This window comes from Budorcas taxicolor, chromosome 3 (assembly GCF_023091745.1).
Source record: "Budorcas taxicolor isolate Tak-1 chromosome 3, Takin1.1, whole genome shotgun sequence".
Classification (NCBI taxonomy): Eukaryota; Metazoa; Chordata; class Mammalia; order Artiodactyla; family Bovidae; genus Budorcas; species Budorcas taxicolor.
The window spans coordinates 30,994,198-31,052,494 of NC_068912.1; the positions used below are offsets into that span (position 1 = coordinate 30,994,198).

General features: G+C 50.9%; 3 protein-coding genes across 5 annotated transcripts; 2 read left to right on the plus strand and 1 right to left on the minus strand.

Annotated features, from left to right (window-relative positions):
* Positions 1 to 10,957: 10,957 nt before the first annotated feature.
* On the plus strand, positions 10,958 to 16,714 carry PPM1J (protein phosphatase, Mg2+/Mn2+ dependent 1J). Its single transcript, XM_052637243.1, has 10 exons — positions 10,958 to 11,297; positions 12,897 to 13,011; positions 13,516 to 13,803; positions 14,093 to 14,205; positions 14,490 to 14,574; positions 15,345 to 15,463; positions 15,668 to 15,731; positions 15,887 to 15,994; positions 16,111 to 16,262; positions 16,406 to 16,714. Exons 1-10 carry the CDS (start codon positions 10,972 to 10,974, stop codon positions 16,551 to 16,553), a joined length of 1,518 nt encoding a protein of 505 aa, XP_052493203.1. The 5' UTR covers positions 10,958 to 10,971; the 3' UTR covers positions 16,554 to 16,714.
* Positions 16,715 to 19,572: 2,858 nt separating this feature from the next.
* Positions 19,573 to 25,794, plus strand: RHOC (ras homolog family member C). 3 transcript variants are annotated; one of them, XM_052636694.1, is made up of 5 exons: positions 19,573 to 19,647; positions 23,039 to 23,202; positions 23,720 to 23,840; positions 24,169 to 24,299; positions 25,177 to 25,794. In XM_052636694.1, the coding sequence occupies exons 2-5, from the start codon at positions 23,047 to 23,049 to the stop codon at positions 25,348 to 25,350; spliced, it is 582 nt and encodes a 193-aa protein (XP_052492654.1). In that variant the 5' UTR covers positions 19,573 to 19,647; positions 23,039 to 23,046; the 3' UTR covers positions 25,351 to 25,794. The 3 variants fall into 3 exon arrangements, with proteins under 3 accessions (XP_052492654.1, XP_052492655.1, XP_052492656.1); XM_052636695.1 differs by lacking the exon at positions 19,573 to 19,647 and adding an exon at positions 19,864 to 20,210; XM_052636696.1 differs by lacking the exon at positions 19,573 to 19,647 and adding an exon at positions 21,462 to 21,591.
* A 427-nt stretch (positions 25,795 to 26,221) lies between these two features.
* Positions 26,222 to 52,990, minus strand: MOV10 (Mov10 RISC complex RNA helicase). Its single transcript, XM_052637527.1, has 21 exons — positions 52,965 to 52,990; positions 52,644 to 52,845; positions 36,793 to 36,996; positions 36,275 to 36,510; positions 35,829 to 36,087; positions 34,381 to 34,515; positions 33,594 to 33,762; positions 32,456 to 32,610; positions 32,014 to 32,190; positions 31,759 to 31,906; positions 30,938 to 31,096; positions 30,589 to 30,692; positions 30,348 to 30,445; positions 30,043 to 30,259; positions 28,815 to 28,932; positions 28,418 to 28,609; positions 28,126 to 28,200; positions 27,145 to 27,270; positions 26,976 to 27,064; positions 26,476 to 26,597; positions 26,222 to 26,386 (listed from the first exon to the last, which is right to left on the minus strand). The coding sequence occupies exons 2-21, from the start codon at positions 52,778 to 52,780 to the stop codon at positions 26,295 to 26,297; spliced, it is 3,012 nt and encodes a 1,003-aa protein (XP_052493487.1). The 5' UTR covers positions 52,781 to 52,845; positions 52,965 to 52,990; the 3' UTR covers positions 26,222 to 26,294.
* Between the last annotated feature and the right edge of the window lie 5,307 nt (positions 52,991 to 58,297).

Below are 58,297 nucleotides of genomic sequence, written 5' to 3' on the forward strand. Positions count from 1 at the left end.
TCTTCTCTGAGAGACAGAATTCAGAACTGTCCCAGCTGGTCTCTACTGACATCCTTCCCCTCAAGGCCCATCACATCCTGCAGTCCTGGTGATCCTAGCCGATCCCAGCTGATGCCAGTAGTCACTGAGGCTGTCTGTGATTTTCTTACTGATGAGACATCCAAGTAATTTGCATCTCTGAGGCCTGTGTATCGGTCATCTCCAAAGTGTCTAGGGTGCCAACCTCACTGGCTGACCCTCAGGCCTGGAAAGAATCTCTATCCAGACCACCAAGGGCTCCCCTGCTGCCCAGAAGGACCTTAGAAGGAAGAGGACTCTGACCAGCCAGCCCTGGATGCTACCTAGACCCTGTCTTGGAGCCAGAGCCTCTTAGAGGTGCAGACTCCTAAGGACTCTTCAGGAGAGACAGGTTTGAGAGGACAATGAGGCTGCCAGCTCAGAATGCCCACCCAGAACTGGACTGTCAGGGCTCTGTGTGGAGGTTTTGGGGCTGAGGGCAGAGTGGAGATCCAGTGGCCCCACATCCTGGTGGGTAGATGTTCTGGATTATTTCAGAGAGGAGTCACCTTCATAAAAGTTCTTGCTCAGAATCATTTTGCTGTCCGGCCAGATCTTTGCAGATTCCTGTTCTTGAGCTAAAAACAGCATGGAAGACCCAGGCTGTAATCCTAATATCCAGGCCAAGTGAAAGGTTAGCAGTCTTAGAGATTTAGGAGCCCAAGCTGTGAGACCTTGGGCCAGTCATCTCATCTCTGTGGGACTCAGTTTTGTCATCTATTAGAATGAGCAAACAAACAAAAACTTGGGGTGCCTGGGTGGGGGTGGTTTTACAGTCCTGTCCAGCCCATACCCAACATGCCCAAAGCAGGCAAGGCCCCTGCAGAAGCTCTTCAGGAAAGTTGTTTGGCTTCATCTCGGCTTTCCCTTCCCAAGTCAATTCAGTCCCATTCAAATGAGATACAGCTAGTCAGGCATCAGGGGAAAATTTTCCTTTAGCAGGTCAGCACTTGCTGGGGATTTAGAGGGACATGAAGTGTAGGGAAGTAGTGGGTGGTGAATATGACCTCTTGTCTTTGTGCCCTGTGGCTAGAGGGTGGCCGACAAGCTGTGGGAGTCCCCTCCCCAAACCCAACATGCTCACAGCATATGGTCCAGAAACCACAGCCTGACACCACACACTTTAGTCTAAATTATTGAGATTGCCTTTCGTCAGCTCTCCAACTTGACTGAACATTCCTTAAGGGTAGGGATTGTATCTTGACCTTCTTCTGTCTCCCAGGAGAGCCCAGCATCACAGGTATGTGACTGGAGATGGGCCTGGAGATATGAGGTCTGGACCTGCTGAGAAGTTTGACTGCAATGCCCCGGAAAGAGTCCTGTGTACTGGGCACAGGATATGGGTCCAGGTAAGCAAATCCCAGTATTTCCTGGCTGATATCTGGACACCTTTCTCTCGTCCGTGGCTCAATCAAGCTGACAGGTCACGACCCCAAGAGCTATCGTGTCACCTAGAGAGCAAGTGATGCAAGAAGGTTAAAGAAGGGAATGCTTGTGCCATCCCAGCATGCCAGAGATTCCCCTGGATATGCAGGTCATGTAGAGGTCATTGCTGCTGATTCCTTCCCCTGAAGCAGTCCAGACTGGGAAAGCGCAGCCTGGTGGCCCAGGCAAACTTGAATCACTCACATGTCACTGCTGTTTCCTTCAGAGTAGCTAACAAATGGCAAGCACAGTGATCTACAGGCTACAAACCCAAATCTATAAACTAGTGACCAACGTCAGAAGCTCTGGGGTGGGTCTCTTCTAGTCTTAAATCTACTCAGCATGACGGTGTCCCTTGCATGCCTGAAGATAGACTTTAGGTCTGGCCACACCTTATTTTGCTGTGGCTCCTGTGAAAATGTTGCTCTCTTCAGAACTCCAGAGCCGGCCTTTCCTTCTCTGTTGTCTTGTTTGCATGTTTGTTTGCTGGGTGTGATGGCGAAGAGGGAAGGCAGAAGGCAGAGTTCTGGCCTCCCCCGCAGTGTCACTCATCTATAGAAATGGCTGTGACGGAGTGATACAACTAATTAACTGTGCCACACATGGAACTGCTAAGAGTTCAATAAAATTTTAATGATCCCTTGCTCTGTGGGGCGGGCAGCAAACCATGAAAATAACCACCCTCTCTGGTGGTGTCAGCATAGCAATTCAACCAGAGGAAGGCAGGTGTCAGCTGTAAGGACTGAATCATGGGAGCGTGGAGTGGGGCCTGTGGCAGGGGCGGGTGGGAAGAATGTCCACTGCAGAGATTCCACTTGGAATTATCAAGATTATTTCCTCAATTCTCTACTTTGTTCTAAGGACCTGACATTTTCTGGGAGGAAAACTCACTCAAGGCAGAGGGGGGGAACCAAGGCTTAGGGAGCAATGGAATCTGCCCAGAAGGACATGCATGCATGCGTGCATGCTAAGTTGCTTCAGTCTAACTCTTCGCAACCCTGTGGACTGTAGCCTGTCACGCTCCTCTGTCCATGGGATTCTCCAGACAAAAGAATCCTGGAGAGGGTTGCCATTCCCTCCTCCAGGGGATCTTCCCAACCCAGGGACTGAAACTGCACCAGAAGGACACACTGGATTTCAAATCCAGAAGACCTGACTCCAGTCCCCAAAGTCTAGACAAACCCAGCAGAGACGGCCATGCAATGAGCCCAGAGGATCTGCTGCTCTGGCTGTGGGAAACAAGCATCCTAGATGCCAGGGCTCTGTGCCCCTTGTCCCACCCCCCATGAAGGCGGAAGAGCAGGGGTGGGATGCAGTGTCCACCCCTGGATACCTTAGTGGTTCTGACTTTGTGTCCACTGCTGCAACTCCACCCCGACAGGTCCGGGAGCACTTTACACTCCTCCCCTGGCAGGCAGGGCTCCATGTGACACCACCACTTCTGCAGGATTATGGAGGCTGTGGGAGCAGGAGGCAGTGAGGGCAGATCTAAGGTCTCTGCATGCAGTGGTGGGGAGGGGGGCTGGTCTGTGCAGAATGAAGGGCACGTTCCCACACACCCTGGCTCTGAGCCCCGCATTTCTCTTGTCTTTCCCGACTCTAAGCTGCCTGCAAGGCAGTATTCAGGCTGAGGCCTGGGGACACAACCACACCAACCTCAAGCCTACTGACCTTCCATCTCACCAAAGCCAGGGTAGGGTGACAGGGAAGTGGTCTCTAAGGCAACCCTTGACTTGAGCCACCTGGTTAATAGCAGAGAGGCAGAGCCTTTGACATACACTTTAGGATAAGTGAGCAAGTGTGCAAGTCATCTGAGGGGGCCACAGGCCAGGAGTGCACAAGTAGGCACGTGTGTGTGAGAGGGAGGGAGAGAGCACAAGTGGGCGTGTTTATAGTGCTGCCAAGTGAGCATAAAAAAAAATGAACACGGGCAGGGCTGCGGGAAAGGCATGAATAGGAAGGAATCCACTGCTGAGCGAAGTGTGTGGAGGGTAAAGGCGGGCTTGAGGGTGAGAGGGGCTGTGAGAGGCCTGGGAAGGAGCCCTGGGTGAAGAAGTCAGCGTCTGCAGGAGTGGGTGTGAAGTGATGAGCCTGCCGGAAGGCTGAGAGGATCCACCTGAGGAAATGGATCGGTGCCCATGTCAGGCAGTAGGTGCTGTCTGGAGGGAGGGCATGCGCACGTGACTGCACTTTCCTCACCTCTCGGATGGGGATGGTCACATCTGTGCCCCTCCCCCCCAGGGGGCCCCTTCATTTGAGACTCCCAGGGTGAAAGCCCTGAGATGGGCATGAAATTGTATCCCCAGCAGATGGCGAAGCCTGGACAGACCTTCTTATCTCTCTGACCAGGCCCTCCCCGCTGGGTCCCAGCTTCTCACTCACCATCCACACAGGAGGGCTTTGCCCGGGTGGTGCCGGCCACCTGGCCGGAAAAGCAAGAGCATTTAACGGTCTGGGAGCGCTCCTCGATGTGGTTCCGGTTACAGCAGCGGTGCGTGGCGATCACCTCGCAGGTGCCCTGCTTCACGGGGACTGTAGGGGCCAGCACAGATCCAGATCGGGTGGCCAGCCCAAGCCAGCGACCCTCCTCCCCTTTCCCGCAACTCCATGCCCTCAGCCCCTCCTCCTCCCAGCTCGGGGCAGGGATAGGTAAGAGATTTCCAATTGCAGGGGAGGAGGAAGTGGATGAAATCTCCCTGCCATGTCCCAGGGCTCCTGTCCTTCCTTCCTCCCCAGCGAGGCTACACTCATCACCCTGGCAGAGTCTAGCCCTTGCACAGGAGAAAGATGGAGTCCACACCAGCCCCCACCTCCTGGCCTCCTCCGGGTGAGGCCAAGGGCCTCAGGGCTTACAATGCGTGGGGGAGGATGATCCGCTTACACAGCTTTAGCCATCCCAGAAGGAAAACCACAGAATTAGGCCAGGAGGCTAGACTTAAGCCCTGACCCGGGGGCTCCTCTCCCTGCAGAACACCTTCCGGGCTGGAAGGGAAGGCGAGAATGGGTCTAGTGGTGACTTCTCGGGCTGGGATAGCAGAGAGGGCAGAGTTCCCGGGTAAAGAACAGGTGCCAGAACCCCTAGAATCTGAGGGCTTTACTCTGCCTCAGAGATCTGCCTGCTGTGGAACGGAGTGGGGTGGTTAGTGTCCAGATTTCCAGGCATCCTGGAAAATCATGTGCCCCCAGGGGTCGGTCCCACCACCTCCCCCAAACCTGTGGGAGTTGGAGGCTGCAAGGAAGCTGAGGCCAGGCGGGTCCACAGCCAGGCCAGGCAAAGTGCCAGCAGCCAGCCACCTGTGTTCCAGGTTTGCGTGGCCCTCTCACGCATCCTGCAGAAAGAAGCACATGCCCTGCTTGACTCCAGACAGGAGCCGCCGCCCCCCCCCCCCCCAGCCACCCCAGTGCCCAGTCCCAGCACCGCTGTGCCACATGCTCTGGGAAGCACAGAGGGGGGCAAGACCCCCACTTTGTCCCCAGGCAGACCTCGGCCTAACACACACTCACTGTAGAAAGTGGTGAGTGCCGGAGTAGGAAAGAGGAGTAGGAGAGGACACGTTCTGTTGGGAATAGCATGGAAAGCTCTGTGGGAGAGGACACTTAGGAAGTGTCTTAAAGAATGACGTGGACATGGTCCCATGGAAGGCTGTGACATGGGAGGGATAATAATGCTAACTCCCATGTGTTGAGCACCTGACCCACATACTCTGCAACCATGCTCTTGAATCCTTCACAACTGTCCTACAATGTAGAATTATTTGTACCCATTTTACAGATGAGCAAACTGATACTCAAAAAAGTCTGGACACAATCTAAACAACCATCAATAAAGGACTGGCAAAATACATTGTGGGCCATCTGTGCAAATACAGTCCCATACAGAAAGCTGTTAAAGAATGAGGAAATGCTATCTGTACTGAGGCATGCAACGGTCTCCAAGGATAACCCATCATTTAGGGGGGAAAAAAAGCAAAGTGCAGGGTGATGTGTGTTCACTGTGCAAAAGGGAGGGATTATATATGTTGCTCAAATATGAGTAAGCTAGCTCACTCTGGAAAATGTACCAAAAGACCCTAATAATGTTGTTTGCCACCAAGAAGAGAAAGTAGTGGTCTGAGAAACTGGTTGACTGAGAAGCAAAGGGAGAAAAGACATTTTTTCTTCCTATTGCTCTTTAATCTTTTGGATTCTGAACCATAGCAATCTGCTAGCAATTCAACTTAAACAAAAATTAAATATAAAAAGGAAGAAATGGAATGGAGGCTCAGAGAAGTCAAATAACTTGCCCAAGGCCAGGCAGCATGTGGATCGAAAAGCCCTGAGCCCAGAAACCTGCCCTGTTTCCAATGGACCACTTTGTTTTTGCTCTCTTCCCTTTCCTTCTCCTCCTTCATCCTTGTTGGTTTACATCTCCCAAATCTTTCCCAGACAGTGGAATAGAAATGGAGGGAATCCCAGGGAAGCAGAGGCACAGAGCAGCTGGGAGACACCAAGCACAGAAGAGGCCTGAACCACCCTTTCTGCTGCACCGCTGGTCCCTTGGGGCATCAAGGGCTCCCTCAGGTGCCAGCTTGCTGCTGGAAACACCAGAGGCCAAACCAGGAGACGAAGTTGCTCCCCTGCTCCTTTTGGAAACAGTGATTGATCTATGTCTACCCATGCGCCACCCCCCCCAACTTCCCCTCTTCAACTCACCTTTTTGGAATCCTTTAACTTCTGTCTGTTCATCCACTGGCTTCAGACTCTACCTAGACAAGCAGGAGAGATTCTTGTGCTTTGCAAGGGACAGAGGGAGCCTGTGGCCCTCCATGAGGTGGAAGAGGGCCTGGGTGAGGGCTAGTGGGTGGACTGGGCACTGAAGTAGAACCTAATTCTGAGGCTGTTCCCCAAGGTGCCAGGACAGGGGGTAAAGTACCTCCTCTGCCTTGGGAATTCGCTGAGGGCCTTGCAGAGTAGGGTGGTAAGCCTGAAAAGAGAAGTGGGAGATGGTAGGAGGTGTCTACGAACCAACGCTATCACCTCTCTGGTCTTGGGAAGAGGATGAAGGCCAGAGAAGTGTTTCTGCGCAGTATCTGACAGACTGCTGCTGGGGAGAGGCTCCTGAGAGTAACAGCCCCGAGGTCCTGAATCCTCTTTGCCGCCCCCTCCCCTCATCCTGCTTCGCACCTGCTTCCTGGACTGCCCAGGAGCCGGCTCAGCTCCACCACCCTCACCCCCATTCCCCTTCCAGGTTTCTGAGCCCCAGAGGCTTCAGCTCCAAAGGTCTGTTTAAGACCTCCCCTCTCTCAGCCTCTAAAGGGAGGTGGAACTGGGGCAGGTCAGATGGTGGGGCTCAAGGAGGATGGAGAGCCTCCTGTCGTGGCTCTCCAAGAGTGAGAGCCCAGAAGGGACTGTGGGGGCAGATGGAGGAAGTGGTGCCAAGCCCCCTGGAATAGGTGTGCTCCAAAAGCAAGGAGATTCTAGAAGCACCTCTTTCCTGAGTTGATATCTCTTCTCCCCGCCCTCTTCGGGAATATTTGTTTTGGTAATTACAAAGGCAGCCCCCACATCCCATTTCTCTCTGAGCTGCCACATCCTCCAATCTAACGTTTTCATATCTCTTAATGAACCTCAAAATCCAAAAGACCTAGGAGTGTATTAGGTGGTTTCTCCGGCATTCTATTCCCTCCTTTAGAGACAGCTAGAGAGAGAAGCTTCTGGGGTTTGTTCTCGGGCTTCCACACACCTGCCTCAGTTTCCCAGGCTGTTTCCCCCAAGCCCCTGCATGCCAGCATAGGGTTGAGAATGTGAACTACAAGATCCATCTTTCTCCACCTCTCCCGCCCCACGCCGACTCAGTCCTCCCAATTCTGAGCCCCCAAGTCCAGGACCTACCTGCCCCAGGCGGTGCCAGCTAGTTCTACCGGCCTGAGGTTCTCTTCACCTCTGAGCCCAGGATGGAGACCCGAAAGGGGGACTGAGGCCAGCTCGGGTGCTGTCTAGTCCGGAGCTCTGTTCCCCTCACCAAGTTGCTGTGGGGCTCTGGTCAAAGTGGCATCACGGTCAGGCGGGGCCCGCTCCGGGTACCAGGGAGCTCCGGGCCCGCCCGGCCAGCTCTGCAGAGCTCAGCCGGGGTCCCTCCGATGCTCCCGCCCGCAGGCTGGGGAAGTACGCGGCCGCCGCCGCCGCCGCCTCCTCCTCACCCGGGGCCGCTCTCGCTTCCCCAGCCCAGAGCGGTTGTCGCCTCCGCCTCCCGCGCCCGCCCGGGGGGCACAGCGACCCCTGGCGGTCGAGGCAAGACTAGGGAAGAGGGGAAAAGAAGCCAGTCCCGCAATGCGGTCCCTGGTGTAGGCTGGGGTAATTCAGAAAGGTCCCTCAAAACTCTGGACGTCTTAGAGCTTGGGGTGCGGGTGCTGAGTGTGAGGAAAGCTCAGGCACTCAGAGACTTTGGGCCTTGAAGATTTCCGAACTTGCACTGTCTAATAAGGTAACCATTAGTCGTATGTGATTGTTTAAATCTAAATATAATTTTCTCATTTACACTCATGACATTTAAAGTGCTCAGTTGCCACATGTAGCTAGGGACTACTGCATTGGGCAGAAAAGATACAGAACATTCCCACACGGCACAAAATTCTATTTGACAGTGTTCTTCTGGATAGATATGTTATCCCTTCCATGTTAAAATGTTAAAAATCCAGGAGGAAATAACAAACGATCTCTGCTTCAGGAGTGGTGTCCTCTGCGGCAGGAAGGACCAGGAGAGGTATGAGGGTAGGAGCCCAGCAGGCAGGAAGGCTTCGGTAGGCCTGTGGGTGACCTCAACTTGGGAACTCTTGAGACCCAGTTTCTTCATCACTGTAAAAACCGCAATGTAATTGCCATTGTACAGTGTGTAATTCATTACAGGTGATCTGGACGTGAAAGTATTAGACAAATGAGAGAGGGAAGTGGTGGTTGGTGTGTGAATTTGCCTCTTAATTGAAGGCTATTCCTCCTAGTTAAAGAGGACTTTCGGGTTGGAGTAATGGGGAGGGCAGAGGCAAGGGGAAGAAGCCCAGTTCTGGACTCTGAGCCATTGCATGTGGCCCAGGACAGAGGGACTTCTCTTAAGGATGCCCAGTTCCCACCCCTAGCCGAGGCCTTGCACACTCCTGGCAGGACCAGCCTCTGAACAGTTCGCAGCAGAGAAGAATAACCTACACGATTGCTCCTTCCCACTGCATGCCTGCTTTTCCCTTTCACTCTGCTGCCCTGGGGATGAACAGAGGTGGTGACCTTCTCACCAGGTTCTGGGGCAGTCTGAGGATGGAAGAGGTGTGATGATGCCAGGAATAGCTGGTGAGAGCTTCAGGGAGAGGAGATCCTTAGGATTTGGGTATCCTTAGGATTTGGGTATGGTCAGGAGGCTGTTCTGAAGCCCAAGGAAACTGTTGACATCCCTGTTGACCATCTGGTGCTGAAACTAGGAGGCCTTTGGGCCCTGGCTCTGTAGCCCACTTGCAGTCACATCATGATGGATGTTGTGAAGAGCAAGAATTACGGACCTGAGGGGGAAAAAAGGAATTACGGAGCTGAGTGACACAGAGAAGTGGTAAGCAAACTGTCCCAGAAACACTGAATAATAAAAATAGCCAGGATGTTGTATTGTTTTCTTCTGTCTTTAGCTTGCTGTGGCTGTTTATGCCATTTATCTGTGAGCTTGTTTCAGTTTTTCTCAAACAGGAGGGAAATATCCTTAGCAGCAGCAGCAAGTCCTGTATCTCCATCTGCCTTGCCACTCTGTGTGCCTTTGGGTCTGACTTTTGTTTTTTCTTTTCTTGTGACTTCTTTTTTATTTCTCTCTGCCCAGGGTGTAGGTGTAATTACAGAAGTCTACCAACCTGAATGACCATTGTGATATTTTTATTTGGAAGCTACCAGGAAAGTCACCCCTTCTGGGGCTACAGGGTAGCCAGGAACAGAGTCGTGGTCAGGAAGCACCCACCAGACAGAGTCCAGAGGTGGAATACCCATCATGAACTGGGTGCCAGTGACCTCTGAGAACTACCCTAACTTGCATTAGGACCTTAAGGGCCTTGTCCCCATTTGAACCATGCATGGGGAAGGAGGTGTCTCTGGAAGCCCAATCAATTCCCAGGCTTAGGGACCATAGCTCTTTCAGCAGCCTGTCAGTTCTGCCCTCCTTTCTCAGCTAGGCACTTAGCCTGGCCTCTGTCTCCCCCCGGTGGCAATCACAGAAGTTGTGCGCCTGGATTGCTCTCAGTCTCTGTGTTAAGAGAAAGAGGGTGGGAGAAAAGGAACCCCCACTTTTCTGCTCTTCACCTATCTCTTCTTAACTCTTCTTCTCTGATTTAGATTCTTAAGATAGTATCAGTTTAGATGGTTGGGAAATGGACACAGACATAAATTTCACACTGGGTGGTTGACCTCCTGGAATAAGTCATGTAAAATAACAGGAGCGTCCAGACATGCCTCATCCATAAAAAGAACATAACAAAAACCTAGGTAGGGTTAGTGTGCAGTGTAAAGGGCCTGAAGTACAGAAAGCACTTTGCAGAGGGACCATTATGTAGTTAGTCCTCAATAAATGGTAGTCATTGTTGTTATTCTTACTACCTAATTCTGTGGTAAAGAAAGAAAGTGAAGTTGCTCAGTCATGTCTGACTCTTTGTAACCCTATGGACTGTAGCCTACCAGGCTCCTCTGTCCATGGAATTTTCCAGGCAAGAGTACTGGAGTGGGTTGCCATTTCCTTCTCCAGGGGATCTTCCCAACTCAGGGATCGAACCCGGGTCTCCCGCATTGCAGGCAGACGCTTTACCATCTGAACCACCAGGGAAGGTGTTTTAAATATGGAAATATGGGAAGAAATTGGGTCCTGAAGAAAAATGGAGTGGCAACCGCTCTGACGGATCTAGAGGTGGTCTTCACGGGGAACAGTGCCTCTAGGAATCCAGGAACTTACCCAGCTCCCCAGTGCAGGATGACTGGCTCCAGCCTGCCTTGTTACCATCTCCACAGCAACCCAGCAACAGTTCGCTCGCCCTCATTCTCACTCTGGCAGACCAAGCCAGAGGTGTTATCACACCAGAGCTTCACACCCATAGGTCTTTGATGGAAGTCATCAGCTCCACCAACCTCTGGGCAGGCTGGCCACAACGAACCGAGGTCGAGGAGACACCACCTCCCCGTCACAATGGGGAAGTTCTAGCTGATGTCTAATGTAGAACAAGGCTGAAGTAAGATTTCCTTCTCTCTGTTCCCTCTCTACAACAGCAGACCCTTCTTCCCCTAAAAAACGGAGGCGGGAGAAGCCGGACGGGGTGGGTAGAGGCCACTAGCCCGCGGGGCGGGTCCGGGAGCCGGGAAGTTTTGCCGGGGACCTGCCTGGGGGCGGGGAGCCAATGGAGGGACCGAACCGACCAGAGCGAGCACCGCCCCTCTCGAGCCCTAGGGGGCGGGACCTGCTCTGGGGCGGGGCCACGGCCGAGGGCGGGGCAGGGAGGCAGCATGCTAAACCGGGTGCGCTCGGCCGTGGCGCACCTGGTGAGCTCTGGGGGCGCCCCGCCTTCGCGCCCCAAGTCGCCAGACCTGCCCAACGCGACCTCGGCGCCACCCGCTGCCCCTCCACAAGCTCCTAGGAGTCCTCCGGCCAGGGCTGGGAGCGCGGGTGCGGCGCCAGCGAGGACAGTAGAGGCTCGAGCAAGCTTCTCCCGACCGACTTTTCTGCAGCTGAGCCCCGGGGGGCTGCGACGCGCCGACGACCACGCTGGCCGGGCTGTGCAAAGCCCTCCGGACACCGGCCGTCGCCTGCCTTGGAGCACGGGCTACGCCGAGTGAGCGCCCCCAGGGGCACCCTAACCAGGATGGGACTCCCCCTCCCAACCTCCTCCCCACCTCAGCATTCCCGGCTCTGGGATGCATCCCCCTCGCCGCGCTCGGTGCCAGGGGGCTCCCTTTTCCCAGGACCTTTGCTTTCCCTGGGCTTCGGGCCGCACCCGCTCCCAGCCCTTTCTCAAGTCGGGTGCAGCTTTTTCTCAGGATCTTCTAGCTCGCTGACTGTCCTCACCCTCGCCGCTTCAGAACCTCGTTCTCTCCCAGAGCCGGGAGGGCGAAGGGCCCGTGAGCGATGAGTTGGCCAGTTCTCAGCCGGGGCCCCGTAGTTTAGCGGCCAAGACAGGGGAGGTGTCAAGGGCCGGGGGTCCCTTGCAACATAGGAGATGGCAGCTGGAAAAATTCCTTGGGCTTCCCGACCCCAGCGCCCCAGTTCCCTGTCCCTCTTACCGTTCCCCTCCCCCTCCACACCCAGAAATAGCCCTCGACACCAGGCTGCCGCCGGCTTTCCCAGCGGCGGAAGGGGGGGGGGGGGCGTGCACGGGGGAAGCGGGAAGGCCCCCTTGAACACCCTTTGGTGGGTGGACTTGCCCAGGCCAGGCAAGGAAGTGGACCCTCGGGCCAGAGCGGTCAGAGTGGCAGGAGCAGCCGGCTTGCTCCAAGGCCACCTGGGTTTTGTTTGTCTGTCTGTATGTCATGAGGGATCTTAGTTCTCTGACCAGGGATCCGGGACTGGAGGTGAAAGCACCTAACCACTGGACAGCCAGGGAATTCCCATAGGGCCCGTGGATTTTTAATGCATCTGCTGGGAAAGCAGAGCACTTAGGAAGCTGAGGGTGCCCAGGGGCTGAGGGTGGTGGCTGGTGGACCTGTGGCCCCACTATCAGCTCCTTTAACTTCCTATTTGGAAAGAGTTTGGGGTCGTGTGGCTCCAGCAAAGTCCATGAGGTCTTCCACTCCTACCCTATTTCAATTCCTCTTTCCTGATATGGGCTGGTACACTTACTCTTTGCCAAAGCAGCAGAAACTGGGACTTCCATGTTAAGACGCCAAGCTTCCAACACAGGGCGCTCGGGTTCCATCCCTGATTGGGAAACTAAGACCCCACAAGCGGTCAAAAAACAAAAACAAAAAAACACAGCAGCAGAAACTTTCAGTGGATGATTTTAGGATAAAGGTGGGTGTACTCGTGAGGGTAGGGTGGGGTCTTGTGGATAGGGCACTAGAACAGTTTGGGGGGAGGTGCACCAGGGTGGATGTAGGATCTTGGCAAGCCAGGAATTAAAACCTCCTCCCCTTCATCCAGGCCTTTCCCCAGTAGCACCATCAGGCTGTCCCCTTAGCCAGAGGTGGGAGGACTGAGGTGGGAAAGTGCTGCTGTGGCTGTGGCCTTTCTAGAAGCGGTGGAGCCTGACACCCAGACTGTACTCCTTGTGACTTGCCCTGCCTCCCTTCTCCTCCTCCCTCTGGCCTGGTTCCCAGGTGGCTGTGACCTTTCTCAGCTTGGCCAGCAGGCCAGAGAGGGTATGTGTGTCTAAGGTGGGAGTTATTCCAGGACCTGGCCTGGTATCCAACCTGATGTGGTCACTCTGGCCTGATAGGGTCATCAACGCTGGCAAGAGCCGGCACAATGAGGACCAGGCTTGCTGTGAAGTGGTGTATGTGGAAGGCCGGAGGAGTGTTTCAGGGGCACCTAGGGAGCCTAGCCGAGGCCAGGTAAGCCCCTCACCCCCTTTCCTAGCCTCCAGAGACATGGGAGACACCTCTCCCCAGGGATTCTAGGCATTTAGTTTTTCATCTGAGCCACGCAATACCTCCTAAATCACTAGCTTTCTGCCTATGGCACAGAACCTTTATCTGACATTGCTCAGTTAGATTCTACCATGTCAGTATGAATATTTAGTTTTCCACCTAAAATGTAGATGCTCATGTATTTATTGATGATTTAAATAATTACCATTGCTTATGTTTGCATCTTTATCCTTTGAGTTTGACTCTTTTGATACTTTGCTTTTAGACACATTGTAGGCCCTTGGTGAATGAATGAATAAATCTAATTTGCCTTTAATACCAAACTCTGACTTCCTCTCTGATGTTTATATGGATGCCCAGAGTCTTGCTTTTCTCCCTGCATAAAACACACACACACACACACACACACACACACACACACACACACACACTCACTCACTCACTCACCTCCAACTTTTCCTTCCCCAGGGACTCTGCTTCTACTACTGGGGTCTGTTTGACGGGCATGCAGGGGGCGGGGCTGCTGAAATGGCCTCTAGGCTTCTGCATCGCCACATTCGGGAGCAGCTAAAAGACCTGGTAGAGATACTCCAGGACCAGTTACCACCCCCCCTCTGCCTCCCGTCCACCCCGGGGGCTCCAGGTTCCTCTGATTCCTCTCAGTTGGTTGGTCCTCAATCCTGCTGGTCTTCACAGAAGGAAGTGACTCATGAGAGCCTGGTAGTGGGTGCCATTGAGAATGCCTTCCAGCTCATGGTAAGTGGGTGGCCCAGGCCAAGAGCCTGCCAGGCTAACACTCTGGTCAACTATGTATAGGAGTCAGGTGGCCTGAGAAGGTGACTCTGAGAACCCATAACAGCTTCGAAAACCTGAGCAGAACTTGGTTCAGAGGCGGGGAGGGAGGGTGTGTTATACAGATGTCTTCCTTCCTCTCCACCAGTGTGGCTGGCCTGGGCCAGTTTATTTCTGCAGATGTGGGCCGGGTGGCTGTGTGTATTGAGTCTCTTCTTCATCCACCCCACTTTGACCCTTCCTCATATGGCAGGATGGGCAGATGGCCCGGGAGCGGCGTGGCCAACAAGTGGAAGGGGGCTGCTGTGCACTGGTTGTGGTCTACTTGCTAGGCAAGGTGTACGTGGCCAACGCAGGTGACAGCAGGTATGAGGTGGGAGCTTTTTAAAAGGCTGTGGGGAGGGGGGGACGGGGGGGGGGCAGTCAACTTTCTGGGATGGAGGAATAGAAGAGAATGAAGTGGTGGGTGTTAAAAATCAGACTAGACGGGGTCAGGAGGGATCACAGACAAGAAATGGCTTGAAGTAACTATGAGGGGGAAAAAATGAGGTCTGGGTGAGGGGCTGTGAGGGCGGGCCTTGTCTTTTTGGAATTCTTCATGTGAGGGTGCTGAGGAGAGCCAAGTCCAAACCTTTTCTTTCTCTGGGCAGAGCCATCATTGTCCGGAATGGTGAAATCATTCCAATGTCCCGGGAGTTCACCCCGGAGACTGAGCGCCAGCGTCTTCAGCTGCTTGTAAGTAAGAACCAAACCCTTTGCTCTCATTCCTTGTGGAATCTTGTGCCTCTCTGTACTGCCAGGTCCCAAGGACTCTCCCACCCCCACCATACAGACAGACAGCTCCTTACTGGAGCTTACTGGGAAGGCCCCTTCACAGACTAAGGAGTGCTGGGCTGGGCTGGAGTGGAGGACACAACAGGAAGGAACGTGGACTGCCCCAAAGCTCCCACTGTGGCCTCCACTGAGGAAGGAAGTGCAGTCAGAGGTGCGGAAGGGAAACAGCAAGGCCCCTAAGGAACAGGATGGCTTGGCGCTTTAAAGCAATGGCTTAGGAGCTGGGCTGCCAAGCCTTGGTTTCAGGACTTTGCTAATTGTGTGATCTTTGACAACTCCCTTAGCTTCTCCATGCATCGGGAGTTCCTACCTTAAAGGCTGTTATGAGGGTAAATGAGTTAGTATATGTTAATATGAGAACAGTACATGTTACAGAGTAAACTCCACTTAAAGTAAAAAGTATTAGTCATTCAGTCATGCCCAACTCTTTGGGACCCCGTGGACTGTAGCCCACCAGGCTCTTCTGTCCATGGGATTCTCCAGGCAAGAATACTGGAGTGGGTTGCCATTTCCTTCTCCAGGGGATCTTCCCGACCCAGGGATTGAACCCAGGTCTCCCACCCGAGCTCCACTTAAAGGTCTGCTATAATTAACATCATCTGTACACCAGGATGTCCTGTAAACCTAATGCCCCCTGGCCCTCTGCTCTCTCTGGTTACTCCCAACCCCAGGGCTTCCTGAAACCAGAGCTGCTGGGTGGTGAATTCACCCACCTCGAGTTCCCCCGCAGAGTTCAGCCTAAGGAGCTGGGGCAGAGGATGCTGTACCGGGACCAGAACATGACTGGCTGGTAACACTTCCCTCAGAGCTGGGGCCCATTTCCATGGCAACACAACCAGTCCATGGCCAGCAGCAAGGTGGAAGCTGGAGGCCGGGCTAGGCTGGGAGTTGGGGGGTGTGTGCCCCTTCTTAAGGGGTTTGTATAAGGGGTGTGGCTCCTAGGGGAGAGGGGCTTTGATGCCTGGGTGATGCCTCCTCTACTCCCCCTCCCCAGGGCCTACAAAAAGATCGAGCTGGAGGATCTCAGGTTTCCTCTGGTCTGTGGGGAGGGCAAAAAGGTAAACTCCACGGTAGAGGCGGGAGAGGGCAGGAGGACCCACCACAACTTGTCTAGGGAGGTGGAGGTTCTACCTGAGGGTCGGGGTGGAGAGGGTCCATGGTCCCAGAGACTCGGGAGAGGGCTAGAGCAGCACCCCCTCCTCATTTTCTTTAGGCTCGAGTGATGGCCACCATTGGGGTGACCCGGGGCTTGGGAGACCACAACCTCAGGGTCTGCAGTTCCACCCTGCCCATCAAGCCCTTCCTCTCCTGTTTCCCTGAGGTGAGCTGCACGGGCGCCTCCTTAGCCATGCCCTCCCTCCTCTGGGGGTCTTGGGCTAGCTTTCACCCGAGGTTGCTTTATCACCAGGCTCCCTCTGCACCCTCTTGCCCCACCAGGTGCGAGTGTATGACCTGACGCAGTACGAGCACTGTCCAGATGACGTGCTAGTCCTGGGAACAGATGGGCTGTGGGACGTCACCAGTGACTGTGAGGTAGCTGCCACTGTGGACAGGGTGCTGTCAGCCTATGAGCCCAATGACCCCAGCAGGTAGGGGTTGTATGGTGGCAAGGGGATGATGATGGGGAAGGAAGGGACAAGGGAAGCGATGCTGGGAGACCCACGTGAGGGCCTGTGTACCCACCTTCCCATAGACGTGTTGGTACATGAATGTGCACATGTGCTCCTGGCAGGTACACAGCTCTGGCCCAAGCTCTGGTCCTGGGGGCCCGGGGCACACCCCGGGACCGTGGTTGGCGTCTCCCCAACAACAAGCTGGGTTCCGGGGATGATATCTCAGTCTTCGTCATCCCCCTGGGAGGGCCAGGCAGTTACTCCTGAGAGGCTCAAGCCCTGAACCTCCCACCACCATCCCAGCCTCTCCATGCTTATGCCTCTCCCAACCCAAATTCTGAAGTTGTCTCCCCCACCTTCTTTAGTGGCAACTTAACTGAAGAAGGGGTGCCAGTTAGATCTACAGTTATAGCTCTTGGCAAATAAACCAGATGAATAAAGATGTGTGTCTTTATTTACTTTGACTTAAAACTGAAGTTTTAAGTCTTTGGGGTGGTGGAAAGAACGCCAGAAGAGCCCTAAAAATGTAATGTTCCTAGGCTCTTTGCTCTGCTCTTCCTACTCCACACACTCTCATCCTGTTCTGTGGCTTCATCCTAGAGCTGGCGTCTTCCAAGGCACCCTTTCCAGTCCAGACTTTTCCTGAACCTTAGACCTACATATCCCAGTGGTCTTCCAAACATCCCCTAGATATCCCACAAGCACTTCAACTCAACATTCCTCCAAATGAATCCATCATTTCTCCCACAAATACATCCTTCTCCTGGCTCTATCTCAGGGGGCACCAGCTCAGCTACTCAAATTAGAATTCTTGGAGCTGATCACCTTTGGTTTCTCTTTCTCCCTCACCAAGCTAACCAATCATAAAGTATTGATGATTAAATATTTTAAAACATATTTCTATTAGGTGGCCCAGTGGTAAAGAATCCACCTGCCAACACAGGAGACACAAGAGATGTGGGTTCCATCCCTGGGTCTGATCCCTGGGTCAAGAAGAGCCCCTGGAGAAGGAAGGAAATGGCAACCCACTCCAGTATTCTTGCCTGGGAAATCCCACGGACAGAGGAGCCTGATGGGCTACACTCCATGGGGTCGCAAAGAGTCAGACACGACTGAACAACTGAGCACACACACAAAGTCACTACTGTAGTCCTTTAGTATACGAGCCTCCTAACTTACCTGCTGATTTCATTCCCAAGCCACTTCCCTGTTTACCCAGTAAAGATTACACACAGCAGCCAAGGAGCCGTTTCTACCACGTGAATCTAAGTTGGTGATTCCTCTGAGAGAGCACTTCAGTGGCTCCTTACTGCACCTAGACCAAAATGGACACTCAGCTAACCCTAACCCTCAGCTCTTGATGGGGCCACTGCTTCCTTCTCCAGTCCTGTCTTTCTCCACCACCACCCTCTTGGGATTTCCACAACTCTGTGGGTCTAGCGTAGCTCCAACACATTTAAAATCAATGCATCACTGCAACTTGAACACTTCTGTTCTTCCACAGCCCATGCATGCCTGCACTACAGTGCTCGCCGCTTGTACTGTAACTGTCTACATGAGGACTTGGTACAGAGTAGCAGTGAAGGAGCAGGGGGCTGAAAGTCCTGCTGTTTGGGTCCTGGTGCCAAAAATCCAACTAAGAAGTGTGCAATCTCTCTGAGCCTCAACTTGCTTTTTGGAAAAATGGGCATTACAGTACTACCTCACGAGGTGGTTATAGGACTAAAGTAGTTCATGTATGCATAGCCCGGTCTGTGTAATAAGGGTTCAATAACTATTACTTATCTTTAATTTGTCTGTATTCTGGATTTAGATCACAAGTTCTTTGAAGATAGAAACTGATCTGAACTGAGTACATAGCTAGGTCTATTGAGCCACTTAAGAGGATTGGGACCAAACTGCTGTGGACCTCAGTTTCCTCATTTAGCAGATGTGTGGGTTGCTTGTCAGATCTTTAAAGTCTGTATGACTTGTAACATTCATTCATTCAGCAAATATTTGTTGAAAACCTATTATGTGCCACACATTGTGCCAGAAAGTGAGAAGGGACAGAGTGAAGGATCACAGTGGGCAGCAGGGAGAGAGACCAGCTTTGGAGCCAGACAGGCCTGACTCTCTGAGATTTTGCTCTGCCATGTACATATGGCAAAATTTGGACAAGTCACTGACTTCTTGAGCCTTAGTTTCCTTACAGGTAAAAGGGGATGTGTATACTTAACCCAAAAATCTGTGATGACTATTAGAAGCTATGTAGTGTGCCCTGCACAAGCTAATAAAATGTAAGTAGACTCCTCATCCTCCATTCACTTCCTCATGTACCTTTCAGGGAAAAAGATACACGTGTTGGTAAATACTCAACACACAAGTCAAAGCAAGCTAGGTGTCCCTGTGCTACGTGTGAACTGTGCTCTGTTCCTGTCTGGCTCTTTGTGACCCCATGGACTGTAGCCCACCAGACTCCTCTGTCCATGGGATTTCCCCAAGCAAGAATACTACAGTGGGTTACCATTTCCTCCTTCAGGGGATCTTCCTGACCTAGGGATTGAACCGGCCTCTTCTGCCTGTGTCTCCTGCATTGGCAGGCGAATTCTTTATCACTTGAGCCACCTGGGAGGCCTCTAGAGCACCTGGGAGGTGTCCCTAGAAGCACAGAAATAAAAAACAGTGCAGGTGGGAACTGAATTCTTAGCTGGGGAATCCAGAAAGATTTCCAAGAATGCCCTTTGAAGGATGGGTAGGAGTTGGAAATTCCGGGTAGGGAGATGGAAGGTAATTGCAAGGTGGAACCAAGTGCCCCTGAATCTCAAAGGTTCTGAAAGGTCTCCGAGGCTGGGGAATGATGCTGGGCTGTACTTACTGCGCAACGATTCTAAGAGGGTGGGGATTTCCCGCAGCCCCTTCCTCCGGCGTCCCCGAAGCCGCTTTTCCCAGTCCCGCCTCCCACGGGACACCACCCAGGTGGTGTAGGCGCGGGTGGCCGCTCAGCCACGGGAGGGCAGCAGCGGCCCTTTCCTGACCCCACCCCGGGCGCCTCTCAACTTTCCCGACGCCGGTCCGCCCGTAAGAGCTGGAAGGTGGCGCTGAGGCAGAGTCCTCCCGGGTCCAGTTCGCCGCGCCTAGCCCCGCCGCCCGCTCCTCCGCAGTCCAGGCATCTCCCGGACCCCGCGGGCCAGCGCTGGGCTACCGCCTGGGGCCGTGGGCGGGGGCCGGGGGCGGGCGGAGCCAAGAGCCGCCCGGCCCGCCCCTCCCGGCCAGTCGCCCCTCCCCGCCGCGGCGCTGGAGGAGGGCGGGGCGGCGGGGCCCCGCGGGTCACTCTCTGCCTCCCGCACCCGCAGCGCAGCTGGAAGCGGCGGAGCGGAAGGTACCCGGGTTGGGGCTGTGGGCGGCGGAGTCCTGGGCATTGGTCCCCGGCAGAGCACTTTCCCTCTTCTCCACTTGGCTGGAGCTCGGGGCGCCGGCCGGGGAGGGGCTTTGGCCCGAGCGCGGGCCCCTTCCCTCCCCTCGTACGCGGCGTCTGGGCGGCGCGGGGATCCGGACGGCTGGGCCCCTCCCTGCCCTCCTGGGCTACCGTGGGGGCGCCGGGAATTGTCCCGCAGGGCCTCTCGCCTCTAGGTGTCCTAGTCGAAGTCCGTTCCCTTCTCTCGGCTTCCCAGAACCTGCTTGGCAGGGCGAGGAGGAGAGGGGGCAACTTGGGTCTCCGCGAGGGAGCTCCCGCGCAGATGCTCAGCTCCCAAGTCTGGAGGCCCGCGGTGGACCTTGGCTGGGGTGTGAGTTGGGGCCCGAGTCCGGCTTGAGGTGGGAATTCCCCCCCCGCCGGGCCTGTGAAGTGGCAGGAATAAGGGTGGGGTGTGACCGCGGGGGCTGCCACTGCTCCGGGGTCTGGACCTCGCCCAGGATGGTTTCTGGAGCCGGCCTGGAGTGGAGGTACGGGAAATTGGGAAGGATCCAAGCCCCGTTTGTGTGTGTGTGTGTGTGTGTGTTCCTTGTGTGTGTGTGTGTGTGTGTGTGTTCCTTCACACTCCCCAATGGGGGTTTCGCCTGGGGGACCCGAGGCCAAGTCACTTCTGGTTTTCAAGTCGAGGAGGAGGTATCTGATTTCTTCCCTAGACATCAGGGGTGGTCGTCAGCCCCTGGTTCATCTGGAAAGCTTGAGATGATTGAGGAGCTGTTTCATCCCAGGGAAGGCCCCAGGAGTTCGACTCATACCACGTCCTGTGGGGTTTGGTTGCCCCTCTTGAAGTCAGTGGGGCAGTTCCTCAGGGGTTGCCTCTCACAGGGAGCTGTTGTCCTTGCTGTCTTGGCCTTGGGCCTGGTGTCTTGGCCTGGGCTGGATCTAGGACTCCTCTGAGCTTGAAGGGAAAGTGTTAATTGAGCTGGGGGAGGGTGTGCTCCATATCGTTCCAGCATGCCCCTGCCCTGGAGTTCTGGCCTCTGACCTGCACCATCTGGTGCTACCTAAACTGCCCTGCTGGAGTGGGAGGGCAGTGGCAAACTCAGAGCTAGGCAACTGGTATTCACCCTGGTGGTGAATGCCCTCCATCTGTCCATCAACGCTGCCTGTGCCAGGTTGGGGCTACTGCAGCCTGTCTTCCCTCAGTTGGACCAATGGACTTATGGGAATGTGAGAGGGTGTTGGTCACTTGGGTAGAATTTTCAGGAGACCCCCTTTTCTGAAGGATGGTTTCCATTTGTGGAGGAAATCAGCTGGCAGGGTGAATGCCTTCTTGCTTGCCTTTTGGGATATCAGAAAGCCCCTGTTGTGGTGTTAGAGAGTGGCCGTGCGCTCAGCTCCTGTAAATTCCATCTGATTCACATCCGCTTCCCCTCATCCCAGTGTTGTGCCTGTGTGTGTGGAGGGGACGGAGGCCACCCGGGATCCCACTGTTGAAGAGAACTTGCCTTGGGCTGTAATATTCGCTTCCAAAAAGGCAGACCAGGGCCGGGCTGTGAGGTGGTGGTGGTGGTGTGTGAGGAGTGAGGGAGCTCAGCCTAGTTTGACAGGATGTGGGACTGAGAGAAAAAGCCAGGTTTGGGGCCGAGATCAGGTTACCGTCCCCTTCTTAACCACTCCCTGTGTGGCTGGTGCTGGAATTGGCCTTCATTTGTCTCCCTTTTGGAGTTCCTCCCAGCGCCGGCTCCAGCTCCCGCTCCTCCCCACAGCCTCGACTTCATCTCAGGCCCGAAGCCCGCCCTCTCTTCCTCCCAGGCTGGGGGCCTGGGAACTCCAGCCGGCTGGAGGTCAGCTCTTCTCCCCAGGGAAGGAGGAAGTGAGGCTCAGCTTCAGGGGCAAAAAGAAGCTGGCAAGGTGTGATGAACTGTGCAGCTGCCCTTCGGTGTGTGTTGGGGGCAGGGGACACATGAAAACCCCGGGAAGCTGACTCCTGGCCCTGAGTCACAGGGAGGGGTGGGCAGGGCCTCAGGGTGAGCTGGACAGAGAGGAGGAAGGGGCCGTCCCAGGGAGTGGGTGGAGGTGATTCCCTAGTGGATTATTCTCGGTCGCTCTGCTGCGGTAGATGTGTGGCTCCCTACAGTGTGGTCATTGTCCCCTGCCTGGGGCTGAGTGACCCAGTGTTGCTGCCAGGCCCAGGAGGAAGGGGGAGGCAGGCAGCCTGCCCAAGTGTGGGCTGTGGGCACTGCCTGGACTGAGCCTCCTTTGTGTACGCGGGGCCCTGGGGACTGGGATGGGGTGGGCCAGGGAAGCTGGCTGGCCGCTGCTGCTGCCCTCCGTCTGGGTTCCCCTTGCTCTGCTCTCCTTCCCACCTCTGGGGTGATAACGTAGAAAAGCAACAGACTCTAGTCACCCAGCCCTACTCTGAGTGCCTTCCCTGCCATGACTCCGAATTCCTCTTAGCTTCCATGAGTCTCACTTTCCTAGTTTGTCAAAACAGGGACGCTCACTACCTTCTAGGCTTCTGGGGACAGAGGGAGTGATTTTTGTCAAAATGTCCAACATAGAACCTAGCACCTGTTGTTTGGTCGCAAGGATGTATTGGACTGTTTTGTGACCCCATGGACTATAGCCTGCCAGGCTCCTCTGTCTACTCCTACCTCTGGAGTAGGTAGCCACTTCCTTCTCCAGGGGATCTTCCTGACCCAGGGATCAAACCCGAGTCTCCTGCATTGCAGGCAGATTCTTTACCACTGAACCACCTGGGAAGCCCTACCTGGCATCTAGGTTATGATAAATAGTCTTTCCTTACCCACCCGTATCAGTAGGACTCTTTGTTTTGCAGTGGGCAGGCATGATTTGTGCTGAGTGAGGGACAATGTGTTCAATGTGTTCCAGATTGGACCTTTGTAATTATTAATCTTTTGAAAGTATTGAAATCCTGGTAACAAATAAGTCTGACTTTAAACTCTGATATGTAGAATAGATAAAAACTGGCTTTTCTGGAGATACCCCTGGTTCCTGAGCACCTTTCAAGGTGTTCAGGGGCCCACAGTTGGTGAGTGGATTAGATTAGAACTCATGCTTTCCTGGCTCTGAAGTGGGTGGTTCTTCTTGTGTATTCTGCTTGTGCATTCTAACCCATGGGGGAGACCTGTCCCTGACCTTGAGATTAGGAATTTCAAGCTCAGTTGCCTGAACAATTGGTTCTTGGCAAGAACATGCCTGAGCAAGCTCCTTTCCCTCCCTCCCTCCCCTCCTTTTGTTGGATGCCTCGGTTTCCAGAGAGGTCTTGGGGGCCCCAGAGAAGTGTTTTTGGATTCACTGGCTTTTCCCAACATCCCTGCTGCCTCTTCCCTGCCAGCCCTGACCATGGCTGCCATCCGAAAGAAGCTGGTGATCGTGGGGGATGGGGCCTGTGGAAAGACCTGCCTCCTCATCGTCTTCAGCAAGGACCAGTTCCCAGAGGTCTACGTCCCTACTGTCTTTGAGAACTACATCGCAGACATAGAGGTGGATGGCAAGCAGGTAAAGGCTAACAGCCCCCTTCCCGTCTCACCTTGGAACCCCACCAGCCGCCATCACTTAGGGACCTAGAATGTCTGTCCTTACCACCTACCCATGTCCTGGTTTTACTCTCCCTGCTGGAACCAGTGAAAGTTAGGAAGTGAAGTTGCAGTTTTAGAAAATCCGGATAACCTCCTGTTTTTTTTTTAACACACTGGCTCTGTAATCGGCCCAATTCCTTTGCCTCTGGGCTTAAGTTCCCCCAAATGTAAAATGGGGAAATGGTAAGGTCTTCTTCAAAGTGTTTTTATGAAGATTAATTAAAATAGTGATGCTCACAATGGCAACTCAAACTGCACAAAGATCAGTTTGTCTCAGGATTTAAAAGACTCACCTTATTTGTGTTGTGTGACAAGGATGAGCACTGTCCCTGGCACAGTGAACCTAAGGGATGGTGATTTCGGAGAGGGCCTCTGAGTGGTGAGGCTGTGTGTGACTGGGGCCCTCAGGCTGGCTAAGCACTGGTCCTGTGTGTCAGGTGGAGCTGGCTCTGTGGGACACAGCAGGGCAGGAAGACTACGATCGCCTGCGGCCTCTCTCCTACCCGGACACTGACGTCATCCTCATGTGCTTCTCCATCGACAGCCCCGACAGTCTGGGTGAGGGTGTTGGAAGGAGGGGACTGAGAACCTCTTGGAACAAACCAGAGGGAGCTCTTGCCTGGGCTCCTCTCAGTCATCTTCAGAGGCTGTGGGGGTGGGTACTGGAGAGCCCCTTTAGCCTCTGTGGTAACTCCGGCCCTCGGAGGACTTGGGAACACGTGTACTGTGATGGGGAGGGGTTTTGAGCTGTGAAAGGGACTCTCATGCTGAAGAGCCTCTAAGACTCGGCCATGGGGAAGATAGGACTCAGGGGGAGCCTTCTAGCCTAAGTGGAGGCACAAACTTAGGTTTATCTATCGTCCACTGTTGGGACATGTCTATGCAGAAAACATTCCTGAGAAGTGGACCCCAGAAGTGAAGCACTTCTGCCCCAATGTGCCTATCATCCTGGTGGGGAATAAGAAGGACCTGAGGCAAGATGAGCATACTCGGAGAGAGCTGGCCAAGATGAAGCAGGTGGGTGCCACCGCCAGGCTGGGGGCGCTTGCAGAGGAAGGCACCCCCTGGGGGCGTGCAGGCTGGTAAAGGAGCCTCCCTCCTACTGACTGTGTTAGAGGTGATGGTGGGGTCTACTTCCTAACCCCTTGCATCTGCACCTTGGTGAGAGAACCAGTGATATTTGATGAAAGTGACGTGGGCAAAGTGACTTGTCTAAGGTCACTTGGCGTTTTTTTGTCTGTTGTTCAGTTTGGCATCGGGGCTATTAAGATGAGTAAGAAAACTGCCACCCCTCAGGGAACTGGGTTCCTACAGTAGATGCTTTGCTTGGGGTCTCCTGGGTTCATGTCAGGAGGTGTGAACTGATGGGGGCATGGGACGGGGAGGGTGTTGGAAGTGGTTGGGGAAGGCCAGGCCCAGACAGGGAGCTGGCTAATTTGTGCACCTTGAAGTGGCTTTCCAGCCATAGGATGAGTTAATTAGGATGAGCTGCCAGGATAGGAATATGGACAAATAGAATGAAAAGAATACTTTGAGGATAATTATGGCAAGATTTTAAACTGGGGACACATATGGTCAGGTCAGCATGTTAGAAAAATGATTCTGGCAGCCGTAGAGGATGGATTGGAAGGTGAGAATGGAGGCAGGGAGGTGAGTCAGGAGACCGTAGATCTGCATTCAGTCAAGAGAAGGGAGTACCGTGGGATATAGGGCTGGCTGGTAGAAATTTGAAGGTAAACAGGAGTCTTGGGTTTCTTGCTTAGAAGTTGCCCATGGTGGCTGAGGCTTGGGTGCTTTGAGGGAAGGGGGCTGGAGTAGTTATTTTAGTTGTAAATACAGATGCGGTGCACCTAACCAGCAGCTTTCTTTGACCACTGTCTGTCTACCTTCCCAGGAACCTGTTCGATCTGAGGAAGGCCGGGACATGGCGAACCGGATCAGTGCCTTTGGCTACCTTGAGTGCTCAGCCAAGACCAAGGAGGGGGTGCGGGAGGTATTTGAGATGGCCACTAGGGCTGGCCTTCAGGTCCGCAAGAATAAGCGCCGGAGGGGCTGCCCCATTCTCTGAGATCCCCAAGACCTCCCCTCCTTCCTTCAGGGGGTTGCAGAAACTCCCTCTGCCCTCTGTGACCCCAGTGTATCAGGGATCCTTGAAGGCTCCCTTTCCCAATTCCCTCCTGCCCAGGACTGCATTGAGTTTCCCCATCCCTGACAGTGGTGGCCGTAGGCACACCCCCTCCCACAAGCACCCTGGGAACAGAGGGGTACATCCTGCCCCTCAGAGCACAGCCCCTCCTCCTGTTGCCTCCGTCCTGGGGTGGGGCTTTTGATCCCTTTGGCCTTCCCCAGAGGATCATCACACCAGCACTTTATACACTTCCTACTCACAACAGATCTGGGGTAGGGGACTTGGCAGGTGTAACCGAGTCCCAGGCCCCTGGTGTTTCTGCTTTGGGCAGGAGCCTTGTCTCTGGCTATTCTTGGTGTGGGGCATGAATAAAGGCCACAGGCTCCAAAATGTGTGTGTCTGTCTTCCTTTCTCTTCAGGTCCCTGTCTTAGCTGTGAGCCTGGAGTCCCATCTCTCTTGAGGTGCTCACCAGGGGCCAGCCCCAGGTTTGCAAAAGCAGGACTCCCAGCCGGCAGGGTGGAGTCTTGGGGAAAAGGATGAGGTCATTCCTGGCTCTGGGCCTTGGAGGCGGGTGAGGGGAGTGGTCTGGAGAACAGGCTAAACTTAGAAGCCTGTGGGTGGCTTCTGTCGCCTCCCACTGGCTTTCCTCCCCTGGAAGGGGGGTGGAGGGATGGGGGTGGGTTTGGCCTTGGGCAGGGTGTGACAGTTCCACCTTCCCCTCTGGGGTCATCTTGGGAGTTTAGAAAGCTGGGGCCTGGCTGAGGAGACAAGAGACTTTGGCAAAGAATAACATTTTTTTTTTTTCAGTGGTACTTCCTCCCCCTTCCCCCAATTGTTAGCAGCCTGTTGTGAGTAGCAGGGGACGGGGTCGGGTGGGCGGTGCTCAGAGCTCATTTCTCCACTCCGGCTCCACTTGCAGGGACAGGCCCCCTTCACCCTCCCGCTCCTGGGGGAGGTAGTCGTGATTTTTGGGTCCTAGAAAGAGAGGGGGTGAGCTTTGTCTTAGTCACTTACCTCATCCCTCAGCACTGCCCCTCTTCTGGCCCACCCTGGCCCAGCCATACCTGAGGTAGAGGGGCTGAGTTTGCTCAGACCTTGGAGTAAGTTCTGCCCCTGCTGCAGGTCCAGTTTGGCAGGGAAGGGGCACCCAGTATACCCACCGTTTTCTTTACAGAACTCCAGGAATCTGTGGGGTACAGAAGCATTCATACACAGCTGCACAGGGCTGACCGAGTGCCTGCAGAGGCTGGAGGCCCAGCCTGGGTCCTGCACACTGGCCTATGCCTGGGGGCAAGTTGCTTAACCTTGGCAAATGGAGATGTTAAGATAAAACAGATGGGAAGATTACCTGAGCCCCAAGGGTGCTTCATAAAACTACAGCTCTCCTAGGCTAGGGGGTGGTGTTACTGACTCAGTGGACATGAGTTTGAGCAGACTCTGGGAAATAGTGAAGGACAGGGAAGCCGGGTGTGCTGCAGTCCAGGGGGTCTCAAAGAATTGGACACAACTTAGTGACTGAACAAGGCTTGTAGCCATCAAGAGGGACGGAGGGTGGGATGCTCACACTTTCCAGTCGGGGTCGTGGCCCAGCAGGAGCGGGTTGCCCACCACGATGAGCAAAGCCTTGGCCCGAGTCACTGCCACATTGAACCTCTGGAGAGAAGAGGTGGTGGGGGTCACAGCAGGGAAGGGTCCCCTGGGAGGAGTACCCACCAGCCCACCAGCCCTCCAACCTTGGGGTTCTTGAGGAAACCCAGGTTAAAGTCCAGATCCAGCTGCACAAAGCTCTGGCTGCTCCGAACGGTGGAGATGAGGATGACGCTGCGTTCCTGGCCTTGAAACTCTTCCACAGAGCCCACCTAGAGGGGAGGGAGGCAGGGCCGGGGGCACTCAGCAGGGGACCCAGGAAACAGCCCCGCCTGCCAGAACCTGAGGACAGTTGTCACAGTGGAGGGAGCCAGGAAAGAGGACAGGACTATGCTGTGCTAGCTGAAACCTGAAAAGTGAATCCAGTTAAAATGGTGGGAACTGGAAAGGCTTCTAAGCAAAGAAAACAGGATTCCAAAGAACACTAACTCAGCAGAGTTTTTCAGACTTTCACTCAGCACTTGTTTAAGTAACTCTAGGCCCTAACCCAGACCGCCTGAATCAGAATTTCCACCGGAGAGGCCTCTAATTCCTATAAAGTACCCATTTTCAACCCTGGCTGCGCAGATCGCAGATCACCTGAGGAGCCATAAAGAACAGCTGCCCTGGCTCTGCCCCCAGATAGCTGTGTTAATTGGTTGGGTGGAACCCTGGCCCTGGCAGCACCAAAAGCTCTCCAGGTGATTCTTATCTGAGAAAGAGTAGAGCTAGCTGTCAACTGACGGGGGGAGAGGTGAGTGGAGACATCATCACACGACAGGGCGGGCTGGCTAGGGAGACTGGACTTTATCCTTAGGGTAGAGACTTTAAATCAGCCTGATCCTAAGAATCCTTCGGGGTAACTGCTAAACACACAGGCTTCCTGGCCCCAGCCCAGACCTACAACTTGGGATCTCCAGCAGTGAGAAGCCAGGGGAAAGCCCAAGTCTGTCTCAGGCAGCGAGGGTGGGGCAGGGACTGGGGCTGGCCCAGGAGCAGTAGGGCAGGGACCCAAGGAGGTGTCTGGAAGTGGGGGAGCGAGGGAAACAGAAGTCAGGGGGGGAGTGTGAAACAGTGGTGAGGGTCACCTTCAAGTCCTTGATGTCGTCTAGTCCCCGAAGCTGCTTGTCAAGTTTGGTGATGCAATAACGGATTTTTTCCACCTGGAAGATGGGGACAGGTGCCTTTCTCTCCTGCCATTACCCCAGCACAAGAGGGAGCCAGGCAGGAGGCCAGGGAGCTGGGGGGCAAAGAGGAGGTACAACTGACCTCTGAGCTCTTCTGAGATATGGGGCCAGCAGAGAGGCCTGAGCTGGAGCCTCTGCCTAGCGGTCTGGCTAGGTATGGGAATGTTCCCTTGATGGGAACTGAGGGCCTGACCTGCTTCCGGTATGGGGAGATGACGCCCACATTTCGGGGGCTCAGACGGGCTTTGCCCTTCTTGGAGGAGGGGGCCAGGAGCTGCTTCAGGTAGGAAGTCACTGTGGCAGCCTCTTCTGGGTTGAAGAAGGACGGGCTGTTGCCCTCACGCTCATCCTTGCCCATTACACCGTGAAAGATGATTGGAAAATCCTGGACACAGGGGAAACCTTCAGTTGGACCTCCCTGACTCCCTTCCCTTCCACCCCCAAACCCTTCCAGGGAATGGGGGATCCCAGGTAACTAAGGGCAGGGCTTGTGGCTTCCACTCAGAGACTCCTGCTACCCAGACCCTCGGTAAGAGGGAGGCTGGGGTACAGGTGTGGGGAGCCTGAGCCCCAGCCCCGCTCAGCCTCACCTGTCGAGGCAGACCCTCCCAGCGGCAGAAGCGCTCTCGGTCAACAACATCCGCACAGGCCTGCAGCTCCCCATCGTAATACAGCCGGTTAGGAACGTCCAGGATGGTGGGGTGAGACCTAGGAGGAGGAGGAGGAGGAAGGAAGAGCAAGACCAGACAGGGGCAGGCGCCCCTCCACCCACTCACACACTATCCTGTCCTGCCCACTGCATAGCAGACTCATTCAGTTACAGCTTTTGCAGCTGGGCACTAAGAGACCGGGGTTCGATCCCTGGGTCGGGAAGATACCCTGGAGCACGAAATGGCAACCCTCTCCAGTATTCTTGCCTGGGAAATCCCACAGAGAGAGGAGCCTGGTGGGCTGCAGCTCATGGGGTCGCAAAGAGTCGGACATGACTGAGCAACTAATACATACACAGTTAACCACAGAAAGCAGAACCAAATGTGGCTCCAGAAAGCATCCAATCCACAGATTGCAAATTTAAAAGAAAACACCATGAAATTAGGGACCCACTCTCAAGTCTCAATTTTGCCAAGGAAGGATAATACAAAAACACATATCACTGACTATCACCATTACTGGATGAGATAATGTGTTTAAATCCAAAAATATGGAGAAGGAAATGGCAACCCACTCCAGTATTCTTGCTTGGAAAAGTCCATGGACAGAGGAGCCTGGCGGGCTGCAGTCCATGGGGTTACATGACTGAGCATGTGTGCATGAAGGTGGAGGGAGATGGGTTGGTAGCATTAAACTGTTAGAATTAAAAAAAAAAAAATTCCAAAAATACAAGCAGTACTAACACAACAGCTAACATTTATTTGCATTCTTAGTGGACTCATCTAAGGAACTAGTTCCCACCTAGGAACTCAACTGAGCATTTCAGATGCAAGAATTCTCTGACTAAAGGAAGTATACAGCTCTTTAACTTGAATAATCATTAACTTTCTGTATTATTCTCATTTTTCCTTGGATTGCCTAGAAACTTCACCCGGGACCTGCCTCAGACATATTTCAGTGTCTGGGAACCACTGACCATCGCCTGATATACAAATAGGCGAACTGCTCTAGAGTGAGGGCACTTGCTAAGTCACACTATCTACAAACAGCAGTGATGGGACTGCAGAGGAGACCTTCCAGTTTACAGTCTTTTTGCTCTGTATAGTCTCTGAGCAACAGGACTGTGGGATGGAGGCTACAGCTGGGCTGGCGGAGGGTGTGGGGTACCTGTAGTTGCGCAGTAGCTTGGTTATGAACTGGGGGTTATAGCCATCCGGGCCCTTCTTGTATAGGCCATTGAAGGTGAGCAGCCGCTCTAGCAGTGAGTACCCCAGCCCGTGCTTCTGGGCCAGCGGACAGCGCAGCACAGGCCCCAGCTGCCGAGGGTCCCCTGCCAGCACCAGCTGCCCTCCTGGGTTGTCTGTTTCTTTGACTTCCATCAACCCTGGAAAGTGGGGAGTGATGGGGAGAAAGGCATATGGTGGGGCCTGACGTCATATGGGGCATACTTGCAGCCCCCTCAAACCCCTCACCTGCTATGGCCACCAGGCTCTCTGGCTCCATGGCATGGCCAGCCTCGTCGATGAAGATGTGTGTGAAGTGATCGATGGGAAACTGGGCCGAGACCAACCTGGGAGGTGTCAGGCCAGGCAGGGGTCACACCCAGACTGTCAAACCTGAATGCTCACCTAGGCCAGCCCTCCCCTCAACTCCCCAGCCTGCTACCTCTTTACTAACACCATATTAAGAGATGCACACACACACACTTCCCACCTGCTGGCAGTGATGAGCGTGGTAATCAAGACGCGATATTCCTGCAGCTTCTTCTTGGAAGGAAATACAAAATCGCCGTTCTTTGCATCCCAGTTACAACAGGGCTGAGGGTTGGGCAGGGAAAGGAGTCAGCTTGGGTTCACCGCCAATTTCACCCTCACTCTGGCTCCGGGGCCCCCAGGCAATTTTATTTATTATCTCTCACTTTACACACAACTGAAACTAAAGCCCAGAGAGGGCACCTGACCCACCCAAGGTCACACAGTGAGTATCTCAGAATGAGGGTCTCCTAGTTTCCTGACCCAGAGCAGCACCCACTGTCCTTTGGCCGCTTGCCTTCCCTAGGTACCTTGATGTCCTCAGGGACCAGGTGGATATCCCTGCTGGGGGCCAGGAGGCGGTAGATGGAGCTGGGTAGGTGGACCCGGAGGCGCTGACAGAGGAGGTCAGCCCCTGAGTTGGATGGAGCGCAGGCCAGGATGTGGGCTTTGGGCAAGTGCTTCACCACCTGGGGTGGGGATAAGCACAGTGTGGGAAGCGGCTTCTGGTCTCCGGGTGGGGGGTGGTGCACAGAAGTGTGGTTGTGACTCAGGCTGGCGCAGTGTGGCATCTCTCTCCCATTGCTAGGGGAGGGAGTGACTAAAAAGGCAAGTTCTGATCCCCAGCCCACTGCAGTCCAAGCAGGACTTTATGCTAGAAAACTGCTGCAGTAAATATAAAAGGCTACCATGACTGATGCTGAAGCTCCAACACTTTGGCCACCTGAGGCGAAGAGCTGATTCATTGGAAAAGACCCTGATGCTGGGAAAGACAGAAGGCAGGAGAAGGGGACGACAGAGGATGAGATGGTTGGATGGCATCACTGACCAATGGACACAAGTTTGAGCAAGCTCTGGGAGACGGTGAAGGACAGGGAAGCTTGGCGTGCTGCAGTCCAGGGGGTCACAGAGTCCTACACGACTGAGCGACTGAACACAGCAATCATGACTGAGACACGAACTGCAGTGTGGAGTAGTGCAATACTCAACGTGCACACAGTGCTCAGAGCCACACTGGCCCTCGGTGCCAGCTCAGGGGAGTGCGTTTGGGGAGCTGGAAGGAAGCAGAACCTGGGGCCAGCTGCTTGATTCCAGGGGGACTCAGAGTGTAGGCCACAGGCTCGGGCCCCACCTGCTTGATGGCTTCCACTAGGGTGACAGTCTTGCCCGTCCCCGGAGGCCCAAAGATGATGTAGGGGGCGGGGCGTGTGGTGCCCATAACGATGTGCTTCATGGCCTGCAGCTGCTCCGGGTTTGACTCCAGACTCCGGTCGTACAGCCTGGCAGAGTGCCACAAACACGATGTTGCTGAGTCCCAGAAGCCTCCCTGACCGCATCCCCTGCACCCATACTTCAAGTGGCCTGGACCCCCTGCCCACAGTCTCACTTGAGCTTCACATCCGAGGGCAGCAGCGGGACTCCACGAGAGGCCACAGGGAAGAGCATGGGCCCAAGTGGCCAGCGCCCTGTCAGCTCCAGGGCACGGTGCTGCACCCGCAGGGGCTGGCGGTTGAAAGTGAAGTTCACCTTGAAAGTCATCCCATCCACAAAGCGGCTCAGGAGGCTTTGGCAAGGGAGAGAGAGGGGGAAGCATTCCAGTAAGGAGGGGTGGGCAATAAAAGGCCAGGACTCTCTCCATCTACCCCAACCCCACTCCCTTTCCCAGACCTCCAAGCAATTCTCTAGAAAAGGAAGCTGCTGAGGCACCTCAGGGTCGCCCCCTGGTCTGTCCCTGGGGTCCTACTCACTGTGGTGAGAAACACCCTCCTCCCTTGGCCTTTGGGCCATCTGTAGACGTTCCTACAGCTCAGGGTTCCCTCAACACCTACCTGGTGGAAAAACTCAGCTTGACCCGGTCCAATTCCACCTTATGCACAAAGCCCTTGTAGGTGACAGCGTCCTCGTGATATGTCTCAGAGGACAAAAGGGCAAATAGGTGGTCACCCCGCAGCACTGAGGGGCGGCTCTCAGCTACCCCAGGAACCTAGGAAGCAAAAGCACCAGCAAGCTTCTAGCCCAAGATGACCAGTGGAGGGCCCACTGAGACCCCCTCCTGAAACACAAGATCTGACGAGCCACATCTACCCTGAGGTTCAGGGAGCTTTGCTTCTTTCCTCTTCCACCAGGCAGGGCAAGAGTCAGGGGAGATGGGGAAGGGACAAGTTTGCCCAAGCTGCTCAGAGATGCTGAGTCCAGGAGTCCTGGCAACCCTCCAGGGCACGATTTCAAGAGCCAGGGGTCAGCTTCCCAGTAAGTCCAGCTGCCCTCTTGGCCAGTTCAGTTTCTACTCTGCCTTTAAAATCTTGTTCAAAACTCAGTTTCTGCAGGAAACATTCCCTGATCGTCCTTACTTGCTGTCTCTTCTCACTTGGTGCCTTTCTCAGAACATGGGTGCAGGAATCCATTCTCGTGTGCAATTCTGGACTTATGTATACACATTCAACATCTGAGAGCTGAAGAGGTCTCTAAGAATTATCTTCCAGACTTCCCTGGTGGTCTAGTGGTTAAGAAATCTACCTTCCAATGCAGGGGACTCGGGTTCGATCCCCAGTGGGGGGAACGAGGATCTCACATGCTGCAGGGCAACTAAGCCTGCACGCTGCAACAAGAAAAGCCTGCACACTGCAATGAAGATCCAGTGCAGCCAAAAAAAACCCAAACAGATAAACAAAAAAGAACACGAATCATCTAGTTCAGCTCCATGCTTTTCAGGTGAGCGAACTAAGGCCCAGAGATAGCGAAAGACTTGCCCAAGGTTACAGAGCCAAGTGATAGCCAAGTCTGGGCTAAAACCCCCCTCTTCCCTATTACCCTGCTCTGATGCCTCTTTCGGGGGCCTAGATGCCTATTCTGCTCCTTGCTGAGCCCTCTGGGACAGGAACAGCATCGTTATCCTTTTGTTCTACCCACAGTCTGTGGGTTGGCTAACTTGAGTCCATCCTCCCTACTACCAACCCAAGCCCTGACCTCCAAGGTGAGCAGACGGGGGTTCCGGTCTATGGGGTCCCAGGTCATGGGCACTGACTCCAGGTCATAGTGCCGGATGTCATGCTCCATCTGCAGCTCCTCCAGGTGCAGCAGCAGCCGGAGCTTCACCTCATAGTTCCTCCACTTCAGGGCTGTCTGAAGCTGGGCCCTGGCAGTGACGGGTGGGGAGATGGGAGGGGAGGGATAGGAACAGGATGGGTCAGGCAAACCCCATGTCCCGGAGCACCTCTCCCCCTGCAGCCCTGAGACTATGAAAACGTCAGGAATCAGGGAAGACTAGAAGAGCAGAGAAGCAGATGGGGGTCAGAGGCCTCTAAGAAGAGAGTCCCTCCCCGCCAACCTCAGACCTGCATTGTGGATCCTGGAGCCGGAAACACCCTCTCTCAAAGATCCTCCCATGACTCACACCCTCACCTCATTCAAATGTCATTCTCTGCTCAAATGTCACCTCCTCGAAGAGGCCAGGACTAGCTGTCCTCTGCAGAACAGCACAGCCCACCCCTTACCCTGCTTTAACATTGGTTAGTTCTTCATAGTCCTCATCACTACATAAGATGAGAAATGCTCACTTTCCCCAGCTACAATGTCAGGGCCTTCATGTGAGTGATTCACCTTGAATGCAGCCTGACACATGGTGTGTTGGCCAGTCAGGGGATGAATGAACTGAGCATGGGAGGCTGAGGACAGAGGCACGGGGCAGAAATAAGAAGTGAGCAAAGAAGAAACATATAAAGCAGTGTGAAGGGTGCAGACGGATGGTACTTACTTGATCTCAGCAATCTCCTTCGGGGCAGTGAAAATACTTGTTCCCCGAAGAAGGATGGGGAGCAGCTGTCTGAGGCGGAGGGGTGGGTAGTATGTTCCCAGTGGCAAACTGAACTCCAGGTCATAGTTCTTAGCACTGCAGGAGGGGGGACAAGAAAAGCTATTACAAACACAGAGACCCTTCGCCTTCAGAGACTCTGAGAAGGCCCTTCCCTGGGCTAGGCACAAAGCCCTGCTTCGATACTATTGCTGAAAGGGGTCAGCAGCCTTTGCCCTAGAAGAGAGGACTCACTGTCTCACGAGGCTGCTCATGCCAAGGCTGGACCATTTTCATTTTTAGAAAGCATGATACTTGAAAGCATTAAAAGAAAAAAAAACAAAAAATATCTATATATACTATATGGAATTCCCTGGCAGTCCAGTGGTTAGGACCCTATACTTCCATGGCAGAGGGGGTCTGCCTTTGATTCCTGGTTGGGGAACTAGGATCCCACAAGCTGTGAGGTTATCTATATATATATACATATACATATATAAACAATACATGTTCATTAGAGAAAAAAAATCAGAAAATAGGTAATTAATAAATAAATGGGTAAATAAACAAACATACTTACCATCCAGGGATAACCATTGTTAACTTTTTGATATGTAACCTTCCAGACATTTTTCTTTGTCAATATGTATTATACAAATAAATATATTTTAAATTAATTAGCCAATTAATTAATTAACTTCTTGGCTGCCCTGCATGGTTTGTGGGATCTTAGTTCCCTATGAGGGAATAGAACTTGTGCCCCCTGCAGTGAAAGCTTGCAGTTCTAACCACTGGACCTGCAAGGAATTCCCCTATACATATATTTGTAGCAGAAAGAGCACAGTGGTCTCACAGTTTGCTCTTATAGCTCAGTATTTTGTGAACACCTGGACATATTAAAAAGAGATGTCTACACCTATGATTCCATTCACATGACATGTCCAGAAGAGGGAAATCGAAAGAAGTACATGAGTGGTTGGTGAGGGCTAGGAGGCGAGGGGGCCAGGGCACAAAACGGGTGATAACTAAAGGGTATGGGCTCCTTTTGGGGGTGATGAAATGTTCCAAAATGGATTGTGACGATGGTAGGGCCTAACTGTGAATATGCTAAGGAAATCACAGATTGTACACTTTAAAGGAATGAATTGTGTAGTATGAAGTTGTTTCCATAAAGCTGTTATGACGGAGAGGGGGAGAGGAAGAGAGAGAAACACGACCACCCCAGCTGTCTGATAATCCATCATACAGTCAAAAATACTTGAAACTTCCACACTGTCCTCATATCCGCTTTCCTTCTTAGAAAAGCTCTCTGAGGTCTGGAGGAGTTAAGAACTCACCATCAGGAAAGGGGCCCACACGGTGATGTGGGGAGGGACCCCCCCAGCCTGAACTGGGCTGGACGGAGGACTTACCGGTCGGGTCTCTCTCCTTCCTCTATCCGGCTGGTCACCACAGGGTTGCGAGCGACCTGGGTCCGCTTGAAGGGAGTCGTGGGTTTCAGCTGTGCTGCCAGGGGACTGTGGGCCACGGCGGCTAAGAAGCGGGCGATGTAGAAAGTGCCAGCTCCTTCTGAGCCTGGCTCTCCAGGGCCCAGCAGCTCCCAGAGCACTGTGGCTGGGAAGTAGCCCACAAAGCTGGTCTTACAGTGAACATGGAGCTCATAGCATTCACCTAGGAGAAGACAGCTAAGTGAGTCAGGTTGGGGAGGGAGCTGCCCAGGAGCATCCCAACCCTGACATCCCCCAGATAGCCCCTACCCAAGGCAAGCCCCACCAGCCTGCAACAACACATTCTTGAAGCAACAGACCCTCCTAGGGCAGGCCTCCGGCCACCAGAGGCTCTTTGAGAGCCCACTCACCTGGGCCCAGGAGGCAGGGCAGCTCCCGGTCTCCATTGCAGAAGGAAAACTGGGGGGTCCGGCAGAATGGGAAGAGGTGGGTGAGGGTGACAGGCTGGGTTCCTCCATTCCGAAGCCTGAGGGTCAGCACCTCCTTGCGGTTCAAATCCAGGCGGATAAGGAGCTGTCCATCTCGGGCTTCGTGGGGCCCCTGGACTTCCACATTCACCCCATGTTTCCCATGCATATACTCAGCCCTGGGGAGAGCGGGAGTCAAGGGCGGGCAGGGCTGCGGCAGGAGCAGACAGGACTGGGGGTTGCCCTTGGGAAAGTCACAGAATGGGGAGGATGGCCAAGTGACAGCCATGCTCAGGAAACCCACCCCTCAACTCAGGCCAATTAGCTCCTTCCCTGCCCTCCCCTCAGTCCTTGCAGGAGGGAGCCCCCACCCCACCCCTGCCAAGCCCAGGAAAGCCCCAGTCACACGGTTTCCCACACGCCCAGGCCCCTCTTGCACACCCTGTCACACACAAGCACACCTGTCATGAAAGATAGTGGCTAGCAGTGACCTGTGGTGTTTGCTCATTTCCAACCCCGGCTTCATTCTCCTCTTTTCTGGGAACCACACGTCGGCCCAGCGGTCGAGCCCGAAGAACCTGACTCGGGTCTTGGTGACGTAGGCCAGATTGGCAATCTTCATTCCATACAGCATGGAGGAGAAGCCAGGGGCAGGGGTCCCAAAGCTGCCGGGAGCAGAGGAGACTGGGGAGTGAGGGCCAGGGGGTGGCAAGCTGGGGAGGGCGTCTGAGAGCCACTCTGTGCGGGACAGGATGGGGCTGGGGACAGAGACTCGGCCGGGACGGCAGGACTTCTTAATGTTTTCAGGGAAGGCAAGGGGACCCTCCCCAAGACTAAATACGATTGTTTTAAATAAGCAGCAGGTGGTGGAGGTTGCACTTCTGAGGAGAAAAGTCCAATGGTGGGCTGTTGAGATGGAGGACTAAGGGAAGAGAGTAAGAAATGAAGAGCGAGGTCAGGGTGGGGGCAATTTGGGACAGAAAAGATATAAACACTGAAGCAGAAAGAGTTAAGGCAGAGGGGGAAGCCGAAGAAGCTGATTGGCCGGGTGGTGGTGGGGCGTGGATCCCAGGTCCAGCCCGCTGGTGAGGAGTGAGAGGGGCAGAGAGTGCAGGCGTCCAGGGTGTGTGGGCAAGGTGGCTGATCAGACAGCAGTGCCCCCCCGAAGTCAGAGGGTGCAGGCAGCACCCAAGCAGGAAGGGAAAGGATCCTTCTCCAGAGGTCAAATAGCTTGTTTGGGCCTAGAGAAGGTGAAGACAGGGAAAACTGGTCAGAAGGACAATAACCCCAAGGTTCAGTGCCTGGATTTCAGTTTAGTCAACTCGACAAACACTTACAGAGACCTGTTATGTGCCAGACACTGTGCTAGAGGCTGGGGGTTCAAAGAGGCCTTGAGGAGCACGGAGGGAACACATAATTCCAGCCCCTGCCTGGAGCTCAGAGGGGAGGAGCTCAGACTTGGCGGCTTCCCCAGGAAACAGCGTCAGAACTGAGTCCTGAAGGATGAATGGGTGTCATTCAGGCGCAGGATGGAGCACAGAGTGTGAGCCGAAGTGTGGGGGCGTGAGTGGGGGAAGCTGGGGGGACCACCCTCTCTGACACTAGCTGGGTCACCTTGGGTCACTGTACCTCGCAGAGCCTCACTTTGCTCCTCTATAAAATGGGGGTAACAGCAGACCTATCTCCCGGGGTGGTTGTGTGGACCACAGGAGAGACCAACACTGTGGTGTCCACTTAGCCCAGTGCTTGGCACATAAGATCTCAGTAAGGTGCACTATGATTAGTATCACATCCAGTCTGGTTGTACTAGAGTGAAGAGTGCAAGGAGGGATTGGCAGGAGGCAGCAGAGGTGGGCAGGGACCAGGTCTCGCATAGTTTTGCATGCCAAGCCATGAAGCCTGCACCTGACCCTGAAGGCCAGCAGCTCTCCTCCTTTACTGGCACTTAAGGGCCAGAGGACAACCCCACACGTGACACGTCACAGACACATTCACGCTCTGGACAGCTGACCACCCTCCCTCCATGCTTTGAGGGGAATGAAAGCAATCCTAGTTCCTAGGAACCATGGCCATCTCTGTTGAACTATTAAGGCTCACCAGCACAAAATAAGATCATTCATGGTTATGGACATTTCCCTGGTGCCCTCTGCCTATAACTCTGCCCCTCTCCCTCCCCCCATGCAAGTGAGTGATACCATTCAGAAAACTTTGAATTGGCTCTCATTTGTCTTTAAAAAGATACTAAATCATGTGAAAACACAACAGAAAATGCTCAAGAAATGTTAGCTACTATTATTAGTATCCTATTAGTAGTAATAGTAGTACTAGTAGCAGCAGTAGTAGTTAAGAGTAGTAACTTACTTCCAGCCTGCACCAGAGGCTACACTGTGGTTACACAACCACCCCATGTTGGTGGGTTTTAAGCAGGGGAGTGGCAAGATCATATTTGCATTTCAGATCACCCAGGCATCAGGAATGGAGGATGGATTTGCTGGAGGCAAGACTGTAGGCAGGGAGACCAGTTAGAAGAAGGCCATTGCAACCGTCCAATTCAAAGCTGACAAGGGTCCGAACAAGGCAGTGGTCAGGATGGAAGAGGAGACAGATCTGATATTTAGAATAAAAAATTAGCAGATTTTGGTTTCGGACAGGAGAGCAAATGTAGGCTGGGAAGAGGGAGGAGTCGAGGACAATATCGAAAGCAGTGGCTTGGCTTCAGGGACTATTCCTGAGATAGGAGGGAGATACAGGAGGAGGAGGAGGCTGGAGGGACATATGGATCTGGACATGGTCAATCTGATATCCCCATGGTCCACAGGCAGCTAGCTCCATGAATCAAAAGCTGAGGACTCAGGCCAAAGCAAAGCAGACCCTAATAATAAGGAGACGTCAATAGCATTTACAAATATGGAAGTGTTCAGGATCTTCCCAGGGAGTGAGTCGTCTGAGAACCACTGAGGTTAGCGCAACCCAGGGAGGAATAGAAAACAGAGCAGGAAGTTCCTGGACAGGGAAGAGAATCAGGAGGAAGGCTCACAATCAGGTATCAGGCTCAACTGCTGCTGAGGGGCTGAGGCAAAGGGATTGAAATCAACCCTGGTAACTTGGTCAGTGAGTCACTAAGTTCCATGAATCGGCACACACTCAAATGCCAACAGATGCCAGACTCCACAGGTATCTTTGATACCTGCAGCCATCTCAGGTCCTACTTTTGAGTCATTAGTATAAGATGGATTACCCATATCCTTCTTACGTGAATATTCTATAATCTACTACTCTAACCAGGGGCTTCCCTGGTGGCTCAGTGGTAAAGAAACCAGCTGCAATGCAGGAAACACGGGTTTGATCCCTGGGTTGGAAAGATTCCCTGAATGAAATGGCAACCCACTCCAGTATTCTTGCCTGGAAAATCCTGTGGACAGAGGAGTCTGGTGGGTCACAGTCCATGGGGTCACAGAAGAGTCAGATGCGACTAAGGGAGTCAACAACAAGTCTAAACAAACAAAAGCTCATGTGCCCTGAAACACCCTGGAGCTCTCAGCTTAGTGGTAGAGAGAAAACAGGACCCTGAGGGGACTGAGCAAAGCCAGGAGTACAAATCCCGTCTAAAAGGAGGAAACGCTACTCATCTCTAGAAAGAGGTCACCAGGCCCAAGATGGCCAGATCTGGCTTTTAAGAGAAACCCAAAGTACAATTTTAAGGTGAAATCTTCCATCTTTGGAAGCTTCTGCATTGATGTGAGCAGGAGGAACTCTGCAAGCTTTGCAGCGTCTATGATAGGTGCTATGCCTGTGTCACTTTACATGTGTCTGACTCTTTGCAACCTCATGGACTGTAGCCTGCCAGGCTCCTCTCTCCAAGGGATCCTCCAGGCAAAAATACTGGAGTAGGTTGCCATGCCCTCCTCTAGGAGAAAGGTACTACCACCTAAGTATCAACAGCTTTCAAATTATTCTTCATATCTATTACCACTATCCAAGTTCACTTGGTTTAAGGTGACATCCATAAAAATTAAAACAAACAAACAAAAAAAAAACAACTTTTTTTTAAAATCACAAACTTAGTACATACTTGTTGGAAAAAAGCACCAATTCTTGCATTATACATCTAGTCATTTGCGTTTCAAGGGGAAAAAAGATGAACAATTCAATAGAAAAACAGAATATTCAACTTAAAGAGCAAACTCTGATCAGGGGTATGAAAAGATACTCCAAAAATAGAGAAATGCAAATTAAAGTAAAAATGAAGTATCATTTTGTTTCCATGAGACTGACAAAAAAGAAGACAGTCACAACAGGTATTACTATGTGGGAAAGAAAACTCTCATACATTGCTGGTAGAAGGGGGAAATATTACAGCCATTTGGAAAACAATCCAGCAACATCTCCTAACATTTGATATGGAGGTATCCTTTAACTCATGGGAATGTATCCATGGAAAAGAAACATACCAACATATAAGAACATATGTGCAAGGAGGCCTATTGTAAAGTCCTTCACATTGGCCAAGAATTAAAAACAAATGTCCATCCAAAGGGAGAAAGCTGAATAAGCTGTAAACACTCGTACCACAGAATATCAGACAGCTATTTAAAAGAATGCATCACATCCATTTGAACGACTAAAATGTAAAAGGTTGTCAACACCAAATGTTGACAAGGATACAAAAACACCAGAATGCTCGTGCATTGTTGGATGGACTATAAAATGGTACAATCACTTTAGAAAAAGGTCTGATGGTTTCTTGTAAAGCCAAACATAACATAATACTCTGACTTTTTAATAAAAATATTATTATATTGTTCATGAAATAAAAATTCATAAAAAAAGTAACATGACTATAACATCTAGAGTAGACCTACCACTGGTAATTATTCAATAAGGACTTGCCAGGAGAATGGGTGAAGAAGTATCAAGCAATTCCAGACCGTTATTTTATACACGAAACAGGTTAACAATGCAAACACTGAACCTCTGGCTGCCAGCAATGCTGTGTGATGGCCCGGAATATCAAGTGTCAGGTTATATGTATTGTCCAAATTTGGACAGTCCAACCGCAGGCAAGGTCACACCAGAAGACCAGTCTAAAGAAGACTTTGCTGCCAACTACCAAAACAGAGGTTAAGCAATCTGCCCAAGATCACAGTTTCTAGGACATGTATATATATCAGGGTTTCAAGGTCACTGTTTTCAGTTTGGGGCTATTTTGAATAAAACTGATATATATATATATATACACAAACACACACACATTTTTCCATGTTGGCTTAGCAGTTAAGAATCTGCCTACAATGTATGAGCTATGGGGTTTAATTCCTGGGTCAGCACGGCAACCCACTCCAGTATTCGTGCCTAGAGAATCCCATGGACAGAGGAGCCTGGCAGGCTATACAGTCCATAGGGTCACCAAGAGTCAGACATGATGGAAGCGACTTAGCATGCCTGGGTGCATATATATATATATTCCACACCCCCCCCCCCCCCCCCACCTTGGCCAAGCTAGCTGCATGTGGGTCCTGGACCAAGGATCTAACCCAAGCCCTTTGCATTGCAAGCGTGGAGTCTTAACCACTGGACTGCCAGAGAAGTCCCTGTGATTTATATTCATATAAGATATACTGTTGTTGTTGTTTAGTTGCTAAGTCCAACTCTTTGCAACCTCATGGACTGTAGCCCGCCAGACTCCTCTGTCCGTGGGGATTCTTCAGGCAAGAATACTGGAATGGGTTGCCATTTCCTTCTCCAGGGGAACTTCCTGACCCATGGATTGAATTCAAGTCTCCTGCTTGGCAGGCTGATTCCTTATCACTGAGCCACCAGGAAAGCCCATAAGAAATATTGGTGGTAAAAGAATACCAAAAGAGTTGGCAGTAAAATACTGGCGGTAAAAAGAAACCACTGATACACAGAATAACATGTGTGAATCTCAAACACGTTATGCCGAACAAAAGATGCCTTACATAAAAGAGTACATACTATCTGATTCCATTAAATAAAGTTCTAAAATGGATAGTATCTCAAAAAAAAAACAGATCAGAGCAGTGGATTTTGGGTGGGTAAAGGTGAGAACTAAATAGGACAGGAGATAAAGGAATTTTTGGGGGTGATGGTATGTTTTATATCTTGATAGAGTGTTGCACACAGGTATATGGATTCATTAAAACTCACAGAATGCGACACTTGAAATCTTGTCTATTTCACTGTAGGTAAATTTTACTTAAAAAAAAAAAAAAAAAGGAGGTAAACATGTGAATTCCCTGGCGGTCCCGTGGTTAGGATTTTGCCTTCTTACTGCCTACAGAGTGGGTTCAGTCCCTGTTCTGGGCACTAAGATTCCACAAGCTGTGTGGAGTGGTCCAAAAAAAAAACCCCATTGTAAACAAATTTTGAACTCTTAGATCAATTGTTGTAATAACAACAATCATGCTGAAGTGTTCAGGGGTGAACTGTACTGGTATCTGTAACTTATTATGAAATGCATCAAAAAAATTTAAGATAGCTAGATGGGGACATCCCTGTTGGTTCAGTGGTTAAGACTCCACAGTTTCACTGCAGGGGGCACTAGTTCACCCCTGGTCAGGGAACTAAGATCCTCACATGCCCACATGGTGCAAGATAAATATAGCAAGACAGATGGATGGGCAGGCAAGTGTCAAATACTAATTAAGAAATCTAGATGAGTAGCCATTGCAATGCCCTGCTCTGCAGGGCCGCAGAGGTGTGTTCAGAAGCTGACCTCGGACCCTACCGACCCTGAGTCTTGGCTGCCCTCACTCTGCCACCCGCCTTCAGAGCCAGACTTGTTGGAGCATCCGTGCTTGCTGCCTCTGCAAATGCATTACAAGGGCCAGAAGCTAGCCCAACAGATGTTCCAGGGAATTTTCTTTTTTTCCTGCAATAGTTGGATTTATCTACGGGTACGTGGCTGAACAGTTAGGGTGGACTGTCTACAGTTATGGCCAGATTTGCTGACACTTCCTCCGTGGCCTATTTATCGCCAGTACCCCCTCAAGGGGATACCTGGTTCAAGACTCAATCATAGAAGAAACCAGGGGAAAGAAAAGAGGCGTGCTAAAAGTGCCTCTGATTGGGATCTTCATGACTCAGTTTTTACTACTGCACTTGCTTTTGTTTTGAGAAACATGCTCACCAGCCAAACTCAAGAATGGACTCGGAGACATGAGGTATAGCAGAAAGCGAAGCTTTGTGGTCTTGCAAAATCAGGTGTCTGATGAGCAGGCACACCCACAGTCCTTACATAAAGTTATCCTAGCATGCAAGCCCCTCTCCCAGTTTCTCACTGGAGTACTATGCGGTGAACAATCTTCCCGGAAGTCACCTAGGTTTGTTCTCTCCCCCTTTATGGGCTGGCCCCTCCCTGACATCTTGTTTCCTCCTTTCCTGTGCACCTCTTTCCGTTTCGTTTATGTTTTGAATTCACCAATTGGGTGAGCCCACGTGAAACCCTTATGTTTTGAATTCACCAATAGAATGAACCCTGGGTGAAAAATCCTAGGCATCCCACCTTCCCTTTGTTTGTCAACTTTCCAGTTTTGTATGGCTAATAGTTCCTTATGGCTGTTATACCAGCAAGCTGTCACTCAAAGCTAGCTATTTTTGAAAATGCATCACTTTACATTTTTTAGTTCTTACCTTTTCCTATACAAGACACGAGCTTAAAAAACACCTATGCTCAGCTGTGTATAGATTTTGTTCTCCCTCTATTTCATTTCTCTGTTGGGTTTTAATTTATAAATAGTTTGGACCTTGTCTTCACAAACTTCCTCTGAAATGGAGAAGTGAAAACACAAGTATGCAAAGTTTCTTTCAGGTCTACAAAATAATGAAGGATAGAAGCTTCATAAATGATAGTACAATTTAACTATCAAAGTTTTATAATTCATTATAAGTAGCCAGGCTGTTTAAATGTTTTCAATTAAAATTCAGTGCAATTCAAAAAAAAAAAGAAATCCAGGTGAGGTGAAACCAAGCATGACCCTGTGGGGGCCCTCCAGGGCACAAAAGCCTATCTGTGTCCCTTGCTGCTTCTTTGTAGAAATAGACTTCATTCCGCCTCCTTGTCCTTCCCAGAGTTCCAAAGGGCAGATGCAAACAGCTGCTAATCAGGGAACAGAGGGAAATACAGAAACAAGGTGGGGAAGGGGGATGTGGGGGGTTTGCAGTCAAGAAACAATAGTGCAGCCTTGGGGCAGGGTCCTATTTCCTCCTCAAGGAATACACATAACAATAGCTTTGCATGCTAGGAACTAAGGCCACCACCCAGGTGGATGACAGTAATTTCAGGCAGAGCACAATATTCCCGGAGCCCCACCCTGTTACCTCACCACCAACCAATCAGAAGAAAGTCACACACCCTGCAGTCCTCATTCCAAATTTTGCCTATAACAACTTCTCCTAGAAAACCCTCAGGGAGCTGCCTTAATCACCTGTTTTCTTTGCTTGGCCCTGTAATAACACTTTCTCTGCTCGTGACTCTGACAGTTTGGTCTATTTGGTGTCATATATGCGTGGGGCACTTCTCACTTTCATGCATTGGAGAAGGAAATGGCAACCCACTCCAGTGTTCTTGCCTGGAGAATCCCAGGGAAGAGGGAATCTGGTGGGCTTCTGTCTATGGGGTTGCATGGAGTTGGACATGACTGACGCGACTTAGCAGTAGCAGCATGCGTGGGGCACACCAATTTGTGTTCAGTAACAAGGGTATATGGTTGTTAAATGTAACATTATTTCAACTTTTCATTATGTTTGAAATTTGTCATAATAAGATGTTGAGGAAAAAACCCAATAATGCAATTAGAAGAATATACCAGACAATTAGGAGTCATTTCCATGATGTATTGATGAGTAAGAAAATCAGGAGATGGAAAATGTATAAAACATGATCCTTTTAAAATAAAACAATAACAAAAATACCCTAATTGATCTGGGATACTTTAGTGTGGAACAAAATGTGGCAATGCAGGTGGGATGCTGATATGGGGGGTACCTGTGTGCTCAGTTTCAAAGTTGTGTCTGACTCTGCGACCCTGAAGGATTGCAGCATGCCAGGCTCCCCTGTCCTTCACTATCTCCTGGAGTTTGTTCAGATTTCATGTCCATTGGGTTGATGATGCTATCTAATCATCTCATCCTTTGCCACCCCTTCTTTTGCCTTCATTACCTGACAAAACATTAAGGGTTCCCACTCTTTCACTCTCAACTACCTGCTTAACTGTTTGACAGTAAAGAATCTGCTTGCAAAGCGGGAGACCTGGGTTTGGTCCCTGGGTTGGGAAGACCTTCTGTAGAAGGGAATGGCTACCCACTCCAGTATTCTTGCCTGGAGAATTCATGGACAGAGGAGCCTGGCGAGCTACTGTCCATGGGGTGGCAAAGAGTCAGACACGATCCAGCGACTAACACATTCACTTTAACTGTTGGATGTATACTTCTCCAGGCTCTTTTCCTTGCATTAAAAAATATATATATATATTTTAAGTACACCTATTTTTTGTGTGTGCTACACATACTATTCTGCAACAGGCTTCTTTCACCACCATGGACACCATGACATTTTACCAAGCCACCTAGCTCTTTTGAATGGTGGCAAAGGATAGCACAGTATGAATGCACTGTGATGGGTTTAACTATTTGTTCAGCAATAGATAAGCTAGGCTGCCAACAATTTTTGGCTGTTTCAAATGTTACAATAACCATCCCTCTGGGTCAAAGAGAATGAAGTTTTACTTTGATGTGTGTGGGCCCCTGCATTTAAACTGTGGTCAACCACTGGACCACCAGCAAAGTCCTTGAGATTTGTATTCACTTAAGAAACAGTGTTGATGTTGTTAGTTGCTTAGTTGTGTCCGACTCTTTGGGACCCCATGGACTGTAGCCTGCCAGGCTCCTCTATCTATGGAATTTTCCAAGTCAGAATACTAGAGTGGATTGCCATTTCCTCCTCCAGAGACTCTTCTGAGCCCAGGTATCAGACCCAGGTCTCCTGTGGCTCCTGCATTGGCAAGCAGATTCTTTCCCACTGAGACAGCTGGGAAGCCCCCTTTACTTTGATAAGTTCTGCCAAACTGTCCTCTAAACAAGTTGTACAAACTTACATTCTCACTGAAAAAAATTTGAGAAAATCCCTTTCCTAGACCCTAACATCAGAAACCTTCAATCCTTTAAATTTTTGACAATCTGATAAGCAAATGAATGGTTCAGTTCAGTTCAGCTGCTCAGCTGTGTCTGACTCTTTGCGACCCCATGAACTGTAGCACGCCAGGCCTCCCTGTCCACCACCAACTCCCGGAGCTTGCTCAAATGAATGGTACTTTGTTGACATTTTCATTTCCCTGATCACGACCATAATCAAGTATCTTTCCTTCTGTTTATTAGTCATTCATGTTTCTTCTGTGAACTGCTTGAGGATCTCATCATTTTCCCAAGCCCTATGAACTGTTCCTCCTGCTTCTGACTCCACACCTCTCTAATGGTCCATCCCTTAGGAGTCAGCAGGAAGTGAAAGTGAAAGTGTTAGTCACTCAGTCATGTCAACTCCTTTGCAACTCCATGGACTGTAGCCCACTAGACTTCTCTGTCCATGGGATTTCCTAGGCAAGAATACTGCAGTGGGTTGCCATTCCCTTCTCCAGGGTATCTTTGTGACCCAGGGATCAAGCCTGGGTCTCCTGCACTGCAAGCAGATTCTTTACCATCTGAGCCACCAGGGAAGCTCTAGAGTCCACAGGAGTTATCTGCAAACACAAATCAGATCATTTCCCCCAACTTATGACTCCACAGACTACAGGACTAAGTCTAACCCTTTAATATGGCTCTCCTGATCGCTCCAACATTAAAAACGACACATCAACAAAAACAGAAAACATTTATTAAGCACTTACTATGTGCTGTTCTGAGAAGCTACTTGCATTATCTCGTTTACTCCTCACAACAACCCTTTGAGGCAGCAACTATTATCATTCCATTTTAGGGAAGAAACTGAAGAACAGGTCCCTACCCCACACCCATTCCAAATGGCAGCTCAGCCATCCCAGCTATTGTACCACTGCACTCCCCCTCCAGACTTTTCTGCCACAGTTGGATATCCTGGGTGTGTAATGCCCTGACCCTGGTCCCCGTTGTTTGTTAGGTGGAAGATGACTAATTTTTTAGACCTGGTTCAGGACAGCCTACTAGCCTGAGGAATGGTATTTCAAAATACAATATCAGATCGTTACTGGCAGAACAGCCATTCCTCAGTTCTTGTCCTCTCGAGGCAAAGAATTCAACTGAGAGACACAAAGCAGTTTCAAGCAGCAGGAGTTTTTAGGTGAAGCAAAAGTATACTCTTGAGAAGAGAGGAGAGTCGGCTGTCTGGGAACCAGAAGCAGCCCCGCAGTGAGGGCAGGGTAGAAGGGTGGAAAGTCCTTCCTGGTGTCCTGAGTTATCTGACTGACAAACTGATTGACAGCTTTAGATTATTTAACTTTTCTCCTGTGCAGGTGCTTACCCATAAGCACTCAAGCAAAACCTACAGGGGGGAGGGGGAGGTACAAAAAAATTGCAATGCTGATTTATTATAAAGATAGCATAATGAACCTTGGATTACTGAGTCACCTCTTAGGCCTGGGTGCACCTGAGCCAACTGGTGATGGTGGTTTGAAAAGCCCTACTGTGTTCCTGACATCTTGCTTGGTCCTGAAACTGGCTGGAAACTTAGAGGTTCCTAACGAAAAAAGGGAGGATGTCTGGGTGTGTTCTGGTCACCAGTGTCCAGGTATGGGGGGAGGGGGAAAGATGGCCCTGTCCAGAATGGGGCAGGACCTGCTCTTGTATGACTAGCTACCTAAGAAGTGATCTTAACGGGACTTCTAGTTCTACGTTTTACAAACTGGATTGCAACTCTCAATGGGTAAAGACCAGACCAAGGCTTTTGTACAATTGAAGTAAACTAGAATAAAAAATATCAGAAGGTAGGGAATGAGGCTAAGCTTTGTTTTAAGGATACATACTGTTCTGTGAAAGCTGTGTATACCAGACCCCATATTAAAAAGCAGAGACATTACTGTGCCAACAAAGGTCCATCTAGTCAAAGCTATGGTTTTGCCAGTAGTCATATACGGATGTGAGAGTTGGACTGTAAAAGCTGAGTGCCGAAGAATTGATGCTTTTGAACGGTGGTGTTGCAGAAGACTCTAGAGAGTCCCTTGGACAGCAAGGAGGTCTACCCAGTCAATCTTAAAGGAAATCAGTCCTGAATATTCACTGGAAGGATTGATGTTGAACTCCAATACTTTGGCCACCAGATGCGAAGAGCTGACTCATTGGGAAAGACCCTGATGCTGGGAAAGATTGAAAGCAGGAGGAAAAGGGGACGACAGAGGATGAGGTGGTTGGATGGCATCACCGACTCAATGGACATGAGTTTGAACAAACTCCGGGAGATAGTGAAAGACAGGGAAGCCTGGCGTGCTGCAGTCCATGGGGTTGCAAAGAGTCGGACATGACCAAGCAACTGAACTAAGTGACTGAAAGTAAAATGTAAACTTTTACTGTGGATAGAGGTCCAGAATGAGCTTTCTAAAAACACTGATTCTCTCAGTGTCCTACTTTGCAACTTTTTGTGCTTTCCTGTTTCTGTTAAGATTAAAAACAAAAACCCCACATCACCTCCCCATGGCCTACAATGGCCCACCCAATCCAGCCCCTGCCTCCCTCTGACCTCATGTCACCTGTTCACAGGAGTTCACCCCCAGCCTTGGAGGCGCTACTTCCTCCAACGGCCTGAACTGCCCTCCCCTTGTCTTACATCTGCTAACTCCATTTATCATTCGAGATTCTGCTCAAACATCACTTTCTCCAGAAACTTCTGGTTCCTAGACTCGTCAGGTCTCCAAGTCATAGTCTCGAACATCCTGGGCTTTTTCTCACAAGCAGTTATCAGAAGAGTTGTTAAATAAGTGTTTGTTTTTTTTTTTAAGTATTTGTCTTTAATTGCCTCCTTCTTCCTTAGTTAGGTTCCTTCTGTGTATCTACAGCAACTCACGTTTTGCTTTGCTCATAGGAGGCATTCAGCCAATATTTGTTAAATAAAAGAATGAGCCTCTTGCCCAAGGCAGGAATCATCTCCTCTCAGAAACTTTTTCATGAGGCCAATGCTTATTCCATAATGGACTCCTAACCAGCAATGTTAATGATAGCTGCCACTTCCAAAGCCCATGCACTCTGTTACCAAGGGAAATGCCTTACCTATGATATTTTATTTTGGCCTCACACAACTGAGAGAAAGGCAGTATTTTACACACTTAACAGTTAGGGAAATTTAGATATGTGGTTAAATCAAATGCAACTAGTAAGTGGCAGAGTCAGAATTTGAACTCCAGCTATGGAAACACAATCCAGGCCCCTGAAGCTCAGAATGACATGTTTATCTATACATCTGCCACTCGCTACCAGCCTACACTCTTTAGAGGCAGGAACCAGGGCACAGGCAAATGGTAGAGCCCCCATTAAATATATTTGCCAAATGAATAACAAGAGGTGGGAAAAGTTAGTAAGAGTTGAGAGCAGGGTACTTCATAAAATTATAAAATAACCGATTAATAGCTTGAAGGGACCTATTCTTCTCAGTGGAGGAAGTGCCCAGAACTCCTGATACAGGGTGACTTGCTATAGCTCCCTACAACCTCTTCCCTTGTAGATTAACTCTACTTACTAACTCTTTTAGATTCTAGGAAGCATTTATTGAGCATCTAATACATACAAGGCTCTACGCTGGAGACTGAGGGAAGGCTCCAACATGATGAAAGGCCTGTCCCTGTGTTCAGAGGCTCTACAGTGGAGAGTCTCTCTGGTGGAGAGACGCTAGCTCTAACACAAGGTAGGGTGTCATCCAGCTATAACCAGGCTTCGAAGAAGGAGCAATGAGAGCCCAGAGAAGAAGCAATAAACTTCCATTGGGTGGATGAGGGTTGAGGTCATAGCATAAGAAAGTTCCCTCTAATCAGAACAGAAATCTCTTCCACCTGGTGGGGTTTTTTTTTTTTTGGCTATGTCACTTAATTCACTCAGTCTGTGGCATCTCACTTAAGCAACCAGGGACCAAAACCGAGCAAGCGTGGTGAAAGCCTGGAATCCTAACTACTAGGTCACCAAGGAATTCCCCGAGGGGCCATGTTGAGTGAACCCAGCTCTGCCTTCTGGAATGACACCAAAGCATAATCCTTTCCCCTCAGGACAGTCTTTAAAATATTCACCAATAACTACCTTGTCCTCTACAATTTTTCTCTTTGCAAGGCCAACATTTCTCCATTTCGTTGACTGGGTTTCACAAAAAGAATGAATCAACATAGAAGCCTTTCCTCCTCCTCCAAGTACTAAAATGCTATCTAGCCTTCAAAGCAAAGGACAAGGTCAATGCCACCCTCTCCATCGAATTCCCTAATAACTACAGGGGAGTTGTATCTTAGTTGCCTAAAAACAAGTATATACTAAAAAAATTATTTTGAAATCCCTTAGATTCACTCATAAGGTATGGTATATGTGGTTTCCTATATGCCTGTTTGTGGCTATCTGACAAAGCCTGTTTCCCCCCAGTTTTGGAACATATTGTCTAACTTTGATGTAGAAATGACAAAGACTCTCCTTGAAGAAACTTCAGTCAGGCCCCTCTGAACCCTCTTCTGCCTTAGGCTTCAACATTGCCCCACCCCCAAACCCTTAATGCTGTCTCTGAGTGATTCTTCATTTAAGAACCCCTCACTCTGCTGTTGGCTATAAATCCCAGCTGTCTTTGCTATATTGAGAGATTGAGCAAGAGCTCCTCCCATGGCAGTACCTACTGTAATAGTCTCCAACAGTCTTCCTCACCATCTAAACAAGCATTAAGAATGACAGTTTCTTTAACAGAGCCAAAAGAAGTAATCGACTTTTGTTCAGTCGCGTTGTACCTATTTTTTTTGGACACAGGTGAATTCATGGATGTGCAGTGTTGATGGTGTGACTCAATGGTAATTGTTCTCTTTATTTTTCCTCCAGCATTTTTCTTATTATCTGTATTACAGTCCTCATGCTATTTTACTATTTATTACAGCACACTGTATGTTTATCACAGCCTCTCCTGCTCCCCTGGCATTATTATATTCCCCACAGTGTCCAGCACAGTGTGGGGACATAAAACAGGTCAGCGTCTTTGCTCCTTCAGGTGCTACTCAAACCCATTAAATGTCCCTCTTAAAACGTGACTCAGTACTGAAAACAATATTCCAGAAATGATCCGGTAAACCTGGAAAGTCACTTACCTCCTGCCCCCCACCCCAAACCACACTTCTATAAACACAGTCTAACACTTCTTCGGCTCTTTAAGCAGCCATACCCGCCTTTGGGTCTACTGAAACCCAAGGTCTTTTTCAAGACTTCTGTTAGTAAGCCTCAATTCCCACCACCCAGTATTTATTTAAGTCTTTACGTTTATCCCTGTTAAACTGTTTCTTGGTCTTCGGCCCAAGACCCCAAGACTGCAGCCTGTTGATAGAGGTGTTTTCTGAAGCACAGTTCCGTGGTTTGACAGGGAGAAGTCTCTTTGCTTTTCACTTGAATGGGAAAAGGAAAGAAGGACCAAACAGCCTTCAGCCACAGGATGAGAAGGGGCCTCGAGGAGACCGGCCCCCGCGCGGGTCTCCATGGAGAAGCCACAGGTGCTAATGGAGGTTTGGTACGTACGCAGTTGGTGCCCTTTCCTTCTTCCCCGAGCTCCCTGAGACTCTCCTTCCTACACTGGGTCTCTTCAGCTCTCTGGAATAGTGAACCCCCGAGGAAGCAGCCTCTCAATGAAGGGGCGGAGGTCCTCGCAAAGCTTGCGCCAGGGTGGGCAGCCCCCAGCAGGAAGCTCGTTCCCCGCTCTTCTGCAAAGCCTGGGCTCCCTCCCGAGCTCCCTTCCCCCACGCCGAGCGCTTCCCACCCTCAGCCCCCAACCCCCGCGAGAGGCGCGTGGGCGCAGCACCCGGCTCCCCCAGACATGTCCAGCACCGCCGCCGGGGGAGCAGGCTGTGGGGGAGGTTGTCCGCTGGAATCGGCGCAGGGGCCCGGCAGGGGCAGAGCGGGTGGGATGCTGGCGGCGCCGGCGGCGCTGGCGGCGCGGGCGGGGCGTGGGCACCGCGCAGGAGGGGGCGCTGCGCGGCCCCGGGACCCGCCGGAGCCACTGGGGGAGCTGCCGTTCTCCCGCGCCCCGGGGCGGGAAGGGTGGCCCCACCGCGGGGGTAGCGGCGGTAAGCTGGGCCCGCGTTTCGGGGCCGGGGAGTGGGCCGGCCCGTACCTGGTCTTGAAGTCCTGGTTATAAATGGTCCTCAGCCGCTCGCGATCTGTCTCCCTGTCCTGTCCCCGATCGACCAGGAAATTCTCGAATCTCTGGCCCGTCTCCCGGAGCTGCCGGCAGCTGAACTTACTGGGCATCGCGGCGGCGACTGCGGCCCAGGCAGGAGGGTTCGTAGAAATGAAACTGAAAGTCGCCGCCGCGGCTGGAAGTTGGCGGTTTTAGGGTGAGGGTGCTGTAGGGTAGAAAGCCCCAACTCCGACCCCAGATCCGGCTGGATCCCTTCTCCCCCGACCAGGTTTCCCTCCTGGGTTCTTGTCCTACCTGAGCCTTCCCTTCGGTCTCTTCGTCCTATCCCCTCCCCCTCTTCCTATTAACTCTTTGCTAAGGAGTCTGACCCCTCCCTCAGGGCCCTCCCCTTACCCCAAGCTCCCTCCCCTGGCTTTCAGCCAGAATCTGAACGTGGCTATCGCCTGGGGCCCCCTGAACAGTCCGGGAGGACTTCCTAGCCTCAGTTTGGACAACTCCCACGCCCACTTCGCAGGGCTTCGCGACTTATTGAAAAGCAGGGGAGCAAAGGGCAGGGACTGGGACCTGGGTCGGCTGCAGCTGGACTGGGGCAGCTCATCCAACACCTCCCCCAGACAGCCTGGGACACAGGCAAGTACGGAAGCGAGAGGCACGCCCCCCTCCCCCATTTTCCCTTCTCCGGCTTGCCGACGGTGGGAGGAAGGCGTAAGAGCCAAGAAGTTTGGGGGAAGACCGAGTGTCTCTGATAAAGGTGTGTACGCGTGGGAGGGAGGAACAAGGGGCTTTGCCGGGACGAACAGTTCATTACTTTTTCTGTCACAAAGGCTTCGTTATGTGGAAAGGCTCGCGATCCCTAGTCTTAAGCCACATATTTGGGCACTTAATGCACCCCAGGCTGGATTACTCTTAATTGTTACTAGTGTTTAGCTAAGGGTTGCCCCACTCATCAAAATATTAGCTTCTGGAGAGCAAGAGACTGTTAGGTTAGGCAATAAATGGTTAATAGCTACAGCATCGGTACCAGGAAGAGAAGTATTAATAAAAGAAGCTTCAGAAGACGGATAGTTAAGACAAACTAAAGGGGGTGGGGGTACAACAAACCTAGAAAAAGCCTCATCATCTACTTATCACCTGGAGTAAGGAAAACACACTGACTAGGATCGGACAAAGATCATAAAAGTTACATTTAAAAAATCTGTAAACAAAAATACCGGTTCCCAATATATCCAAGGTGGTGGTGTTCTCCAAAGTCATTCCGTGTAGGAGGCCACACACTATCTAACCTAGTGTGAAGAATGCTCAGAACCCAGGTCATGCTCCAGCTGGGCTACCCTGTACCTTTTCTGAGGCCAACAACCAACTAAAGCCAAGAAAAACAGGCTTTAGCAACAGGAAATTCAGTGTCAGTGGGAACCAAAGCTACAGGGAGAGGGGGAGAACAGAACAGGGGAATATGTTCTTAGAAATTGCTTATGCAAAGTGGAGGGAAAAACTAGGAATGTGGCCAAAGATTTTATCTTTTTTCTCCCCCAATTATCCAGTGAGGCCTGAGTATTAAGAGTGAACTCCTCAGAACTGCACTATTACTTAACCACTTCAAAAACCTACCACCCACCATACCCAAACTGAATATCTGGCTCTATTCTGATCAGAAATCTAAGCCTCCATTATTCCTGGATACATAACCTCCCCCTTCTCGAATTATGCCTGTTTCCTGAATGTTCTCAAAACATACACAAAATAGCTATAGTATAGTAAAAACATGGGTGAAAATGTGATCTTATGTGGCTTTTGTGACAAGGGAACCTCTAAACCAGTTTCATCTGGAAAAATCCATGTCCCTTAGTTCAGCTCATTTCAGTCACTCAGTCGTGTCTGACTGTGTGTGACCCCATGGACTGCAGCACGGCTAGGCTTCCCTGTCTAACACCAACTCCTGGAGCTTGCTCAAACTCATGCCCAGTGAGTCGGTGATGCCATCCAACCATCTCATCCTCTGTCATCCCCTTCTCCTGCCTTCACACTTTCCCAGCATCAGGGTCTTTTCCAATGAGTCAGTTCTTCACAACAGGTGGCCAAAGTATTGGAGTTTCAGCTTCAGCATCAGTCTTTTCAATGAATATTCAGGACTGATTTCCTTTGACTGGTTGGATCTCCTTGCTGTCCAAGGGACTCTCAAGAGTCTTCTCCAACACCCTAGTTCAAAAGCGTCAGTTCTTCGGTGCTCAGCTTTTATAGTCCAACTCTCACATCCATACATGACTACTGGAAAAACCATAGCTTTGACTAGACGGACCTTTGTTGGCAAAGTAATTCATGTCTCTGCTTTTTAATATGCTGTCTAGGTTGGTCATAGCTTTTCTTCCAAGGAGTAAGCGTCTTTTAATTTCACGGCTGCAGTCACCATCTGCAGTGATTTTGGAGCCCCCCCAAATTAAGTCTCACTGTTTCCATTGTTTCCCCATCTATTTCCCTTGAAGTGATGGGACCGGATGCCATGATCTTACTTTTTTGAATGTCGAGTTTAAGCCAGGCTTTTCACTCTCTTCTCCCCCTAGGAGTTATTTTCACATGTGGCTGTCTAGATGCCTAGAATGATCTTCCTACCTTTCACAACTAGCTCAGGTCTCACTTTCCTCCCAAAATCCTTCTGTACTTAGAAAAATCTCACTACTAAGTAATCAGGTTGATTTTATGTGTGTGCTAAGTCTCTCAGTTGTCTGACTCTTTGCAACCCTATGGGCTGTAGAGTGGGTTGCCATGCCCTCCTCCAGGGTATTTTCCCTACCCAGGGAACAAAACTGGGTCTCCGGCGTCTCCTGCACCAGGCAGGTTCTTTACTAGTGCCACTTGGGAAACCCAATAAGGTTGATTTTGCATACGTGCATACTAAGTTGTTTCAGTCCTGTCTGACTCTTTGTGACCCCATAGCACTGAAGGCAATCTGAAAGTTAAACTCTGGCCAAGGACATTGGAACAAACCTAGAGCCTTCTAAGGTAACTGCTTTGGAGAAGAATGTTGAGCCTTTTTTTTTTTTTTTCACGTAATTCTCATTACTCCATAGTTACTTGGAGTCTACAATTCAGTTCTGAATTGTCTCTAACTTTATGTTTTCCACTAAGACTGTACTCCCCAAGGCAACAGCACTAAAACGGATTGAAATGCTTTAATTGGTCAGCCTACTGTTGACCAAAGGAATGGCTGTGACAGGTAGAGTTAATCCTCATTATTTGCAGATTCTGTATTTGCAAATTCACCTACTCACTAAAATCAGTAACCCCCAAATCAACACTTGCAGAACTTTTGTAGTCATCCATGGATGTACAGAGTGGCAAAAAGAAAAATCTTGGGTTGCCCAATGTGCCTGTTCCCAGCTGAAGTAGAACAAGGCCATGTCCTTCCTGCTTTGTTTCAGCTCATGTAATAAAATCCTTTTTGTGGTTTATTTTGTGGTCACATTTTGTGTGCTTTTTTTTTTGTCACTGCTTAAAATGGCCACCAAACCTATGTAGTGCTGAAATGCTGTCTCATGTTCCTAAGCAGTGTTCCTAAGACTGATGTCCCTTAGAGAGAAAATCACCATGTTAGATAAGCTTTGTTAACTTAGGCGAGTTGCTGTCAGCTATGAGTTCAATGTTAAAGAATAAAAAATGAATATTAAATAGTGATTTAAATAAAAATATATAAACCAAGATTATGTATTGATCAGTTGACAAAAATGTGACCTGAAGCATGCAGGAACCTAACCCTGGAGCAATGTTTCAATATGTGCTAATTCAATGTTTGCTGGCAATTTAACAGAACATAACCACAGTAAATGAGGATTAACACCCATAGCAGAATGCTTTTGGATACATTTGGTTTCTACTCTCAGAGGGCTTAGGTCAGCTCTGTTTTGTTATTGGCTGTGCTGTGCAGCTTGCAGGATCTTAGTTTCCCACCCAGGGAATGAACCCAGGCATGCCCCCCCTGCAATGGCAGTGAGGAGTCCTAACAGCTGGACTGCCTGGGAATTCGCTACCCTGTTTTTTAACATATACTCTGTTCAAGGGAGAATTTTAGTTAGCTCAGTTTATTGTATGGGACTAGCCAGTTTTCTATATTTACCAGTCTTTTCTTTGACTTTCTAAGTGGCTTGGTAGTTCTATTTAAATTATAAATTCATGTATTGGCATTCAAATTGTATCAGTCTTTTGTGAGTTTGGAGAGAATGTGCCAAGGCTTGCTATGTATCTCATGAACCAAGATGAATCTAGTGTCAAACATTCGAGATTACACAACAGAACAGGCACTAGAACTAGGCCAACTAACAGAAGCACAACCGCCCAGGCACAGATAGATGGAACAGTCTTCAGTAGTGTAATTTCAACTACAGGAGTGAGGCCTCAGAGACTCCTTTTGGCTGGGAAACCATTGTCCTAGGATAGGCTGATTTCAGCAGTGTGATAAGAGTCACAATTCAAGCAAATATTCTGCTGAAGGAGGTTAAGGAAGTCTCTGCAGGACTTGGCAAGGAGGGTTGACTTCTGCCCAATTCTACAAGAAACCAAGGACTTTAGATGGCCAAGAAATTAAGTCTTTACAAAAGTGTATGAGCTAAAGAAATCAATGAGGCTGGCTGATGAGGTTAATAAGTTAAAGGCAAAGGCCAGAATGCTTGAATCTGTACTATAAGGACATAGGGTAGCATACCTAAATGTCCCTCAGAAGGGTGGGAATGTGAACTGGCCATGAATGGAAGATGAAGCACTGAAACTCCTCTGAGGGCTTAGATCAACTGGGAAACAGGATAAAAGTCCTTCCATAGGTCTGTAAGGCAGACTTATACCAAAGGAAAGCAGTCTTTACAGTTGATGTGAAATAGTACCCATGTTCATGGTACAGGGATTCTTTCACTTCTAAAAACTATGGCAAACCTAGACAGCATATTAAAAAGCAGAGACATCACTTTGTTGACAAAGGTCCGTATAGTCAAAAGCTATGGTTTTTCCAGTAGTCATGTACAGATGTGAGAGTTGGATCATAAAGAAGCTGAGCGCTGAAGAATTAATGCTTTTGAACTGTGGTGCTGGAAATCTCTTGAGAGTCCCTTGGACAGCAAAAAGATCAAACCAGTCAATCATAAAGGAAATCAACCCTGAATATAGCTGAAGCTCCAATCCTTTGGCCACCTGATGCAAAGAGCTGACTCACTGGCAAAGACCTTGATGCCGGGAGAAATTGAAGACGGGGGGAGAAGGGGACAAAAAAGGATGAGATGGTAGGATGGCATCACCGATTCAATAGACATGAATTTGATCAAACTCCAGGAGACAATGAAGGACAGGGTAGCCTGGCATGCTGCAGTCCATGGGGTCACAGAGTTGGACACAACTGAGAAACTGAACAACAACCTAGTAACTATAACTACTTGGGCCTTGCTTTCTGAATGACAAGTAGAGAAGATAACTAGATTTTTCTGACAGAAATGGAAAACCCTAAACAAAACCTTTGAAAACACCAGTAGCCAGTGACGGTAAAGCAGTATGATCCACAGAGAAATTCCTCAAACTTAAAAAAAAGGTGGGGGGGACTTCTCTGGTGGCCCAGTGGTTAAGACTGCTTGCTCCCAACACAGTGGGCACAG

What these genes read in the sequence shown, in the direction of transcription:
- PPM1J (XM_052637243.1), top strand. Translation starts at nt 10,972, where the DNA reads ATGCTAAACCGGGTGCGCTCGGCCGTGGCGCACCTGGTGAGCTCTGGG. An exon ending in TGGAGCACGGGCTACGCCGA is followed by an intron (nt 11,298 to 12,896) that starts GTGAGCGCCCCC and finishes CTGGCCTGATAG; the next exon opens with GGTCATCAACGCTGGCAAGA. An exon ending in GCCAACGCAGGTGACAGCAG is followed by an intron (nt 14,206 to 14,489) that starts GTATGAGGTGGG and finishes TTCTCTGGGCAG; the next exon opens with AGCCATCATTGTCCGGAATG.
- RHOC (XM_052636694.1), top strand. Translation starts at nt 23,047, where the DNA reads ATGGCTGCCATCCGAAAGAAGCTGGTGATCGTGGGGGATGGGGCCTGT. An exon ending in TAGAGGTGGATGGCAAGCAG is followed by an intron (nt 23,203 to 23,719) that starts GTAAAGGCTAAC and finishes CCTGTGTGTCAG; the next exon opens with GTGGAGCTGGCTCTGTGGGA. An exon ending in AGCTGGCCAAGATGAAGCAG is followed by an intron (nt 24,300 to 25,176) that starts GTGGGTGCCACC and finishes CTACCTTCCCAG; the next exon opens with GAACCTGTTCGATCTGAGGA.
- MOV10 (XM_052637527.1), bottom strand. Translation starts at nt 52,780, where the DNA reads ATGCCCAGTAAGTTCAGCTGCCGGCAGCTCCGGGAGACGGGCCAGAGA. An exon ending in TCTCCCCATACCGGAAGCAG is followed by an intron (nt 28,201 to 28,417) that starts GTCAGGCCCTCA and finishes CCCATCTTCCAG; the next exon opens with GTGGAAAAAATCCGTTATTG. An exon ending in ACTCAGCCCCTCTACCTCAG is followed by an intron (nt 26,387 to 26,475) that starts GTATGGCTGGGC and finishes CTCTCTTTCTAG; the next exon opens with GACCCAAAAATCACGACTAC.